Raw genomic sequence first — 72,089 nt, 5'->3', positions numbered from 1 at the left:
GCCAGATCGTAAGTCTAAGGACGAAAAAGATTCTGCTCCCTGTAAGCTCTCTAAAGTGTCCTCAATTCGGGGAAAAGGGTAGGCATTTTCCGGGTGATCACAAGAACGTATAAAATCATCTTTATGCGTATGTGACGAGGACGACGGGAGAGGCCCAGGGGCTACAGGAAGGTCGAATGATGCCCCGACGAAGCATATCGTCGAATTATTCTGTAATTGCCTTGCGTTAAGTGGCGGAAACATGTTCGGTGGCGCAGAGGCGGGTAGGATTCAGTGTCGACACCTTGCTGAATAACTGAAATTCGTCCCAGACAAGATTGTGCGAAGTGAAAGGAAGCGCGAAACTGGTGAAGCAACTGTGAGCGCTGTGCAAGCGTAAGGTCATTGGCAATATAGGCGTCGAAGGCAACCGTGTGGAAGAAGCGTCTTCGGCGATGCTAAGTTCATTGAGAGAACTGAGCTCAGCGAGAGATGCTTCTCCACCCGGTAGGTTGGCAATGAATCTATCTTCAACGGACTGGACACGGAAAAGGAATTCGTCACGAAACCACATGTGAGGAGAGGTCAGCGTCTTCGGGACACGAGAAATGTATTGGAGCCTGCTGTAGCGTCAATGGTGGTGAAGGGCAGCGGGAGACTTCGCGCGTGGTAAGCAGGTCTGACGGCGTAAAAATGACTGTCGCATCTAGTACATTGGCGCAGACTCAAGAGCCTAAGAGAAGCGGGGAACACAAGTACCGCCCTGGACGACCAATTTGGTTGGAGTAGGCGGGATGCCGTCAAAAACTCCGTCATCGAACACGGAGAGAAGAGGGCAACTTCACCACGTACGCGGTCGATAATGGCATCATAGCGCGACAGGAAATCCCAGCCTAGGATGATCTCGAACGAGCAGGCGGATATAATATGACGAAGTCTATCTTATACAGAACATCGTGGATGGTAACGCGAGACGTGTAGGCTACTAGAGGTCGAACGGCACGTGCTGTGTGGAGCGAAGACCCATCGAGTGACGTCGCGACCTTTCTTAATGTGTGGCAAAGTTCCGAATGCATGACGGAAACAGCAGCGCCGGTGTCCACAAGCCCTAACGCACAACCTTCGACAACAACTTCGATAGCGTTTGTAGGCGACAAGCGAGGACTGCGGAATTTCGATGGCGACGCAGCTCTTGCGCCAGGAACTGCGGCCGCACGCTCGGTTTTCCGGTTTGACAGGCGCAGCACGACGACGCATTGGAAACAACAAGCGACGGCGCGGCGAGAAGGAGCGGCGGTTGACGAACCACAGAGAAGCACGGGTCGGCGGTGGGACGGCAAAGGACGACTTGTAGGTGCACCGAGTGTAGCGAGTAATCCACGGCGTGGCGGCAGACGATCGCATGTGACGTTGACAGAAGCGGGCGACCTGTCCAGCGTAGACACTCGGGAAGCATACTGGGCGATTCTCTGGGGTGCGCCAAGGATTAGCGACGACAGGGGCGGCCCAGGAAGATACAAGAGGAGGAACTCCAGCAACTGGTGTCGGCAACGGGCGCTAAATAAAAAAAAAAGAACGCGGTTTCGTCTGAAAGGCGAAGCATCGATTGCGATAGCAAATTAGCAGACAGCCATACAAAGTAACGATAGTACTTTTCTCGGTCGTATCAACTTGTAACCATTCGCTTGCTAAATAAATTAATAAGCATGGTGTCAGTGCGCACCGCAAACATGAACACATCAGACTCGATGACTGCGGACACTCGCTGTCAAAACGCTGGCGTGAGGAAACGCGGCATCAGCAACAGTTAGCGAAGTGATATTCGTGATGTCTGTCGCTTCAAATCAAAGCGAGCGCCGAGGACACACAGCACGCACGAAGCTACGAGCCGTCAACGTACCTAGACTGCCGCCAACGCTGATCGCTCTCAAAATGCGACCGCGCGACCTCGCGCAGCCGCCACATGCGCAGTTACAGCCGGGGAGAACGCCGCCCCCTTCCCACCTCATCACCCCCGGCTTCTCTCGCGCCAGAGGAGTCGGTTCGCTTCCTCTTCGCATTCGTCCGTTTCGCGCGGGCGAGATCTAGCCGCCATCATCGGCTCCCCCATAACGTTTTCAGTCGCACATACAGCGCAAGGCGCGCGGCCACGGTGTTGTCGCCATTGGACTTTATACGGAACCTCACGGCGACCCCAACACCCGTGCCGAAACCGACGGCAGAAATGCGGTTGTTGTGCCCCTATAATTGCTATAGCAATAAACTGACGGGCGCACTTGCTGACGGGGCCACGCGACTGTTATGGCCTAAGTCTGAGGCGCAGCGCCAGGCTGTTATTGGCAGGGGACTAGTAGAGCTTCGGCAACTTGCTGCGTGATCGATTGCTGGCGGTTGCTGATGCGACTGGTGCTCTTCGTGCTGAGAAAACGATAGTAAGGATAGCTGTCGTGCTGCCTCTTTCCCCACAAACGCTTTAATCTCAGCGAACACAAACGACTCATCCGATGCGACAGTATGTCCGAAAAGCGATTCGTTGCGCAAAAAGGTGCGTTGTCAAATAACGTTGCTTCCGGAGACCCTCGCAGCTCTGGCACAGGTGTATTACTTAAGGTACAGTTCCCGGGCTCTTGCAAAGGTCCATGTGCAAAACGTCGTTGTCGACGCCTTTCATGATTTGCTGTCCTTTGTCCGGCTCTCGCATTGACGCGTTGACGCGTTTGCAAATGTCTATAAAGTCCTCTATGTAGCCTGTTAGTGTCTCACCTGGTTGCTGTGCCCGTTCACGCAAACCTTGTTCAGCGCGTAACTGGCGGACAGCTGGACCACCAAAGACATAAAGTGGTTTTGAAGGCTGATCATGTCGGTAAGTCCGCCTCATGATTTTTAAACCACAATTTTACAACGTCCGCGAGGTAGAAAGCCACGTCGATCAACTTCGTCACATCGTCTCATCGGTCGTGCGCACTAACCCTCTCGTACAAAATAAGCGAGTCTTCGAGGTTACTCTCGTCGTCTGTACCGCTGAATTTGAGTGGATGTCTCCGGCAAAGGGAATGAGAGTTGACGGCAATGACGTCTGCTGGACGGCTTCGGGCATGGCAGCTCACAGTGTCCGGGAGCGGCGTTCCAGGATGGTAGTTATGACGGCTACCCAGCGCCTCCACCAATTATAATGAGATTTATTGTAACAGATGGACAGCCGCTGGTAGAAGGTCTAACAACAACACAGACTCCAAGCGCGAGCTCTCCATTTCGACCCACGCATTCACGATGTAGGTGACTGTGCTACTCTTCCTCTCCCTTACAATTCTAATATATATGCGGGACCAATATAGCGATATACCATAATTTTACTCCGGTCATTACCTACACTATTTAAAACGTACAGCCCACACTTTCTGTAAATGGACATTTTTTGCAAGCATTGATCTTATTCCGTGTAAGACTTGTCAAAAACTAGAAAGCGCGGTGCTCCAGAGTTGCTTTGCGTCATCGACACTACGGTCCCTGGTTTCCGCATGTGTTGTCTTGTTGGCGAGGCACTAGTGCTTGCACAAATCGCTGTGCAGTGAATACAGCCACGGATCTGTACTTAAAAACAAGCGCGGTGCTAAGAGAAGCATTATTTTTTTTCGCGACTTGGCGACTCCTGAATCTCCCTTTACGTAGACAGTCGGTCAAGAGAGGGAGTTGCTCAAGGCGCGGCACACGAAAACCCTCGAGTACCAGCCTACCTATATAAGCCCAGTCAAAACATAAAGAAAGAAAAAAGAATACAGAAGAAAACGTTTGGCAGGACGGCTACGAGTGTCTAACGTGAATGTTTAAGCGTTACCTGTGGTCTCGGCTGGGCGTTATTGCCCCCGATATTGAGTCCGGCAAATCGCTCAGGGGTTTGACGTTCCCGCTTCTTCAATGCGTTCCATTCCATGTAAAGGTTGTTTTATAGCATTCTCGTGTAAACTGCTACGCTCCTTCCCGATACACGAGCGTTCACCGGCTTTCTAAGCATGTGCTCGATTCTGAAATGATAAATATTGTATACTGACGAAAGCGTTACGATGACGGCACGAGGGCAATGGGATGACGACGAGTGTATGACAACGCCTTCATGACGACGAGCGCATCACGATGGCGGTAAAGGAGAACCGGATGACGAAGCTCTCAGCTTTGAATACTTACTGCGGTGTGTGGGAGGCAGTATAGCAACGTACCACCATTATCCGGTCACTAACATACCGGTCACTACTACGGTCACTAAAATACCGAGCGGCACGTATCCATGGGAAGTACAGAGAGCACTATCTCCCGGATTGGGCCACCATCGCGAACGGCACCAATGGCGCTAAACTGAGCAACGAGATAAAGAAATTGGAAACTATAACTGTGTTGAACCCGCGGCGTGCTGTATACTGCTTGAATACACTGCTAAACGCATCACTGCTGAACTCTAGCCACGGATAACAGAGACCGTGCGTAACACAATATCATGTACCAATCGTTTAAAGGCTCATCCACACCGGCGGCTGACAGCGGTCGCGCGACCAAGTTGGTCGCAAAGCGACCAGTCGCAAATGATCGCAAATGGTCGCCTTTTTCTAAAAGTGACTATCCTGGGCCAGTCGCTCGCTGCTCGATTTTTCAGTCGCGCGACGGAAATCTGCTAAACCAATCAGTGGCGCACCGGAAGTGATCTTGCCATCTGTTTTTATCCGAGGTCAGCATTGCGCCAAACACAAAGTGCACGCCACGATGCAAGCTGTTGACTATTCGGCGGAGCTCCTCATAGATGTCGTAAAGAAGTACCCCTACCTTAACAACAAGTCGCACCCTATGTTCAAAGACCATAGCAAGAAGGACCTTGCATGGACGGAGATTGGGAACATGTTCGGCTTCTTCCGTAAGTACCTCAAGCGAAAGCACTACACTTTCGTCGTTGTTATTGTATCTGAAAGAAGGAAGAGTCGTTTAGCTGGCGCGTTGTGAATGAAAAAAAAAGAAAGAAAACGACGCTATACCTAGGTGGCGATTCCGTAGCCATGCGTTTTTCCATGCTGTTGTCTTCCCGCTTTCGAAGTGTCCGTGCGTGTTTATATCGACATTGTTCCACAGGCGAAAAGCCACACTACAAGATCGTGGCCGACTGCTTGACTGTATGATCCCTCGCTGTTTCTTTTGGGACTACGCACGCCCTTCCTGCCAGCTTTATGCTTATATCTGTCTGCTAGATCTTAACAAATGTACGCAGTTACGTGCACGACTAATGCGTCATCTGCGATGCACCCTCCCCCCCCCCCCCTGTTTTTTGCCCGTATTAACGGAACTTAGCGGCGCGAAACTTTCGTAGAAAATTTATCAGCGCGCATGAGGCGTCAGGAACTTCGCTTGAACGATGGAGCCTCGCGGATAACGAAAGCAAGATGCGTTCATTAGTGAAGGAAACAGCGTGGCAAAGTATGGTTTGCACTGCAGTTTCGCACGCTGTTATAAAGAAAATTCGCAAGGCTGCACAGCTAGGTATATTGTCTACGTTTTCTGGGATTTACATAACCGTTGTGCAAAATCTAATGAAGTATTACAGCTAGCACACTACAGTAAAAAACAAAACGGAGAGAAGAGGCTTCTTTATTGCATTTTATTTCGTGTGATCTCATGTTGCTTTCCATGTACAATTCCTTATTTATTTTGCAGAAAGTGTTGCAGAGAAAACATTTAAAAACCTAGAAGACATTCTTAAGGGGCAGTTGACGTCCCAACCATCAAATGGCCCCACTTCGAAGCGATCATGGAGTTGACGGAGGTGACCGCGGAACCAGTGGTGTAAGCTTATTTTGCTGTCACAATAAAATACTTTATATTCATGCCTGCAAACACACAGGCACGAGAAAGTTCCACAGGAGACGTGCATGCTCAGCATGTAGTACAGCTGGCAGCTCTCTGTTCAAAAGCTGTTTGTGCCGACAGGCATTAGACAATCCCAAATTTCTGTAGCCTTAAAATCTGATATTTAATTGTCGCAAACATAAAGCATGATTTCCGTACATCGCTAACTATAGGTTGTACCTCTCTATAGTCGGAAGTTCCACGTTTAATGATTTTGAAAGAAAAAAAATTAATCGAGAAGTTGCACCGGTGTAAGACCATTTTAATTGGTGGGCATGATGACACATAATTATGTACGCTTGTTCGCTAATCTCAAAATGTTATACTTAAGTTCACTAAATTTCTCAAACATCTTAGGAGCTGCGAATTCTAACAGAAAAGAAAGTTCAACCAACACTCCCCATAGCACGCAAGACCTACACTTATTGCACTTCTATTGAAGCCATCAAAGATATATTTCTCTGTCCCAGCTATACTAGTCAGAACTACGTACTTCAGCCAGCAGCAATGCTGGGTCACCGTCGTCGACATCTGAATAACATTTCCAAGACATTGTAAGGCGTTTCCCTGGCATTGCTTCTCCGGCATAGAGTGCTCAGGAAACAAAGCGCCTATATTGGTTGCGTTACCGAGCATAGTTTTATGCTACATAAATCACATCGTTGTATAATACGCACAGACGAAAGGTTGAAAAAATACACTACTTATTGCCCGGAAAATACAATAGTCCTTAAACACCTGCATGTTTGGACATTATTAAGCTGTAGCTGTAAACAACCTATACATTTGATAGGATGGATCTTGTCACAATAATCAGTTATGCCACGGCAAACTTCTAACTAGATATACGTCTTTCAGGGTGCTGTGCAACGTGAATGGCACACAATCAAGGTAACGTACAAATTTCAGCGTACATTTAAGATAGGGGTAAAAAATGTGTTTCTACCATACAATGGTTGACTATAATAGAAACCTCTAACTCTCTGTAAGTGGAGTCTTCAGAACTGTACAAAATTCTACTTATGACGGCAAAAAAAGCTAATTCACAACATAGCTTGTATGCTGGTACATGTGATCCTAAGAGGTGAGTGGAAATAGACATGACTTATTTCGTTACAGCATCTGCACCACCATGGATGAGCGTAATGGGAGGTGAGTACGCGACTGGCGGCCAGCTGATCACTGGTAATGACATCTGCATGCAGCAATATCCCTGTCAAATGTCGTGTATGCACAGCTGTTTTTACACTCCCATTTCAGCCCAGCACCAGAAGGGTAGCTGATGGCAAACCAGGGATATCATAAGACGCCATGAAAACCGATGTGGAGACCTGCAGTTATGCGTAAAGAAAATTTGAAATTCAGAAGTGCACTTGGTTTTTAAGAGGTTATCGATGATTTTTTTAGGTTAACGACGCAATGATGTTGCATCAGCTGTGCTATTTTGTGGTTTCTTTTGCAGAGTTGTCAGAGAAGATGCACGAGCAGTAACAGCAGCGGTGCCACCAGCGGACCGTATGTGAGCAAGTATTTAAATTTTCTAGCAATAAGAAAACATTTATAATGCTTGTAATATAGATTTCCTTTTGTACAACGTAATACACTACACTTTACTGCCTGCAGACCGAGGACACCAAGGCAGCGCAAACAAGCTGAAGGTTCGAGGTGAGACATGTGTGATGCATACTGAGCATTAATCAACAAAACTATTAGTTACCATCTAGGAAACTAAGCTACGCATGCCACCAAGTGCAAAGGAATGGGAAGTAGGAGTGTGGCTGAAGCATGGGTTTCAGGCATGGAAGGCGACATACTTCCTCTACAGCCATGCAGGTGAGAACACAAGCCAAGAGGCTGTTGCGGAAGCCTGTATGGAACACCTTGAGCAACTTGGGGAGCAGAAGGCAACAACCAAAAGGGACAGCAATGCATATTTTGCAATACGAAATTATGCTCACCTGAGGGAATTGCCACCTCATGTCGCTCAAGACCTGATACACCTGATGGAGTCGATGCTGTATCAGCAGGGAGTAGAAAACAGGAATACCACCAATTAAAAGGAAGGTTTAACTGGAGTGCTGCTAAATCTTGTAATACTACATGCAAACTCACCATTCATTCTACGGTTGTATTTTTTGCACTTAGAAGAAAGAAAAATTTTAAACAACGAGCTGCTTGTAGCAAAATGTTAATTTATAAGTTAAATATTTTACACGAACAGCTACAAAGAGCAAAAAAAAAGAAAACACGCACAGCATCACGTTTACTGCTTTGTAACTCAGCAATACAATCTCACAATTCTGTAAAGGGCACCTGCTGGGGCATTTAAAGCAGATAAAATAATAGCTTTCACAATTTCGTGTAATAAACCACAAACATACGAGTATAATTTTAGCAAGTTCCCGGGACAATTTCACGTAATCTGTAAATTACTGTGCCGTATTTTGCCACTTAGGGTGCTGTAGCAGATGCACTTTACGTAATTGTGGTACCGTTGCTTTCTTCGTTCTGCTGTGCTACGCTGTTGCGAACTTTGCAATTGTAATTTTATTGTTTTCAAACATATGAAACTAGTACTCATTTGTGATTGTAAATGAAACGTCTGATTGCAAGGGAAGCTAGAAAATGTTTGTGTCTGCATAGTTACGCATTGCAATCAAATCCATTCAACAGCTTTTTAGTAATCGCACTAGGTGTTTACGTCTACATGATTAGGAAAAGTGAAGTTGGTCTCGTGGTAAAGGTTACTTCCTTATATTTTTTGTCACACTTTTCTTCAGCATTACCAAAACTTCATTGTTTAGAACAGAGTCTTAGAGCTGTAGAGGTAAATAAATGTAACGTTTTTTATTCATCTATGGTAAACTTTGTAGTTGCATTATCACCATTCAGCTAGGAAAATTAAGGAATATTTTAAGCTGCTACTTCAACGGTTGGAACTTTTTTTTACTTATTATTCCCTTCTGTACGAGGTGTCACTGCGATATTTTTTGCACATGTGCCTTTAACTATTGCATACATAAAAATTCAATACTTTTATGTGTTCACGTAACATGTGATATTGACACGTGTACTTGTTTGTCTTTATTGGAAGACACGTTTCACCGCCTAAATGTTATCGCAATGCGCAGGACGCGCCTGCATGTATCGGAAGTTTCTGGAATGCTATCGAGGCTTCCATCCGCTGTCTGTGACCGAACTTTGTGTAATCTGATTGCATGTGTGCGAGACGCGAATAATGTAGAACTTTGTGGAAGGCACGAGTATTTGGAAGCGAACCCTGACGTTGTCCCTATAGGGCATTTAAGCGCGGGTTGTCTTCGGTCACGCTACAAAACAACCTGCTCGTGATGAACTTCTCACCAGTCCGCCCCAGCTACCTTCTTGTTGTACCGTCAGCGCTGCGTCCAGAAGTACTGCACGCCCTACACGAAGATCCAACCGCTGGGCACCTCGGATTGTCCCAGAGGCTGTCGAGGATACAGGAAAGGTATTACTGGCCGCGTCTGACCGCCGACGTCGCCCGTTACGTCAAGACATGCCGAGACTGTCAGCGACGCAAGACACTACCGACAAGGCCAGCAGGATTACTACAGCCGATCGAACCTCTTCGCCGGCCATTCCAGCAGAGTGGGATGGATTTGTGGGGGCTGTTTCCGACGTCAACATCCGGGAATAAGTGGATCGTCGTGGTGACGGACTATCTCACCCGCTTCGCTGGAACTAAAGCTCTACCAAAAGGCAACGCAGCGGAAGTGGCGAAATTTTTCGTCGAGAACATCCTGCTGCGACATGGTGCCCCAGAAGTGCTCATCACCGACAGAGGAATGGCTTTTACAACAGAGCTCACCCAAGCCATTCTGCAATACAGCCAGGCAAGCCACAGGAGGACAACTGCCTACCATCCGTTAACGTATGGCCTCACGGAGCGCCTGAACAAGACCCTCGCCGACATGCTAGCAATGTACGTCGACGTCGAGCACAAGACGTGGGATACCGTCCTGCCGTATGTAACCTTCGCTTACGACACGGCGGTGCCAGAAACAACACAGATCACGCCGTTCAATTTTACGGCAGGAACCCGACCGAACCTTGTGTAATCTGTTTGCATGTGTGCGCGACGCGAATAATGTAGAACTTTGTAGAAGGCACGCGGGTCCCAGCGATTACTTCAGGGGGGTGAATCTCCGCATGGCTGCCATCGGCTGTTTTCGAGCAGAGGCTCTGTCGACGCTAGCGCCAAGGTCCCCTTCAGTTACGGCCCTAACCAATGGGCGACGCAGAAGCAAAATGGCGACGCACACGATTGTTCACGCTTTCATGGCAACAGGAATAGCAGCCGCGCGGCGACTCCTCTCCCAAACGTTTTGCTTTTTTTTTTCTTATGCCGACCCACTCCGCTTATTTTAACCCTTTCCCCCATGCCGCGCGCGCCGCTTATTTGTTTTTACCTATACGAGGCGCGTTTTTTTTTTATCGCGCGCGTGCTACGGCGTACCACGCGCCAGCTCGCAAGCAATGCGCGTTCTACGCAGTGCATTGGCATTGCTTGCAAGCTGGCGCGTGGTGCGCCGTGAGCTATGCGTTGGCACGCACGCAGTCTTGCTCATACTTATATTATGCCAGCATGTGCCGGGACATAAAAAAAAATTCCACTTCCATCACAACAGATTTTGGTCTCGCTTACTGACTTCGTTTCCGAAAGGAGGAGGAGGAAACACTTTATTTGCTCTAATTGGTTAGAAATTAGCGGTGGCAGATGTGGTCGGCCGTCTTCACGGTCTTCTTCCCCATCTGCGCAGGGTCGTCGCCCCTATTCCAGGGCACCACTGAGGGTGGCTACTCGGTGAGCGTACCTTTCTAGTCCACGCTGGACAATCGGGTCGCTGCTGGAGAGCACCCTCTCCCACTGCTCCGCACTCGGGTCTTTTATTTGAAGGAATTGTTGATTCTGAACGCATCCCCATGTAATGTGATATAAGGTGGGCTTGGCGCCGCACCAGGGGCAAATGTCTCTATACTGGGTGGGAAACATCTTGCTTAGTGTGTTTAGATTTGGGTACGTTCCTGTTTGCAGCCTCCTCCAATAGGTTGCTTCATGCTGATTTAGGCTGTTGTGTGGTGGAGGGTATTTGATTCGGACCCCCTTATAGTAATTCAGAATGCCGCTCGGTTTGTGTGCTATCGAGCTGCCTTGTCCGCCCTTAGGTTCCCTTCTATTCCAGCGTGTCCCGGTGCCCAGAAAATTGTATGCCCGACTTTGTTGTTAGCCCTGCAGGAGCGGAGGATGTGAAGCGCTCGGCGTCTTATTCTTCCGTTCATGTAATTCCGACATGTAGCTTGCGAGTCGGTGAGTATTGTTAAAGACCTTTTGGATCGGTAGCCCTCCACTGCCGCTAGAGCTACGGCTATTTCCTCAGCTTCCGTTACCGAGCAGTCCTTCATTGACGCGCTGCTGATCTCTTTGTAGTCCGGGCTTATTACTATCGCAGCTGTCTTTACTATGTTTGTGCCTCTTTGCTTGGCGTATACTGCAGCATCTGTGTATACTGTTGTTTTTTGTGGCCAGGTACTTGTCGACTTATTTCGCCCTTGCGTCCCTTCGCGCCATGTAGAGGTTTGGGTCCATGTTTTTGGGTAGGGGGCTAACAGTGTATGTTTTCCGATATTCAACAGGAAACCCCCTCCATTCTTTGGGTTTCTTTGATTCCGAAAACAGATTTTTTTATAACGTGGTGATGATACACGCTCAAAAAATGAGCAAAAGTGAAAGGTGCATGACATATACAAGAGTACTAAACACAAAAGTTCAATGACGGTGAAATAAAAAAAAAAGCGCTGGAAGACGCGAAGGCCGTTTCATGTACACATACATAAAAAAAGAGATATGTATATAACGCTCTCAAGACTGAAATGTAGACGAGCTTCTGATATATGCACTAAGATATTGCACGAAATTGGACATGTATGACATAGTCATGACAACTATAAAAAGGGAAAATTCTCTGGTAATAACAAAAACAATGACACGCAAAATACCTAAAAAATAGAATTAAATGCTAACATTGTTTGATTGAGAGCCATACCAAAAAAAAAGCTTACTTATAAATCTGCACGAAAGTACACAAAATGCGTGACATGTTCATAACTGCTGAACAAATTGAAAAATACATTGCAGAACAAAAATAACATTGTACTAAAAACTGAAATACACATTGTCACATTATTTTGCACTTGACCACAACTTGAGTAACGGTGGCAAGGAGAACAGAAGGTAGTCGGCTTTTGCAGCAGCACACAGAAAACATTCGCAAAAAGGCTTAGGGCCAAACAATAATATCTTCCTTACACCAGCAAGGAAGCCATCATTGCGGTGAGGCCACCTTATGCCACTCTGAAAGCTTCCCTACTGAGGGGCCCTCGGTGAAGGCTTCCTTGGTGCTTCCTCAGCGTAAGGTAGCTCCGAAGCTAACGTCATGCGTCCTTACGCCGCTCCTGGCCCTGAACGAGCGCTTCACCTCAACGCATAGCCACGTGACGTTTCCTTGCGCATGCGCGCTGTCGTCCACCTGCGGAAAAGCGCGAGCATGGTGCGTCTTGCCAGGCATGTTCGTTTCAGTCACGCGTGCGGCATGAAAGCGTTGCTAGGCGTTGCAGGACGCCGGCGTGCCAGCGTTGCTGAAGCACATCAAGTTTTGCACTTTAATATGGTACTTTATTTACGTTCAGTGAACAAAACTAGAAAAAAAAACACCCATGCATCTCTGTATTAGCTCTTCAATTTAAAATTTGTGTGACGATACAAAATTTTTTTGTTGAATAGCGGTGTTCGCGTAAAGCTTTTAAAAGATCATCTCGAACCCAGGCATGCAACAACCGCTCCTTACGTGAGGACGGGCGAAGGGAGCTTTCAGAGTACGCTTGCTTCCTCCATCGGTCCTTCGCTGTAAGGAGGCCTCACGTAAGGTTAGGAAGCGCCCGAAGGAAAGGAACGTTTCATTGTTTGGGCATTATTCCTCAATCAAAACCAGGTAAAATAAGCCAACAACACTACTTTTCTTTTGACCCGAATGCAATGCTTAGCAATAAAATTACGTCACTTAAGGCTTTAAGTCGTACCTTCTGGGCACTCCTTTGTATAGTAAACACGAACTGCAAAAATCTGCATGTAGGACACTTGCAATGCTCATGCTTTCCAGAAGAAAAAAAAAAGCGTATCGTGCCTACACATGAAGGTTGTTCGCGCGGTTTTCCCACCGGCGGTTACTGAGAGGTTACTGAGCTGTTAGTATATTTGTAGAACGTGACACACAGAAAAAGCACTGAGGGCGCTATGGAAAGCTGGACAAGTTACTAAAGTTCCAGAATGAGACTTGGCACAGAAAAACAGAAGTCATAGACCAGGTGACAATGAGGAGTACCATCTATTTGTCAGCTTTCTCTACCGGGAAGAGGCAAGTGTAGCACAATCGAGGCGCAACGACGTCCGGAGCCTCATGGAGCACACACACATGGACAGGGCTGTGTTCGTGTACATGCGCCTGCTGATGTCCTTGGGTCTGAGCGCTCACCTGTTGTCTTTAGGCACCCGGAACAACCTTGCAGGGCTTGTTTTTGAGGTATTCGTGCACCACTGCACGATGCACGAGAGCTGCGAGTCGTGAAACGCGTGAAACATCGCGGAGCACAAGCACACAGCTACCGAGGACCACGAAACTACCCACGCCAGTCAACGCACAGCAGCGCACGCTTCACGATAAGAGCAGATAACGAAACATGAAACGTCATGCAGCGGGCTGAGCTGGCGCCGGGCCGGCGGTGCCGCCCGGCGCGGGCGCGGAGACAGTCGAGGGTGAGGGATTTGCGAGGGAGGGTGATTGGAGAGGATTTGGGGGGAAGGGCTCGGCAACCTAGATCCGCGCGCGTGCGCGCGACGATCTACGAGGCCATGCAAAGCAAACGGATTTTCGGGTTCGCCCAATACAGAGATGGCGCCTATTACCTCTGCCACCGAAACCGGGGAGTTTCCCCCCACTGATTACTCAGGAACATTCGACGACTGATGTATAGAAGCCGACGCGCTCGACCAGCTGATCAGATTTTCGACGATCGCCGACTGTGTTCGCCGCTATCGTTGTGCTATACGTGTAGCCTGTTTTTGTGGGCACAGGTTCACAGGCACAGGCACAGGCACAGACTCCTTCATCAAAAAATTGTGCAGCACTATGCCGTCTCCCACATATCCATATATGTTGTCATGCTTCGCTTTGAATGCTCACCGCAAAATTCTCCATTGTTGTGCCAGGATGCCAGAGGCGTTTTCGATGATTCGCCGGGCCCTGCTCAAACGGCAGTTGAAAACTCGCCGCTTGTATGTACATCTGGCTTGCGTCTTCATGCAATGCAGCAAAAAAAAAGATGTGTTTATCAATGCTATATATAGATCATTAAAAAAGTTCCCAATAAGTCTTTCAAAAAAATGCATCACTGCAATCCAGTACAACTGCCGAAATGCAGTATGGCTTGCCCTATGGCAGAATGGCATGTAGCGCCAAACATTCCAAGTGCATTGCGCAGCACAGTGTTGTTGATTTTCTGAAGTTCAGCCGTCCAATAAAGAGTTTATCTCTCTTTTTCAAAACTTCTTTCTGTGCACAAATGATCATCAGTAACAGTGAAATTAACCTCTGATAATGTTGCTTTGCGTTTCCCGCTTAAACAAGATGTGAAATTGGAAAATGTAAGTGTAGGGGTTTTCACGGCGTTCTTGCACAATTCATTTTCACCTCCTTAGCCTACACAAGGATAAGTTTCCTTGTCTAACAGCATAACTGTTATGTATGCTTAGAGCATGACAGATAGAAACAAATATATTCAGTAATAAGCTGGGCACCTACTCCGTCGTGGGTATGGCCGCATCATGTATTCCCTTGAGCGGGAAAGCCTCATCGTCGACACGGAAATATGGGAGAGGTCCCTCAGTCCCGACACTTCTTGGCGGTGGCAGCCCCAACGTTCCTCCGGAATTCTCTTTCTGCAGAGTGGACCGTGAAAAAATGCCCCTGTCACTCTCACTGCCGCAGTGGTCAATTTCCACGTACAGAAACCTACGCAGAAACCCAAAAAGTTGTTAAGCGTAAGGGTGAAACAGAAAGTGACACCAAATGCAGAAATAATTGTGATAAACAGCCTTTCTGGAATATATCACATAGCCACCAGTAATGTGCAACATGCACAAGATATTCAGTGTGTGCTCCTGCGCATGTATTTCTAGCTGTCACCATCTGTGACGGATATCGTTTACTACTACGTGATACTTTCTGAACATAAAACCTGTAATTATACCTTCAGGAACTAAATGTTTACGATTTTAAAAGGCTATTTCCACTAACGTTGAGTAATCATTGGGATACGAGGACCCAGTCTCACTTGTATTGTGCATTGCAGACAGCAAGGAGCGATTTGCTGAACGAGCCCTTGTAGTTGTAGTAAAGGGTACGTTCCGGACTTTGCAGGGGCACTCGATGTTTACATGCTTCCCATCAATTGCCCTGGCACAGTGTGGCATGTTCCACCACTCCTCAATCTCTTCGGATACCTGCACTATAAGAGCCAGTTCACGGCTGTTTCATATATGGTAAACAATGTTTATTGTGGTTTATTTTCTGAAAAACTCCAAACATGTAGTTCGAACAAGCAATGCGTTACCAGCCATTGTTACAAAACACCTAGTGAAATAAATATAGCGTACCTTGAGCCATTCATCAGCTGCTTGCTGATGCTGAAGAAACAGTTGCTTCAACACGGTCCACAGAGCTTCGGACACTGCTGACACCATGCAGCACGCAGTTGACCTGCACACCAGGAAGTTGAAGGACATGTCCCACTACGTCTCCCCTGTGGCCAGAAACCTGTCAAGGCGATGAAATGCACCTTTTTATTAAGACATAGGAATGAACAGTAGCCTTTTTTCCAGCAATGTTCCAGGAAAGCTTTGGGAACTTGATAACTGCACTGCAAGTGCATTCTGTAGTACTATGTGTTAATACATATATTCAGAGTGATGCAAAACAATGTTTCTTACAAAATAATAGTACATTACTGCCCAAATTCAGCTTTGCATGGGGCAACTTAGAGGTTAGTAATTATATACCTCGCTAATACTCGCAGAACTTCACCATTTCTCGTGAAATGAATGCATGCTCCCTCATGCAAGCAGCAACCTTGAGCGTCATAATAATTAAAGAAATCCAACATATAAATTGCACTTGAATCTGCGTGTGTGTGTGTATAAGGTGAGGGATGGCATGTAAAAAAAGAAAAAAGAAACTGCTAGCTTGCTTTAACCTCACGTCAATATTCACGGCTCGTGTGGCTCTTTTACATTCAAAGCGCACGCACACGTGACTTATGCTGTTCTTGGGATGACATATGCCTTTTACCTGATGGGCATGGCCAGGCGATCATGAGCCGAGACTACAAGGCCTGTAGTTTGTGCCTTGCCTTGTGCTGCTGGGGTGCAGCTGTTCCAGCAGTGTGTTGAATGTACGCGGTAGCATTCGCAGGAATCTAAACAGCAGCAATAGAAAGCACACAACTCGTCATGCGCGCGGAGTTCGGGCAGGAAGCGGCTTGCGTGGCCGGCCACTTCCCTCGAACGGAGGCATGGGCGAACCCACCACCATCGCATTTTTTTTTTCTTCCAAGGCTTCTGCGATGCTAGAACTGACATCCGCCAGAATCAAAATCCATGGCTGTTGCCGGAAGGCGAAATCAGAGCGAAGTGCGCGTGAACTGCGTACATCCCGAGAGTTCTCGCTGAGAACGATAATCTCCGGGATTGCAACTTGCAGGTTGCGCTCGCCCGGGCTTGCCGGTGTGAGCATCGGTCGCGTTCAGTCGCTTTTCAGTCGCCAGTCGCAAATGACCACGCGACCTCCTCAAGTCGCCGGTGTGATTAAGCCTTAAGTGTCCACGCAAAGGATGACAATTACGCGTGAGTCACTTGAGAACAACAAGTCAGGCAGCTCCAGCTGGTAATCAGCGACATTTTGACGTTTGTTTCATTGTTTTATTCCGTACCCATTCTTAGTCTTTTGTGTTTACTGCGATACGTACTTCCACGTGAATAAAATATAATATGCTTTCCATTTTATTGCATAAAAATGCTACCAGCGGGATCAACTTAGTTAATCGGAAATCCAACTCAAAAATCGAGCTTGGCCCTGAAACCGCACCAGTAAGCAAAGCAACGGCAGAGAGGGACAACTGATATGTTAACTAACCAGGAGGCAAGTGGAGGGCAGCAGGGGGCTGAATTGATCGCCAGCTGGAAGCTCCAAGCAACTTATTCAACAAAGCATTGCCTACCTCGCCGGTTCTCGCGGAATTTATTTGCTTAATAAAATGCTTCTAAACTCTGCTAGACAAGAAATAATCGAAATGAAAGAAAAGTCTCTTCTAATAATGACGGCAGAATTTGAACTCGATTATACTCCTAGTCCTGTACCAATTAAACAACCCTGTCGTCCGTTCTAGCATGCATTCTGCAGCTTGCGGAACACGGAGTGTTTTAAACGAACGAACAGTTATTTTGGTGGTTCCTATAAATTGTCACACGACGCACAAACTTAGTAGTACAGTGAAAAATACGGTGCGTGGCGTGGGGCGGAGGGGAGATCATGGACACTAAACGAGAATAGAAGGTTTTAGCCAAACGAGAAGACGGGAGCCAAAACGAGGAGGAAGAGAGCTCTTCACTTTTAACCCAAGCGATCTCCCAAAGCATCCACTCACAGTGCAGCAGGCCTGCGGAGTGAGCTCTTTCAATAAATGTCGCAACACTGCGCCAACACTTTGCTGCACACTTCATGAAGGTAACATGTGGAGTAGCATGGTGTGCCGCCAGCCAGACCACTCCCGGATTCATTGAATATCTTCTCTTTCACTTATATGGAAGAAGCTGGTAAATAAAGCACTCATGTTAATGGTATGACTGTCACCACTTCACGCTTACACCTATGTCCGGTCTTTTGTTGTTGTCTCTTACATCTAGCAGAGAAAACAAAGGGATTCTGTTTCACAACACTCAGCGCATGAATGGCTGCTCTGGAAAGCAGCCGCTGAAGAAAAAGAAAACATCTAGTACTAGCCATAGGTTTAATGGCCTGTTCCTAGAGGTGAACAAGTAAGCGAACCTTCAAATCGTCTTCTCCAAAGTTCCATACGTGCGTTGTAACCGCTTTCTCTTGTGTAAAAGCAACCAGAAGACGAACAGACGCGTTCCAATTGAAGGTAAAATTAGAAACTGGAAAGCTACGTGGGGCGACAAGCAAGAAGCAGCATAAAGTGGAACAAACTCAAAACACACCGAGAGGTTTCCTAAGCCTCACAGCTGTTACTAAGGCTTCGAACTCTTGACGGCATTTGCCGATTCCCGAGAGAAAAGAACTGCTTTCCTGCTTCATTAAAACGGGACAGCCGCTTAGGGAGATGAACAGGGCGCACGAGAAACGATTAAAGAAATTAATTTCTCGCTCCCCCGCCCATAGTGGCAAAACGTAGCGGTAGGTGCGTGGAGGGAATGGAAAGGACGGGGGAGGGGGGTTCTTTTCGGCACTCAGCAGCACCGCGCTAACGAGCTGATTGTGAGATTAAAGAGAAAGCGCAGCCCTGCGCGGAGCCTGCGCGAGTCGTCAAACGCGCTGGGCCCCGCGGACTGGGCCGTTCGTGTAATCGTGCCACTCGGGCCGCGTGCGTTTCCCTCCGCCCACTCACCAGCGCTCAAATGAGTCGCCGAGACGTTCCTTATACGACGGCGGACTCTCGGCCAAGGCGGATCTGCAAGAACGCGGCGGCAATTTATCTGTGCCGTAACGTGCCTTGTGTCCTATCTCTCGTGCTCTTTTATTACACTTAGCTAGGCTTCTCTTCGACCTCTCTCGAATTTTGAGAGGCCGGCATTAGAGGCGACACTTACAGCTATGCGCCAGCCGGAGAAAAAGATGCGAAAGCGGGTAACTAGGTGCTCCATCTTGTATTACCGGAACCTCGCCCTAGAATTCCGTATTTGCTGGGGTGGAATATCTCGGCGTGCTCGAGGTTATCCTTTATAAACATGCGGTCTCTTTGCCAAAGGAGCCGCGACAACGTCAACAATATTATTGTCGAATAAAAATGTTCACTCCGTTATAGGCACACAATATTAAATGGCAAAATTCTAAGTTTATGTTTGCGGCTGACCGTAGCAGTTGACCTTCGAATTCTAGCGCGCCAGTGTAAGCGGCTAACACACCTATGTTTGCATAAATTCTACATAAGCGAAGCAGAAACTGACATGCACGGTTCTCATTTGAATGCGCACTGCGTACTTGCGGAATAGTTCTGCATGTGTACACCCTCAGTAGTTTGAACGGGGGTGAATTGGCTTCTTTATTAGCTGCCACTGTAAACGACAGACTAAGCAACGCTTGTAAAAAAAAAGAAGAAAGATAGAGACCCTCGTAACAAAAGTTACAAGCATCTTGTTAAAAACTTTCAGTCGGAAGCAGTAAAGAAAAGAATACCCCAACCGTTTTAGCACACCTGCATAGGGCTTTGGTGACAATGCGTGTCAGTACAGATAGAGTCAAAGCTGTTGGATGGAGGAGGGGAGTTCAGCGTTTGGACTGACAGCTGACATACACTAAAATATATATATGTCCGTCTTTCTTGTAGGCACTGGCTTAGTGTAATTATGGGACGGGACTTAGAGATTGAGTGTGTTTCACTTATTTATGTGGCTTTAATTTCCGGTTAGGTGTGTTTGACTTACTTAAACGAGTTGGATTTGAGTGCATCTTTATGTGATTTTCTCGTGCCTATGGCCCCTAGTTTTGGCATTTTTATGTGAAGAAGAGTTGCCTTCGCCAAAAGTAGGTGCCCCGATCTCCTAGACGTCATATATTCAATAAAATTAAACTTAAGAACGGAAGCGCGGCTCTATGCGTGGTCTACATCAAATGTAAACCAAATATAAATGTTCCAATGAGTGACTGTTTATATCTGCTGCTTTATATTATTGCGACTAATTCTCTTACTGCGCATTGATCCGACGTTTTTAAGGCTCTTAGTTCCGGCACGTTGTATGTATCGCAATAAATAAGTTGTAATACTAGCACTGAGTAATTATCGTATCAGAAAAGAGTTAATACTTGCTTTCTCATATAAAATCCCTCCATGATATGATCACGCCGCATGCCTATCCCTGTTTATTCTATTCCGTAATGCTAGGCTGTACGAATTTAATTAGCTTTATGCACACAGCTTTTCGAAGCACACTGTGTTCGTCGCCTGTATGGGATGGACGACGTCAAGCATCGTGCCTTGTGCCTCTCTCTTCGGATGTGGTGAGCAAACAACACTGGTACTTCAGATAAACTTTGTAATTACATGTTCCGATTGTTGAATTAAGCACGTAAGCATATTATTGCGCCAGCATTCTTTGAGACGTTAACGGGCTTTTGGGTTATGATGTTCGTGAGCGATTTCCCCGCGAGAGCTGCGATGAGAGGAGGAAGCACGGGAAACACTGGAAGCATACTGGCAACATAGGAGTACCCGGATTGGTTGGTACGAGCACTGACGTCACAGACGGAGCATACCGCGGTCGAATTTAGAAGGTGCGTGTGCCACGGGGAAGCAGGACAGCGCCTCTTGGCGCCGTCGACAGATGATGTGGCACGAGCGATGCCGTCATCTGTCATTGATGAATTTTCACTAAGTGCTACGAAAAGCGGGAAAGATTCCGCGTATAAGGCAGTAAGTATTACCAGTGCTAGCTGACGAGCGCTTGTCTTCGTCTGCCCTTCTAGCGTGTCTGTGTCTTCTGTTGCCCTAATTCCCCTCATCAGCTATGCAGGACCAACTAACCCGACAGCAAGTCCTTTTTGAAGCTGTCGTAAGCAGGAGGAGGACAAAGAAAGGATTATTATAAAATAAACACCTGTTGAAAGTCTACGAGGGTGTGCACTTGTGCCCTTGTGCACTTTAGCGCTGTCCTCACTTCCCAAAGCACGAACGCGTCTAAACTACTCGTTTTAGGGGAATTCGAAGGGCAGTTCGTACACAACAACGCCATCGAGCACCGGCCAATGTTGGTATCGAACAAGCTGATTGCTCTTCATCTTCGGTAACACTTCTTACGGTGATTTTTTTTTTGATGGACATGCTAAAAGCATTTGAACAATGAAAGGCATTCAGAACACTTAGCGGCTCTTAACTCAGGTGTTTGCTTGGCACGAAATCAGAGTCCTGGTGCGAACAAGGTCCCTTCTTGTCCTAATCAAGCCGCGAATTGTATATGTTTTGTATATGCGCTTTGTATATGTTGTGTACTTGTGCCATGAACTGTGCATATAATTTCATTTCCCATCATACCCACCTGGATAGCATGCTAGGCGTGCCGCCGGGCAAACAAGTCTAGGATTTACTAAAGAGCTCTCTCTTTCTCTCTCTCTGTCTCTGCTGCACAGGCTAATCACTCGTTCGCATCGTGGCAGAGCAGTTTCGAAAAACGCAGTTGAAACCGCTGAGGGTGTTCGATTCCGGCTAGTCCCACATTTCTTTTTCGCCATGCCTTTGCTCATGGCTCATATTGGATGGCACGGTGTTCTGCGCCATTACTTTCTTCAACCCGCCGTGGTTACTCAGTGGCTATGGTGTCAGGCTGCTGAGCACAAGGTCGCGGGATCGAATCCCGGCCACGGCGGCCGCATTTCGATGGGGACGAAATGCGAAAACACCCGTGTACTTAGATTTAGGTGCACGGTAAGGAACTCCAGGTGGTCGAAATTTCCGGAGTCCTCCACTACGGCGTGCCTCATTATCAGAAAGTGGTTTTGGCACATAAAAACAAACAATTTAATTTTAATTACTGGCTTCGTGAGGGCGATTTCGAACGTTAAAGGTCGCGATGCGTCAATTGCGGTGGAGCGGATGAACACTAGTCTCACGTCTCTTATTCCTAAGCCTGCTTTCAGGCATTCGACAAACGCTAAGATTTTCCAGAACGTTTGTTATTTAGACCGCGAATAGTACTTGGCCGTTTAATCTGCCACTACGTTTGGCAGAAGTGCGCACGACCGTGCACTTTTTCCCGATGAGCTTTCACAATCGAGCAATCTTGTGGCGCAAAATTCGTTCGGCGCCTCTTCACCCAGAGTGGCTGCTCTGGCTCATTGAGGACCTGCTATTCGCTCGTAGATAGTGCAGCTTCGCAGAAGCAAAGAAAAAAAAGACAGGCAGATAGGCATTTGCGCAAACATATAGAGGCAACCCTCGAAACGCTCACAAGCCACCACTTGTTCAAGCATCCGTTTAATGCAGCTGCGCCCTCCCGTTCGAGCAGCCACGGACTGTCGGGGGGCATCGGCAACAGCGATGATGTAAGCCCTGCGTAGCTTGCGGGATTCATCAAGGACGAGGTGCATGCGTAAGCATACAATTTATATGGACAGGCACGAAGGCACCGGCCTATATATATCCGTACGGGCTGTTTCCCCTACCCAGGCAATCCATTACCTTTTCTTTTTCCTGCGTCCCAGGAGGTGAGCGGATTGTTGCCACGCAATGAAACACTTTCTTGGTTAGCGCCTCTTTATGCAATCTTCATTTTCTCCTGGTCGCTGTCTGTTTTTACCACTAGGAATTGCAATTAGAAAAAAAAAGATATATAGCGATGCTTACGAACAGATGCGTTATTTGTTCCGCTTGTTGCGAAGAACAGAAAAACAACAGCACAAGCAAGACACCGATAAAAGCACCAATTCCTAGATTTGATTTGCATCCCTCGTTTCAGGGGCGTGCAACATGGCCGCATAGAATTGAGTACAGCGTTTATTTGCCATCAGAGTGCGCCCATTCTGAATCTTGACAACGCCTTATATATCGACGCTACAGCCTCGAGAAAGCGAGTTCCGGGAGGCGCGGCGGTGGACGCAGCAGTGGCAGGCTGAATAATTCAACGCCGCTGAGGTTCCGGTGTGTGGGAGTACGCCGAGACGGAACGGGGGTGTAGGTGGCTCTTTTAGGATGGCTTTGTGAGGGGAAAGGGTGAAGTGCCAGAAGGGGGCAAGGGAGAAAGAGAAAAGGCATCGCTGCTCCGACTATCGTGTTTCTGGCGCCCCGGGGATTATTATAGATTGCCCCCTCTAGCGTGGCGTCGGCTATATAGGCCGTTCGCCTGCTGCCGCCGCCGTCGATTAAGGCTGCGATTTGGGTCTGGCTCCGTGCGCACGTGTGTGTGTGTGCGCGCACACAATTGCGCCGTCTCGTTCTTTTGTCCCAATACTATCGACCGGTGCCTCTCTGGAGCCAGGTAGGACAGCGCCTGCCGTCCCGCGTTGGAGCCGCTCTTCGTCATGCGATGACGAGGACGGAAGCGGGCCGACCATCCCTAGTACGCAGGGTGCACTCGCTCTGGCTCGGTGCGTCCCAAACGGTTTGTTTCGCGCCCGCTAAGATGCAATTGTAGCGTTTCCAAAGGGATAAGACCGCGCCAAATGCTGAAGTTAGGCACCTCCCGCTTAAGTTTGTGCCTTGTCCCATGGCCTGCAACGTTAACGCGTTGCGTGACCTGTTGTCTTGTATACATTACGGCTTTTCTAGAGGGCAGCAGACAGGTATAATGTCCGCCCTAAATACGCTGCTCCTCCGTGCCAATTATGCATTCGATAACTTGCAAAAATGCAAGTGCGCAGCGGTGTTTCTGCTTCTACTCGGAAGCAGTTAGATCAAGAAGTGGTCGTATAAATTTTATAAACTTAAGTAACCAAAAGATGGCTTAATCAACAGCTTGTGTTCATACATGCACCAAGTGGTGTTTAACGCACCTGTATTGTACCTATGGTTTATGCCTGCGCACTAAAAGACAGGTTATCTATAAACTGAGCCAGCTGGCAGTGCATCTTTCTTATAACAATTTTGAGTTTTGTAAAGCCCCACTAGAGAAAAAAAACCAGCGCGGCGCGCCGCCGGCGATAAGACAGGGCTGTACAGCGCAGCCCCATGGACCGACTTGCGGTGAGCCGCTGCGGCAGCCACGTGACAGCATGGAAATCTTGCCTCCTCTCGAACGCTGCGTATATACATGCGAGATGTCGCGTGCAGTTTCGTTCGGCTGCTGGTAGATCGGCACTGTGTGAGTAGATGTGTTTACATTATTCGGCCTTCGTTGTTAATGCGAGTCATGTCAGCTGATGAAGACGACGATTTCCCTGTCACTTTGTGCATGATAATGTTGATGTGCTGTCTTCTGCTGCGGTGTCGACGCGGTCAAAATAATTTAAAGAGGTGCTGAATGTCGCCTCCGTGTCCTTGTATTCAGGGTCCGTGTTATACAGAATCGGCTATTGGCGCGCTATCTCCAAAGGCCTTTCTCTCAATCGGGACATCAGGGTTTAGACTCATCATTGTGAAATCAAACGCAAACCATGATAAACAGACGAAGCGCGAACGAGAGCTGACGCGAGCAGACGACAGTGAAACAGGTCGCCCAGCTGACACCAGACGCGAGGGCGGACCGAGTGGTAAGGCGGCTCCGCATGACACCATGCAGTTTCTCGCACGCACGTCACTGAATGCGCAGAGCCATACAGTTTCATACAATTACTAGCGAGAACTGTGGCACTATATAGGGTCTACGGGAGCTGCATGCAGGGCCGTTCAGCCAATATCGGAATGATGGGTAAAAAACGCCGGCCGCGGCAGCTTCCGCGGCTGGGATGGGCACTGAACCAATTTTTTACGACTTGCCGTGCGCCATGGACACAAGAGACCGATGAGAGCGACCCCTTTAGTCTTAGTTTCCTACAGTTAGTACAGGGAACTATGGCGCTGCGATCGTTGAACCACCATGGGAATGGTGCGTTGTACATGAATTTACCTGATATTCGTGCTTGGGATTTGAGACGCTCTTGTCTAGTCGTTTATTGAGCTTTATCTGGGCCTAAATTGACCTACATTTCGAGGAAATTTATACTTTTTTATGCAGAAGGTAATAAGACTGCAAGCACGCATAAGCGCTGCTAATTGCACTGGTTCCGCTTGTGCATGCGTTCGTGACGTAATGGTTTCAATATCTGGCTTCTGTGCTAGAGGGCCTGTGTTAGAGTCCTGCCATCGGAATATTTTACCGATGTTTATTTAATTATTTAAAACGCAATACTTTCTTTAAAATGATCACTTTTCAAGGTCGCGTAGCCATTTACAACCAGAAGGACAAAGTTTAGGCAGGTCCATGTACTATACAGTCATGTAGTTAATGGACAGATTAGCTGTTGTGAATGTTGCCTAGCCTTAGCTATGGTACTATCTTGTTCAGTATGAGCCAGAGTGTGTGAAGCGTCGTCATATTGCGCTTCTGGTCTGTTATGTGGTAGCATATATAACGTGCGACCCTTTCAGGAAAAAAATGTAAGTTTCGCGATCGCAGCAATGCACACACCCTATGCTTTTCGTCATTTTCATCTGCAATGATAGTACACTGCCGGCAGGATGCAGAGCGCAATAACAAAGCGCGCTGCACTAAGAACACAGGATCTCCCGCGCCTTGGTGCACCAGTACTTATCACCCCATGAAATAGCACACAACCGAAAGCATGATGTTACATGCATTTCTGAAATAATTAAAAACCTCCACTTTTCTTGGTCAAACATTTTCTCAGCAAAACCAGCTTCACCAGGAGGGAAAGCCACCACAGCTCGTTGTTATAGCTCACATTGAATACAATAGAGCGCAAGCCATGCATGGATTGGCGTCGGTAACCAGTGCAGTACTACAGAAGCATACGTTCGCCTGTAAAGCAGTTTTTTTGCCGTTTTAAGCACATCTTTTATACCTCTATTCAATAGAGTTGTCATTTGTCTCCACGGGATGCTTCTACTAGTACCTTCACATATACAATGACTTAAAGGTAGCACCGAAAGCCAAAGAACAAAGTGCAACAAAGCGTTTCCACTTAGAATATAGTTTCAGCATTTACAAACAAAACTGCACGTGTAGCTGTGCATGCTGTTTAATATATAAGCATGCACTATTTCCTGAAATTTGTGTATGCTCCATTTACTGCCAGTGACCGGCTTATACCCAATAATTTAGTTTATTTTTCACCCTGTGTTTGCACTTAATATCCCACAGGCATTGTAAGTTAAGCTATCAGAATAACAATCAGCTAGTCTAAGGTTACCTAATTGAACAAAATCATTGTAAAATTTGTGACGAAATGTCAGAAGAAAAGTATTTATTATTTGATTAAAAAGAAATGGTTACATAATAAAGTTTGCACATTTTAAAAGTAAAAACGAAGAGCAAAACCATACCAATACAAAGACATAAGCACTGAATAATGGCACAGGCTTGTTCAATTAAATTTTAAGCAGAAACGTATTTTTTTTTACCCAGTCCCTCCTTGAGCCTACTGCTGCGCCGTCTAGATTTACGTATATGTAAAAATAGGGTCTTTGTATTAGAATAGGTAGCCCAGAGAACTTTCTTCGCTTCGCTAAGGCTAAAAGCCACGTTCACCACTTCGGCTGCGTGTTTGCACTTGTACGGTCACGGAAATTAAAATTCTTGCAAACTCGCATATCCTAACATCAGCGCCAGCCGCTTTAAAGGCGCTTGTGCGTTATTTGAGAGATGCCAGACTGTGTGACAATTTGTGACGATGTAACGCCTTCGCAAACTGTGCGACAGGGGTCACAGAGGCATTCGCGCATTGTTTTTCTTGTCTCCTTTGTCTCTCATCTTTCGCACGCCTTTGGCCCTTCTCCTGCACAGCGTAGCCAACCGGGAATATACCCTAGTTAACCTCCCTGTTATTCCTCTGCCTATATCTCTCTCCCTCTCTCTCTCCCTCTCTCTCCCCCCTCTCTCTCAAACACTCAAATGAACACGAGTTTTTCCCCCGTGGAAAGGTAGCCATTTCGAACTTTAAAAACTTCGTTGGAAGCAAACAATACACGTATATTGGCTTTTTGATTTGGAAACACAAAACAAAGCAGATACTTTTTAATAATTGTGTTTGGTTCAGCTTCTGTCGTTTCCTCTACAATGTAGGCTCAGAGTCTGCTAAACACACAATAACTGATTGCTTTTTCGACTTGCTAGCGGCAGAGCCGAGGCTAGATGTTCACTACGAGCTTAAAATAAAGAGCAGTTTTCCAAGTTTGAGGCGCAACAAAATAAAAAAAGAACGGCGAGGATAATGCTTGATGGAAAGCCTGATTTTTTTTTTCGCTGGTTTTCTTTCCCTTAACCGGGATTTAATTTCCGGCCTCGACTGCTTTATTTCCTGCAAGAGAGCGGATGTCCCTGAGAGGATCGTTCCATGCGCGGCAGGCGCACTACGATAGCGCGTCTCAGGAGTCAAAGCGTCGTTTCAACTCAGGCGAGGTCCGGCGGATTCGAGCGTCGCAAACGGTGAGACCATCTCCGGCGTCAATCAGTTCTGTAAGAGTACGAAGTCACTCTCGCGTTTTTGTCTTCGTACTTCTCTATAAAAAGACAAAGCGACGTTCCAACTATTTCACAAATCGGCAAGGGACCGGCAGCTGCCTCTGCTTCGCGACCGTCTAAGGGTGTGCGAGCCCATTTGGTGCCGACTGTCTTCAGTATCGCGTTCTGCGCTAACACTGGCCGAGCATAGTATAAGCTTGAATGTCGCAGGCATTTGAGCAGTCAAAGTGGGCAGACGGACAGGGTTTTTTCTTCACTGCTAATGGGCTCCGTGTGCGGACACCGACAGTTTTGCATGCGCATGTGTGTAAGTGGCAGGCACGTTTGCCACGCTATATATATATATATATATATATATATATATATATATATATATATATATATATATATATATATATATATATATATATATATATATATATATATATATATATATATATATAACTTATGGACCGCGTGGAGTTATATACTTATCTAACTGCATTCTTTGCCTAGGAACCACTGCATTGCCAGCGAAAAGGGGAACGAAGCTATGTCGATGTTTCCCTGCACTGCTGGCTGTCATGGCGACGGTGGAGCCGACCTTGACCAGGAGGGACCGCAGAGGCGGTTAACCGTCGAGCAAGGGAATTGCGCTGCTGCATCCATCTAAAAATTTTGACCGCGTCAACGATGAAAGCCGTCACCATGGGCCGGTGAACGCATAGCACTACGTTATTCTAATGATAAACCTATCCCTTGTCAGTGTATCTGCGTACATCCACCTCATTGGCAATGCATCTTTGTGTCTCCTTGTATCATATTTAACTGCATTTCACACAAGCGCAAACCCTCTATTTTTCCTGATCTGCTTCCTCTTCTGTTTGCAACGCCCAAGGATCCCACCGGCTTGTCTTTACGAAGGAATTTTATGGTTGTTCTCTCCTGCTATAGTATTGTTCTGATTATAATGGCTGGAGGTGCACGGGGTGAAATATTCATCGGGATATTTAGTCCGAGACATCCAGCAAAGTGGAAGTGTTTTCATTATAAAATGGTGGACAGCCGTTCAGTTTTGTTGTCCATTCGCGCTATTCGTGTTCGCACCGTTATTCCGGCCTTCCGCATCAAAAAAAGCAATCACGGTGTTCGTTGACACAAAGCGAACTAACGCTTGCCACAATCACTTCCTTTATTGTTGCACTTTCGGGAAGCTTCGTTATTACTTTCGGCATTCTACTAGCGCAGGGAATGCGAACTCACGTGCTTTCTAGAACGCGAGACAGTTAATCACACCCTGTAGGTCACGTCGAGAGAGAAATCGAATCGCTTTTTCATCAACCCCTCCTTGTTTGCACTTTTCGAACGGCGAAACTTCGCGAAACGCCTCGGCGTCCGCGAAATTGGCGCGGCTCGGCCTCGTCATCAGCCGAGCAGTCGCAATGCCATCGAGGCAAACCCGAGGTAAATAAGTTATTGCGTAGTTGACTGACCCGCCACCTCCGCACCGAACTTTACCGCTTGTTTGCAAACTGGGTCACATCTCGACCCGACGATAACCGTGTCCGGGTGTGGAACTGTCGCGACACGCGCGTTCTCTTTCCCTTGCGCCGTCTGCTCCGGGAAGCCTCGCCAAGTTTTCAATCAAACCGGCCGCCCATGTGCGGATAGTTGAAAGGGCGAGGAACTCGGAGCAGCCGGCGGATGCGATATTGACTCGGCGGCTTTCGTGACAGCCGCAGGACGACGGCTGCACAGTGTGTGGGACGACAGAGCAAATACTCGGCCTGGCGGACGCAGAACCCGCTTCCCTGTTGACCGATGGCCATTGTGCGATGCCGGGAAAGAGAGAAGGCATGCTTTGACTGTGAAGCGGCTCACCGTGCGCTCTGTGGGCGGTCGTGGGTCGGTTACTCAGGGGTCGCTGACACGGCGCGTTTTCCCGTTCGCCCGTGAGATGCTCGATTCTTTCTTTCTGCGTTGATACCTCCACTGCCAGCTTTGGCTCTGCTACCTCAACAAGCTATAAAGTGCATCATCATCATCATCATCACCACCACCACCACCATCATCATCATCGTTATTATTATTATTATTATTATTATTATTATTATTATTATTATTATTATTATTATTATTATTATTATTATTATTATTATTATTATTATCTAATTTCTGGTTTGCCGTGGTATCTTAGTGGCTACGGCAACTGCGCTGCTGAAAGAGGACGGTCGCAGGTTCGATCCCGGTAAAAGCGGCCACATTTCGATGTAGGCGAAATGCAAGAAAACGCTCGTGTACTTAGATTTATGTACGTACATGCTAAAGAAACCCAGGGGGTAAAAAAATATCAGCAGTTTTCCACTACTGCGTGCCTCAAAATCATATCGTGGTCTTTGCACGTAAAACCCTAAAATTTAGTTTTTAAAGTTTTAATTACTTAATTTTGCTTAATGTATTCTAGCATAAGTATTGAAACCTTTGGGTTATTTCTGGGCACGTGAAATAAACAATTGATTGATTGATTGATTGATTGATTGATTGATTGATTGATTGATTGATTGATTGATTGATAGATTTTTTAGACTGTTTCTTTTATAAATTTCGTTGATCAGCACATTTTCTTACCTTGGGGGACCACTTGGTTTACTGGTGGCTGGTGTAGAAGATGGAGAAAGTAGATACTGAAGAGAGAGAGAGAGATTATGAGGAGGAAGAGACGCTATTTTCTGCAACTCTTTAGGAAGCATGATTCAGCGCCTTGGGGAAGGGGAGGAGCATATAAAGAAGAAATAAGAGAAAGAAGGTCGAGGCAGTACAGAGCCTTTTGCTGTCAGCGATAGCCAGGGGGCGCATTCACAAGTTACATGGCAGCCCCTTGTCCTCCAGGAACGAGAGAAGGTGCCAGAAGGCGGAGCCGTGGTGCCGATCGGAAAACAGGAGCTGCGACGCCGAGACCGCAGGGAGTCCTAGGCGTCGAAATGACGCGTACAGAGAAGCCCTCTCTTTTGAGAAAGCGGGGCAGAAACAAAGGAGATGCTCTATTGTTTCGGCCTCGCTGTACGCTGCACACCCTCCTGAGCGCTGAAGGGCAGGGATCACGCAGGAAGTTGTGGCACATCCGGATTACGAATGGATGGAGCCGTCCGTGTAGATATGAAGATATCCGCCCAGTCAGTCCTTCAGCACGAACGCCGACGCCTGGTACAGGGTTCAGGATGGGGACCGCCTGTTTCGTGAAGCCCTCCAGCACCGTAGAGACCTCCAATGGCTGATGGTGTAGAGGAGGGGTCGGGATGTTATAGCGTCGGAGGACGCCCGACAACCTCCTCGTACAACTGAAACAAGCTGCCCATGCGCCAGCGAGGTCGGCTTCCCAACTTTGCGAGCATATCCGCGCTACCCGGGGCGGGATATAGCCTGTCAACGTGATGGATGCCACGCTGCAGCAGCAGGGAAGGCGGCCAAGTCTTTGCCTTAGCTAGAGTGGAAGGGATGTGCAAGGTCCCTGGCAAGCCAAGAACCATCCGGATGGCCTTCCGGTGCTGTAGCTCCAAACCGTCTATGCGAGCCCGTAGCAGGTCCACGAGGGGGAGCGCATAAAAAAAAAAGCCTCGGCGTAGCCGCGGTGGCGCACAGACGAATTTCAGCCGAGCCCTCCCCCCCTCGCCACACCCCTCTCGCACCCCGTATAACCATGGGATAATACGGCAATCATCCCCTGTAGTGGTGTGGGACAACTACTGAACGTGCGTGCATTGTGGGAGACGGAAAGTGCTACCGGAGTTCCAGGTTCGTTGCAGTGGTCGGCTTAAAGCTCACTCATATAACGTTACGTCCTTGTAATACAGGCCGTCTGCTCTCTCGACTGCTACGTAGGCCCCCTCGCAAAAAGCAAAAGCTAAGTCGTCGAGCTCTTCCGTGTGGCCTGATGTCAGTTGTGCGTGTTCCGAAGACGTCCGGCCTTGCACAATTGTCGTCGAAGATGGGGCAAGCCACAGTCCAGCGACGCTCGTATAGTTGGAGGTGCTCGAGCGCCTGCTTGCCACCCTGCACATGGCGACCACGAAGAGAAGAGCCGTAGCATACGCCCCAGTTTCATTTTCCTAAGAAAAAGGGAGCAGTGCAGACGACGATCGATTTTGTTCTTGCCTGTATTCGTTTGTTTCAGGGGTAGCTGTAGAGAAATTTCCCCGTGCAAGCCATCATCGTTTCCGTAGTCGCTTTCATCTTGATTTAGAACGACCCAGGCTCCCGGGTAATTCCGTCTCGTTGTGCTCTCTTCTTTTTCGTTCGAGGAATGAGGCGAATGAAAGTCACACACGCAAAACGAAAAAAACGGGGCTTCCCATCCGAAGAGAACGCAACGGTGGTGTGTTCTCGAAGGAGCAATGAGGGGCACGGTTCGCTTTTCTTTGCGTTTTCATCGGCGCAATCAAGAAGGCATTTAGTAGAAGCCATATTCCTTCCACAACTTGCGTAAGACGCCATTCGTATTGAAGCTGGAAATGTGCTTGCAGATGATTCTCTCTGTCTAGGCTCTTTTTCACTAAACCATATGGGCATCATTTAAGACTACCCTAACGGCACTTCTGCGTGTTCTCCACCCATGTGTGCAGCAGATGAACGCCTCATTGAAACATTTCATTCGAACTGGGGACTAAAGGTAATGCTATGCGCCGGAGGTGAACGTGAAGGCGCTAACATGCACCACACGTGCTCTAGCAGCGCATTTACGCATGCACCCATGCATGGCCAGTTTTTAAAATATGCTAATACGTGTCAGTTTAAAGCAATATAATTTCTAAAGATACAGAGTAAGCAAAAAACGACCATGTACTTCATCTCTCTTCCAGCCCACAGATCCCGCGTTGTATGAGGCAAGCATACAGAGGGCGCTGGGGAAAACCTGTCGTGTCTACCTCACGCTCGATGCGGTTCCTTCTTTTGTTTGCCTTGATGCAGTGGTGCACTATCTTGGTCCCACCTGTGGCATCTTCGACTGCTCGTATCGGGGTACACTAGGGCGCTCTCGCGATCAGCGTTGTCTTCGACTGGTCGACAGAGAGAGCGCGCGCCTTGCGTTCGGCTCATTCTTCTCGATCGCGCTTCTCCCACGTCGACCCCTCTTAGGCGCTCCGATACCCGTCGTCGGAGCACTGATTAACTTGTGGGGTTTTACGTGCCAAAGCCACTTGATGATTATGAGGCACGCCGTAGTCGAGGGCTCTGAAAATTTCGACCACCTGGGGTTCTTTAACGTGCACCTAAATCTAAGTACGCGGGTGTTTTCGCATTGCGCCCCCATCGAAATGCGGCCGTCGTGGCCGGGATTCGATCCCGCGCCCTCGTGCTCAGCAGCCCAACACCAGAGCCACTGAGCAACCATAGCGGGAGGAGCAGTCATCAAGATGAGCATTTCCCGCCATGCTGGCGCCCATCTCAGCCAGCGCCGTCCCACCGGCGCGTCCGCCGTGTTTTCTCTGCAGTACCGGGACCTTTGACTGCACGAAATGGCCTGACGGTGCTTGTCATTCACGTACGTTGCGTGTGGCCCGTAAGAAGTGAAGTGGCAGCTACGCAAGGGCCGTTGCATGAGGGAACACCTGGCAGAGCACGAACCAGTGTGCTGGCGTAGACCTGGACCTGGAGCACAAGCAAGGCTCAGCCTTGGGATTTGAGGATTTGAGCGCTTCCAGTGGAATGTGGATTCAATTATTTCTCGTACCGGTGGTGGTTTGACGTATATAGCGGCGTAAATTCTCTGCTGTCGTGGGTTTCGGTAACGGAAAAAGATCACGGATAAGCAGGAGTTATGAAACCTGAGACCCTAATTTTTCCCAGAAAACAGGACGTACGAAGAGATGTGGTTTCGAAACTTGAAAAACAAGCAATGAAGAAATAAAAAAAAGTTACTAGAAAATGAGCTGTATGAGTACACATACAATGAGTAAGACGTGCGTCGGTATACTCGTTGCTTTCAAGTCACGTTCGCGCAACTTACTCAATCCGCCCTATTAGCTCAGTGGCTATGATCTTTCGTTGCTGAGCTAGATGACATGGGGTCGATTCCTGAACGCGGCGACCGCATTCTGATGCAGGCGGGGCGCAGGGATTCTCGTGTACTGTGCTACTCGTGCGCAAGAAATAACCCACGGGAACAAAGCTAATCCGCATTCTGCAACTACGGCGACACTCGTAGCTCACTTTGCAGTTGGACGTTAAGGCCCACAACTTAATTTAACCGTACACTTCTCGCATTGCTCTGCACTGGAGCATCAACACAGCTATATGAATGTTTAACACACGCAGATAGAGGACAGCACAGAAAAATTGCGTCAGACCTCTGTTCGTTTCCGGTCGACCTACGTAATATCGTTAAAAAACAAACTTGGTATGCGGAGTGAGAATAATTACATCCCAGCATTCTTACAATGACGCAAATGGGCAAGATCAATAAATACCCAGAATCACGTAGCATACTCCTGATATTGAATGCGTCTCGTGCTGACTCAACGAATTCCATTTCTGAAGAAAAAAATACCCGTTGCTGCTGAGTTCGAGGTCGCGGGTGCAAATCCAGGCTGCAACGGTCGCACTTTGACGAGGGCGAAATACAAGAACGCTCGTGTACTTTGATTTAGCTGCACGTTAAAGAACTCCACGCGGTCAAAATTATTCCGGAGTCTCCGACTATGGCGTGCTTCATAATCACATCGTGGTTTTGGCACGTAAAACACCATAACTTATTTATATTGCTGGCTCAGACTGCCAGTCTAACTCCGCTTGTAGCAAACAACTTAACGGACGGACCGACAAAAACTGGTGCCTGGCTTATCTGACAATTGTGAACATTGACTGGTCCTCTCTGAGCCATGCGGCTTGGAATATCGCATCATTACCAAAAGCGACCGAGAATAAAAATCTAAGCGAAAATTAAATAAGCACAAATATTTATTTCGAGCATGTAACAAAACGACGAAAATGAAGAGAAATGTTCGTGAGTGGTGCTAGCGTAGCGCAGATTAGCGCTGCCATTGGTTTCCACCAACGTTACTACAATCTATTCTGGTAACGTTGGGGTCGCACTGCATAGCGTCAGCACAAATCCCAGGATTTGGGTTAACTATACTTGCGCCTCATTAGGTCTTTCAGATTTTAATAACCTAATCTGTTACCGTTTCGCTTGCTTCGCCTTAAAGAAGAAGAAAAGGAAAAGGAACGCTATGAAAAATTGCCACCCTACGACAGTAAACACCGCAGAAGCTTATTGCAGAACACGCGCACTTTAAAGCTCGCGTGTTTTGTAGAGAGCTTCAGGGACCACTTCCTCACTTCCTTCAGGATAAAAGTGCTTCTTGAATAGTAGTAAATAACTGAGGGGCCGTATTTTATTTCCCAAGCCCGCGCAAACGCTGCCAGACGAGTCCGGTCTGATTGGGCAGAGCACCGGCTGTCTAGCCCATCTCATGTTTGACGAAAAGCGCAAGCGCAGTGACGAAATGATCATTCGCTTTGCTTACCATTGTAATTTGCCTGCCCTATCTTCCTTCGACTGATATTTATGCCAATTAACATCTTCCCTTAGAATGACACAACAATTCATAACGGAGCAAAACAGGCGAAGGAATGAGTTTTTGCAATAGGACGGTTGCTTTTAAGCAAGCTGTGCTTCCAAACGAACAAAACAACTCTAAGTAATTTTTACCGCACTGGCTCCTGCGATAAGCCAGCTTTTCGATGCCGTATTTTATTTTAGAATTTCCTGCAGTAACTACCGAGCGGGCAGTGCTGGTCCAAAGTTCATCTAGTAGGGTTATTTTTCCTTCTTTTTACCCACACCGGCTACACGAGCGTAGCTAGTGTAGGAAGTCGCCATTTCTTTTACTTGGTGTAGAAAAGTGCAGCTCCGCCCACTTACACAAAGTCATTTTTCATAGCTGTAGTGTAGTATGAAAACTACAGGTTCTACACTGCAGTTTCGATGAGTGTAGGACAAACAGGCTGGAGTTGCAAACGCGTGGCGACATTTTCTCTGTGATTGTCGGCGCTGATATAGCGACGATAGTGAATATTCGCTACCCAGACGGTAGCGAAGTACTGGCATGTCCATGTGTCACAGAAGAAATTGAGCTAATATTCCAAGATAAAATGATCTTACTCATGGTTGGTGCGAGCTGCTTCTGACTCTGTGCGCTGCATTATACGCACCGAGAAGTTGTCTTGGTGCACTGCGCATTCGCGATGTATTTCGCTGCAGTTTGTCGAGGTCTTTTGATGAAAGGAAACTCGTGCATTGGCGTTTAGTTTCAGGTGAGGGCATATACGCAGCCAGTATGTGCGGAGTCAGGCGCTTTTCATCTGCTGATGCAGAAGACGACGTGCTGTCTGCTCTGATTGGCTACAGCCCAGCGAGCCAAGTGCAGCACGCAACATCATAGCCTCTGCCCGGCACTGCACTATTCTACACGAGCCTGCACGAAGTGCAGGTAAAAAAAAAAAATTCGGTTCAAACCATTCCTATGGTGGCGGATTAGCCAGCGAAGCTGACCCGAGCAACTATGGCCAAGCTCCTCGAGCAGAAACATCTTTTTGAATTTGGAATTCGCCCCGGCGAAACTCGGAAGAAGGTGTCAACTCACCATTCTGCCACTTGGACGCAGACTCGAACGACCTAGCCTGGCGCTTACAAGAGGCCTCCAGTGCGCGGTTTCCATCGGTAGCTTGCGCTCGACGCCGACGATTAGATTCTCGCATCTGCTCTCGCTGACGTTCTTCCGAGGCAAAGTCACTGGCCGCATTCTCCGCTTTCTCACGGGCACTTTGTTGGGCACTTTGGCCGGTGCTTGTGAAGACAATCAATGACCTCAGAAACTGTGGTGCGTACTATACTAAGCGTGATTGTTGAAGAATCTGATGGCGCATTCATAATGCGTTATACTGGAGTACACCATTCAAAGCGTTGTCTCTACTCGCATTCAAGTGATCTTCGGTGTTCTCGCCGTCAGTGGACAAAGATGGGGTAAAATTACCACTAGGGGTTAAAATAGTCAATATGAGGCCAAAAGCAGATATCTGTTATCCTCACAAGACCCCAGCGTAGCTCAGGGACATTATCACTCTTCAAGTCATGTCTTGTTAGCCATTGATATGTTAGGAACCTGAAAAAAACGCTATATTTTTTGTTTAATTATACCACAGTTGATGAAATTCTGGGACTTTACGTGCCCAAACCACGATCTGATTATCAGGCATGCCGTAGTGGGAGACACCAGATTAATTTTGACCACCTGCGCTTCTTTAACGTGCACTTAATGCACGGTGAATGGGCGTTTTTGCATTTGTGGGAGCGGCCCGCAGCGCGCTGAGTCGCGTACCTCAGGACCTTATTAAAGTTTCGCATCCATCCATCCATCCATCCTATCGAAATGCGGCCGCCGGGGCTGGAAATTAAAAACGCGACCTCGTGCTTAGTAGCGCAATGCCATAACCCCTAAGCCACTGCGGCGGGTGGACACTGAGTACCACGGTTATAGATGCCAACGGCAGCATCGCCATGTACGCGGACAATGTAACCATCTCCTCATGTTTCTTATGTACGGCAAAAACTATTTTTCTTTCCCTAAACACACAGGTGAAGATGCAACGTCGCGTCGTAGGCTACCATGTCGATGCTGCATCCTAGATTTTCGCGATATCTCGTGGTATTCGAAACACACCTACCGTTTGCTTTTCATCGTCCATGACAACTCTATGGTCTAGAAGAAATTAGTGTCAATTTTATCGAAAGCTGACGCTAAGAATGCGAATAAACAACTTCCATACAATTCCGCACACATCTCACCGGGACTTATATTCCTTCCCAGTTAATTTGGAAAGCATTGAAGGTGATGCGCAGTATAATGTACAAGAGGGCGTGGGAAGGAGGAAAGAAATAGAGAAGGTAGGGATGCTAACCTGAAATGCGTTTGGTTGGCTACCTTACCCTGGGCAACGGGAACGGGGTGATAGAAACATGAGAGGTAGGGAGAGGAGGGGAGGAAAGAAAGACTTGGTGAGTTTGCGCACGCGCGCGAAGGCCCCCACCAAATCATAAGGGTTCACACAGGCCAGTCGCGAAAGACAAAAGTGCCTTCACAGCTTTGTGGGCTGACGAGCGATGAGGCAGTCTTCGCGTAGCTCCTGCGCGGACAACGACCGATCGTCCAGTCGTCGCAATGCGAAAGAGGACGTCAGTTAATGAAAGTTGAACCGGCAGCATTTCATTCCAAATTTAAGTTGATACTCCAAACTTAGGCTTCAGTACTAATGAGGTGTTTCCCCTCAATGGACGACCTATACATTATCGCTCTTCCTGAACCGCAGTTTTGCTATCGTGTTAAATCGCTTAGCGGAAGTGTGGATATAAGGCTCTGTCGACGCCAAAAGCCACCGGCACCAGCGGTTTATGAGCGGCTTTCACTACCGCCGATGCAGTTCTGCGATAAGGCGAACTGCCGGGTCGCTTCCGGCACCGGTTTGTTGCTTCGCCGCGGAGCGTACATCATTAATCAGTTTTCGAGGAAAGTTGCCTGTGTAGCAGTGTCGTCGCGGTAACTTCGAATTTAGGAGTGTTGATTGAGATTGCGGTTCACCACGTGGTAACGCAGTGAGCAAACTTAACCAAAGTCCAGAATATCGATGCATGCACCATATGACCGAGTGCTGTAAGCTGACTGTTGGCTGTGCTTGTCTTGTCTATACGCTATAAAAATAAAAGACAGAAAAGCAAATGCCGAAAAACTCTAGGACAGTTACATATGGCCGCTGCATACAGGGTGTCCTAGCTAACTTTATCCAAGCTTTAATAATATGCAAATGCCACGTAGCTGGACAGGACCAAGGTAATGTTGTTTGCCGTCGCTTGTAGATACTCAGAGTATTTTTTTTCATTCCGCGTAATTACACAATTAGTCTTAATTAGTCGACTTCTTAAAGATTATAATTAGATGAAAAGTGTCAATGAGAAAATTGCAAAAACTCCCGATACAGCTTTCTGTTGCGCAATACATGCTACATAAAAGTGTTTTGCCGAGCATGAAAGAAGCCCGCAAATGCTCGCAATATTGTCGCGCGACTGGCCGCTCGAGTCACCTTGCGTGTATTGGCAGGCTTCTTTCACGCTCAAAAAAAAACAAAAAAAACACGTTAATGTAGCACCTATTGAGCAACAGAAGCTGTATCGGAAGTTTTTCATGTCGCTCTGCAATTTTCTTATTGACACTTTGACACGTTTTATGTAATTATGTTTTTTTAAGAAGTTGCTAATTAGGACTAATTGTGTAATTAGGCGGAATTAAAAAAATTAGAGTATCTGCTCAAAACGACGGCAAACAACGTTACCTAGGTTCTGGCCAGCTAAATGGCATTCGCATATTTTTAAACTCTGGCTAAAGTTAGCTGGGACACCCCGTATATGCAGCTGTCATGTGTAACTGTCCGAAAGTGCACTGCTACTCCTGTGTGTGTATACAGATATAAGTAGCAATGCAGCTGTCATTTATTTTATTAGTGTGGCCTGGCTTTTAGGTTTTATCGCATGTGATGACCTTGTAGAGTCCATGGCCGACACGATTTCTTTTTCTACTTTATCACGACAAAAAAAAAAAGATCGTTGTTTCATGTTGTTCACATTTGCAGAAATAACGTGTTGGCATGCGCATTCAGAAACGGAACTTTTGGTCGTCTTTACATCTGCAAGAGAGCTACCAACAGTGCCTGATGGCTCGCTTCCAAAGACTCCCAGTTGTCCGCTCAGGGGCATATAAGCAAGCACAGGCTCATAATGCCGAAAGGCGCGCAAACGACCAATATTACTGCGCGCGCCCGAGTTTATTTCCGGCACCGTTCTGCGGCGATGATTGCCCTCTCAGTGTTATGCCGCGCCCTTTACACGCTCCGCGTACACACGGCCCGTTTCCCAAGAACCGAGTTTGGTTAAGAGAATGGCTAAATGGCTGGAAAGGAGGGCGGCGAGCAAATCACCCCGATCGTCGCCCCGCTCCACGGGCGGCACCGCGAGGCGTCGAGCTGCCATCGCTCGGTGTTGTGCGATGCGTCCGCATCTGTATTCATGCACCGCCAGGTGCGAGCAGCGGGCTCCGTCCGAAACGTGAGCGCCGGAGGAGGGGAGACCATCAATGGGGCTCCGATGGCTGTGCGCTGCGGGCCAAGAAGGGCTACGCGCAAACTTGCTCGGTGCTTGGCGGCCTAGCTGGTGGTCCCGCGGCGGCTGCAGTCTGATCGACTACTTAATGAAGCGCGCCACCGACTAATTGTACGACGCCCTTTCCCGCGCCGTTCATCGCCGCGTTGCCTCTAACGACGACCGAGCAAGCTCCGCGCGGCCCCGACCGCGAGAGCGCACACGCGGTTCGCGCTTCCCGCCTTCCTCCACGTTGCTATCAGCATGCACGGCGCGTCCCGGGCCAACAGCCGTTTCGTGAGCTTATGGCATTACGGTCTCCACTCGACACGACTCCGCGTTTCGCGTATAGGAACGCGGAGGCTGAGCCGGTGTGGGCGTGGACCGACCGTCTGGCGGTGTTTCGCAGGAGCACGCGCTGCGAGCCAGTGTTGGCAGAGACAACAGAACGGAGAGCGCGACGGAAACACATAAGAGAGAACACTGGGGCTTCTTACTTGCGCGACTGTAGTGTACTGAGTCACTATGAGGTAATGTCCAACCATTCCGTTTTGATTTTATTCTAATCTCCTGACGTCAAATTGACACAACCAGCGACGCAAGCATCGGGCGATGAGCCACAGCGTCCTTTGAACAGCGCAATAAAACGCTCTCCTCGCTTATAGGCGGTCGCACTTGTTTGCTTTCAAAGCCAATAACATTGCCTACCTTGACACGCTTTTCTTATCTAATTAGCCGACAAGAGGCGAGGAGGGCGCAGAAGTGGAGCGAGATTTGGTGAGGCCCTGCCAGTACAGTGAATGTATATGTATAGATTACCGGGTGAGGGAGAATGGCGTTGGTGTAGGCGATTGGTCTGATTCCCCTTGCGGTGATTGGTCGCAAATTGCCGCGGCGTGCAACGGGAAGTTCAAAATGCCGCTAAAACGGATTCTCGGCCAGGAAGAGCAGGCAGAACGATGGCGTATATGCGCCGAAAAAGCTCGACAGCGTCATACTGCCACGCAAAAATTTTTATTATAGGCGAAGAGAGAGAGAGAGAGAAGGGAAGAAGGAAAGGCAGGGAGATTAACCAGACTTAGTCCAGTTTGCTACCCTACACGTGGGGAGGGGAATGGGGAGTGAAAGAGAGAGAGAACTTAGGTGTAGGATGTCTATAGTCGGGCACTCAAGTCTGTTGCCTTCAGGTAGTGAAAAAGCGCTCGAACTGCTTTCTGCGCTAATGAATTGTGAGGCCAGGTTCCCAAGATCTTCGCTTCCCTAAATGGCCTGTCATCCAGTCTATTCAAGGCACACTGGAGAGTCTCACATTGATTATCGAAGCGAGAACAGTGGCACAGAAGGTGATTGATGGTCTCTTCACACTTGCACTTAGCGCACATTGGTGAATCCGCCATTCCAATACGATAGCTGTAGGAGTTGGTGAATGCTACTCCTACCCACAGCCGACAAAGCAGTACCTACCATCAGAGCGATCGGTGGGCTGCCATCTTCTATTCCTTTCGGAACTCTCCGGCTATCCCGAAAAAAAAAGAAAAGAAGAAGAAAAAATTGTTTACTTAGACATATGATTGCATCTTAAGAGAAAGCTTTAGCTCGGGTGGTCCTATCTAAACACATATAAAAGGAGAATTCGTTTTTCTCGGCAACGACTGCACCAAACTTAGCGAGGTTTATTGCATTTAGGAGAAACACTTATAATCTAGTGACTGTTGGTGTAGAATTCTTTATTTATGTGGTTCATTTTTTACTAAGAAGTGGCAAAAATAGAAGATTTTCAGAAAACGAAGCTATCAAGTTTACAACTCTGTAACTCGGCAATAAAAAATGTTATCACAATTCTGTGAATTGCATCTAATAGATGATCTAAAGCGTACAAGATTGATACTTTACACATTAATCTCAAAAAAATTTAGTAGCATGTAAATACAGCGTTTGCGAAAGCCTTGTACACAACGCATCAACTTCACTTAATACATAAACTGATAAATCGAATTTGTCAGCTTTGAATGATCTAATGAAGGACGTTTACTGAACCGCGATATCTGGTCTTGACGGAGAGCTATTAGTTTGCAAAATTCGTGCTTCTATTTTTTTCAAACTTTCGAATTTTTTAAAGTGCTTTCAACAAATTCAGGCACTTCCAACAGTCACTAGAATGAAACTTTCTCTGTCAAATGGAACAAATGTCATTAAAATCTGGCCAGGCGTTATGTCAGAAAGGTGTCCTTGCGCTGTACATGTAGTTGAATAGACCGCGTCGGTGTTGGGCCCGAGCTAAAGATTCCTCTTAATGTGTAAACGTTACTTTGAAGGGGTGAGTTTTCGCAGTTTTGTGACGCCGTGTGACGGACAGACGAATTCCCGAAAAAACATTTTGGCCAATAGCGGAGGGCTAATGGCAAAAAAGGCGTAGAATTGTAAATATTTTTCTTTTTCTTTTGTTCGCCCTAATCATGCGTAATCCCTGTGTACACATCAAATCAGATGGGGAGTTCGCGTGGTTTTCATGACATCGCGTGACAGACAGGCAAAGTGGGAGTGGCCCGAAAAGTTTTTGAACAATGCTGGGGGGCTAGGGGTGGAAACGTAACAAAAACACATTGGAATAACTAGCGTTGTAGCATCCCTGTGTTGTTTTCCGGCTTCTCCTCTATTGTAAAAGTGGCAAGCGCGAACCCATGTACTGCTAACATTTATTTATTTATTTATTTATTTATTTATTTACTTATTTATTTATTTATTTATTTATTTATTTATTTATTTATTTATTTATTTATTTATTTATTTATTTATTTATTTATTTATTTATTTATTTATTTATTTATTGACCGACCGACTGACTGACTGACTGACTGACTGACTGACTGACTGACTGACTGACTGACTGACTGACTGACTGACTGACTGACTGACTGACTGACTGACTGACTGGTTGACTGACTGATTGATTGCCCCTGTGATTTTAGAAATCCCGTATTGGAGGTCAATGGATAATTACTACCATCTGATGTGCTCGATCGTGCATCAAAACCTTCGTACAAGCAAATTATACGTTCTCGTGCTTTTAATAAAAGCAAGAACAACAATGAAAGTGAGGAGAAAGTCTGGCTCGACATGTTCTAAGAGGCTATAGGAAATCAAAGAATACTTGAAGAGGAGTTTTAAGGGTGCCCTTAACCAAGTTTACTGGAAAAGCCAGTTGATAAAATAAATATGGTCGCAGCACGCTTGGCAACAAGGCGTTCCTTTAGCGGAAGACGCATGTCATAGCCTATAGCAGTTCCTGAATATATCACATTTATGACAAGAGGGAAGGACGCCGTGCTGATTGTTACAATAGTTGTTTTTTTAGTAAACATAGGAGAGAGTCTGGTAATGACAAAAAAAAAGTAATTTAATAAAACTACCAGTAAAGATGCATTTCGGAAGTTCCCTTCAATAAATGTAATCACCTGAAACGCACAGTTTTACATAAATAAAATAAGTACAACAGAATAGAGTACAATACAAAAGAATGCAACACAATGCAATACAATTTTACTTGCAAAAAGAAAGATGAAGTAAGCTGTGGGTAAAGCTGCCCCGAAGAGCAGCCTGACAGCAGCCCACAGCCCCCGGAGTACATTGCCATCGGAGATAGCAGCAAAAGGCAAACACTTGACTACATGAGGAAACACCTATAAACCAGGTGCCAAAGCAAAAAAAAGAAACCTTCATAAAATGTCTAGATTGACACAAGAACTTACGTGTATCGAAAGTATTAGTTAATAGGTGTGGAAGCACCTATCGCCCAGGCGGCAAGAGAAAAGGAACTTAACAAAATGAGTAGATTGACAGAAAAACTTACGTGCATCGAAAGAAGTAAAAGTAACGTGGTGATTCGTTACTCAAATTAAATTATTTATTTACGTAAAGAAAAATGAATTCTGAGGTTTCGTTGTTAGCTCTCGAAATATAAATTCTAGTTCCGTTGTGTTCATTGAAAAGTGTAGGCAGCGTATTTGACATGCCTTATTTAGTAATTAGTTTTTGTAGTTAACACCTTCCAAATTTCTTTATGTCGAGAGGCACATGACGTCGTGTTGTTGAAGTTGTTGAAGTTGAAGTTTATTCAAAATAGGAAAAGTACACAGGAAATGTTGTACAGGACATCAGAATCCCTAGCCTAAGGCTAGTTGAGATCCATGCTAGTTATAATTAACAATCTTAAGTGCAATACGACCAAGTATAAATAAATCATATATACATAAATATTCATTTATAAACACAAGGCAGGGTACGTGTAATAGCTACGAGAAACCTATACAGAGAGCAATTTGTATGTAGTAAATTATACACTGCAAGTGAAAAAGCAAAACAGATATGTACACCAGCGCGATGAAAACCTTATGCCGATAATATTAGTGAGTGATAATGGGATGTTGAAGTCCGGCAAGATTGCTCAGGAATCAACTATTTTCCCTTAATTCTATTCTGAAAGCCATCGGTAGTTTGCAATGGTATGTGTTTAATAGAAAAAGAGACATCACATAGAGAGAAAAATAGTATGGATTCAATTCAATAATGATATTGTATTTTATATTACGGCAGCTTTATAGAACGGTGCAATGCTCAGTACAAGTAAGCTTGCTTTTGAAGGTAAAAAAAATATGTCCTGAAACTTACTTTTAGCGCCCAAAGAGATGATTGCGTACCTTCTATGCGACTGTCTCCGTTTCAGTACACAATTAAATGTGCTCTGCACCACGCTCGACAAGCTCTACAACTGTCCCCATGCGGAAAACAGAATCTGGCATTCTGGTCCCAGCCAAACACAGCCTTGCTATAAAAGTGCAAGTGCGCTTAATTTTAAGCCTCCAATCTGATTGAAAAGCTGTAGTCGTTGTCATTTGCCTATACATTGTCTTTGTGTGGACACATTTTCTTCGTATATTTTCTCTTCATCTAGTTAGCCCTTGCCACCTCCCTGAGTGCAAAGAAACGAAGCGGACAGTTAATTTGAGTAACTTATTTGCATTTTATTCCTTACCTTCTCTCTGTCTCCCATAATGTATAAGAAGAAACTCAGTATCATTAATACAAATCACGACAACACCACGCAAGCGACAACACAAAGTATGAGTCAACAGGTACCTAAACTTGAGCGCAGCTTACTACTTAGATGTTAATTTTTCTACTTTCCACAATTCGAATAAGACCAGATAGTAAAGGACATACATGCACATATAACCAAAGTTCCTCGCTTATAGACACCCTGTGTCTGGTACTGTGTGCGTCAACTCTCTCTCCTTTACGCTCGCTGACAATTTCCTTTCCCCTTTTCCCAGTGCAGGGTAGCCAACCGGACGTTCGTTTAGTTAATGTGGTTGAGCTGTCCTCTGCTGAGAGACGTGTACTACTCTGCACTTTACCCAACCTTTCCACATCCTTTAAACCAAGAATCTCTCTCTCGTCTGGTTAACCTGCCTTTCAGTGTTTTCTCTCCATCTCTTTTCGCTTCATTGTGAAGGTTCAGCGGCGCCACTGGAATCAGACTGCACCCGCCGTAGCGGCGTACTGGTTTTGGTGTTGCGCTCCTAAGCCCGAGGACACACAATCAAATCCTGGCCGCGGTGGCCGCATTTTGACTGGGGGCGAAATCCGAAAACGCCTGCGTATTTGGCGTTGGATGTATACATTAAGGAACTTGAGGTGGTCAAAATTAATCCGGAGTCCTCCAATACGGCGTGCCTCATAATTATATCATGGTTTTGTCACTTATAGCCTGATAATTAGATTAACTAAGTGGGCTGCGTGCATACAATACCACACTGGCATTACGTTCAACGTCCCTACACAATTGTTCTGGTGATCTGTGAGTGTCGAACTTGATAACGAGTACCATCATTTTATACGTTTACCCCGACTGACGTCGAGCAATGCGGCATTGAATATGAGCGCGCAAGAGAGAGCGAGAGCGATAGTAAAATTCATTAACGAAGTAAAATAGGATTGTTGGACAGGAGTCCTCAGTCCAGGGCCCCTATACGACCGCGGCGTCGACGTCCATTGCACGGAGGACCAGCTTGCGCTGGGCCTCGGGGGAGCACCACCGCCCGTTTCTGCAGGGTGCTCAATCGGAGAACTCGTGCCCATTAAACAATTCGAATAGAGAAGTCGCACCGTCGATAATCTTATCAGAGCGGCGCTATAGGTGTAGATGTAGATCCTTGTGATCTACTGGCACGTAATAGGTGTGCGGCTCATACACATATCTTATCCTTCTTCGATAAAGTAAGGATACCTTGCCTTTCTTTCTTGTTCTCGGCATGCTGCAGGAAGCTTTCATTTTGTAACGAAGGCTTGAGTTCATGTCATCCACATTTCCTTCACGAAATGGTGCGCAATGTGAACATGGTCTAGAGAGCCGTGGGAAATGCGCAAGAAAATGCCAGTTTTTCATATTTTATTTTTTTTGAAAGGCGGATTCGTATAGCTCCATAACTAATACGAATGTGGCCAGCCCTTCCTGATGCGTGCAAGTACATAGTCGGTGACATCGACGCTCAGTTTTCAGACACTGAGTGCATTAGGAAAGAAAAGCCTCGAATATAGTAATTTTTTATGTAGTTCACATTTAGGTAACTGTTCATTGATCCCCTTAGCCAATTAAACTCGAAATATACGGCCATTGTGTGCAGGAGAAGCGTAACTAAAGTTTTAATGCTATCGTAGCTTGAATTCCTGTGTTGCAGGCATGAAAGGAACTTCGTTTTCGCACTCACGCGAGAAAAAAAAACAGAAATAATAAAAAAATTACCTTAAGAAGTACCACTTCAAGCATGAGACCAAAGTCTTCGTTTACGTAACTCTGCGCTCTTCGGCGATTCGAAATGCATGTGGCCCACACACGCAGTGCTTTGTAAGAACACTTTTACTTAAAACCGGTGCGCGCACCTTGGGCGCTTTTCAAGCTTTGTCCGGCCATGCTGACGCAAAAAGAGACGGTGAATGGTGAACACAGATTTTCACTGCAAACGGCTTTCTTTTTATTATTTTTCGTTCTCTCTTTCCCGATTTTTTTCCCCCTTTCGAATGAGCGCCGCGGGGAAGTTGGGCGGAGGGGGAAGACGAGGAGACCGTGTTCCTTTCTCTAGGAGCGCGCTTACACGGCGTTTCGCATGGGCTTCCCTTTTGTCTTTGGACGGCTGCCGACGAGGCTCGTCGCCGCCGTTCCTTTGAGTCGAGGGAGGCGATCGCTGTCGCTACCATTGTTGCGAGCAGAGACCCTTACAAGCGGCCCATCGATCACGAGTAGCTCCTCCGCACATGTCCGCACCCGGCCTCACACACCTTCTGTGTTAATCTCGCCTTCCTTTAAGAAACGTACGCACAGCCGCGGCGCGTGCGAGGCCAAAGCCGTCGCGGTTCGCTCGCCATTGAACACCGTGGCTTTGCTTCAACAAGGAACATCGCAGGTGCGGCACTAGAACTGGCCGCTGTGGTGCAGTGGTCGTGGTGTTCTTAGGGTGTCTCGGTGCGCGCTCTCTCCGCTTACGGTGATGCCACTCCCTGAAGGGATCGGTGCCGCCAAAACCGGTTCTCAGGTGGCGCCGTCGCTATTCCCTGATAACTCCTCGCGTCGACCCTGCCGCCAGACACGGATCGCGGCATTCCTCACGCGGTCTTTCTACAGAATCTCTGGATTTTGCGTTCCCTAGTGCACTATATAGCAACGCTAAAAATGGCTGAATAGTAAGTTCGTGTTCTAGAGACCCGAAAAGAGGGCTCCCGTGGACTGCGAAAACCAAGCGGGACAAGTGGCAGCTGACGAAGTTCTCGTGGATATGTAGTGTGAGCGCCCGACTTCGTAGTAGTGCCTAATCCATTTGTGGGCATATATGTAAGCTCTTCCTTCGTGCTGTTTCCGCGACAGCTAGTGCTTCTTCGCCTGTAAAAAATTCTCCTGGACAACGAACAATACCAGTTTTTTCTTGCGAGGAGGCTTCTCCAAGGCTGCCTCGAGAACCTCTTCTCTTTAGTGCGCCTCGTAAAGCCAGCGCCAACTGCATGTGATCGGAAGCGCGCTCTGAGGCTTGTGAGCATGAGCCACTTTATCTACACCACGCGGATGACAGGCTATCAGCTTAATGATCGAGAATACCTTGTTAACCTCCTTTCTTAAGCGAAGACGCCCTGTTCAGAAAATTTGTGCCAGGAAAGTGACATATCATTGACAAATTTAAATTGACATATCGTTCACTGTGGCGCAAACACCAACGGAACACTCTTTTTAAAAAAGAAAGGACGTCATACTCACTAAGTAAATGCTAACACGTTACTTGTCCCAAGAAGGACCACCTTCTTAGTAAGTGCAGGCAGTAGAATGATGGTTGGTGCTTTTCATTACATGCCGTAGCTAGAAGAAAGCACTAACTTAGTCTTAAATAATGCTACCTCGCAAGTGCAGTTACTAACACAACTGAAATATTAGAGCGATAGTTCTACTACTCCAGGTACAATCCCAGAAAACGTCTGGTTCCGTAAATGTGACCTTCAAGCTCAGCCAAGGTCAAACTGGGACTTAGCCTGCCACTATCGGCGGCTGCTGCGTACGCTGCATGGGCCCCGATATCTTGAAAGCGACGTGAGATGTGGACAAAGTGCGCGGAGTGCTGGTAGCTTCGTATACGCTGTGCTTTCGACGCTTAGTTCGCGTCGAAGCGAGACGCAGTATGAAGGCACATTCGCTCGCTGTTGCTGCCGCGCCGAGCAGCGCCTGTATCCGTTCCCAAAGCAAGAAAAGCAGTGCTATTGCTCGACCAACTTGGTGAAAGAGCTTTCAACCACGACAGTTTTTAATTGCCAACAATACAATGAGGCGCATTCGATTTATAAATGCCGCTAACATTGGTGGTGGTGGTGGTGGTGGTGGTGATGTTGAAGCAGGCGGGGTTAGCCTGGCATACATAGCTGGCAATTGTTCCGCCTGATCCTCCTTCGAGTTTAGATCAGTGGTGTGTCACCAGGTGTCGATGAGCCCCGTGTCTCGCAGGAAGGCTATCAGAAGTCGTTGCGCTCTCTTCCTCAATGCCGCGGGCCCTCCGGGGAAAACAACATCTTCAAAGGTCCTGTGCGTGAGACCGCTTTTTTGTAGGTTGTCGACCATTACTTTTCGTTCCGTGTCAAACTGAGGGCACAGCCAAATGAAATGTTCGATGTCGCCAATGTCACCACAGAAAACACAGAGTGGGGAAGCGCGAAGCCCAGTCTTGAATAACCAAGCTGGGGTGTACGCGGAGTCGGTCCTGATGCGGTATAAAAGCGTCGCTTGTTCACGTGTAAATCCATGAGTCACGCAGGATTCGTGTGGATTCTTGAACATCTCTCTAAAGTGAAGGCGGATTGCACCCTTAGGGTTTCGAAAAGCTTTTGGAGCTTTCACTTTTGGGACAGATGTCAGCGCTAGGCGTGCCAGAGCGTCAGCTTCCTCGTTCCCATCAATTCCTACGTGTGATGGAATCCACTGAAACCTTATGTTAAATCCTTTGCTCGTTAGGTCGTCGATCAGTGCCAGAGACTGCCTTGTAAATTTCTCTAGAGGTAGGCCCCGATGTAATCTCTGCAATGCTGACTTGGAATCCGTCAGCACCACGACATCTCGTGCAGAAAAGGCCCGTAGTTTCCGCAAAGCCGCGGTGATTGCGGCACTTTCGACTGTTGTAGAGGAAACTACGCGATCCAGTCGGCCAGACCATGACACATCAAGGGATGGTATGCAGAATGCCGCTGCACAGCTATCTGTTTGTGCGCACACCGAACCGTCTGTGTACACTTGTAGATGGCTTTGAAACACAGTGCTCAAGTGGTCCAGCACAATGAACTTGGCTTCGGCAGTTGAAATGGTGCGTTTCGTCGGTAGGTGGGGTACATTGAGGCTGCAGGTAACGTCCGGAAAAGACCATGGCGGGTCAAGGCGACTTCGTTTAGGCGGCTTCAAACAAGAAAGTCACTAATGAGGCAGAGTCTCTTCCACTCCGCCTCTTGGCATCTCAGGCCTTGCTGACGCAGCTATTAAGGCTGGGCGAGTCACGGGCAGGCACGGCGCTTCTCCGGCGGCTAAGAGCAAGAACTCGCTCACATTTCCATGCGGCGCTGAACACCTTCCGATTTTTAGGATTGGAATGCCGCTAACATTGTCATATGAAATCAATGGTACTGCAATAGCATAGGAAAGTACAACAATAAGTATATATGAAAAAAAAACGAGAACCGCGTCCTTTCGCTAAATATTAAGGCTATATATACGTAATATTTACCAGGGTTATTAAGGCGCCCTGACTCCGGGTAAGAATGTCCAACACATCTGCAACAAGCTACGATAAGCAAGAACACATATGCAGAATGGCAAAGTTGCTGCGAGACACTTATTTAAAGAACAACTTCAAGAGTATTTATAGGTCTAGTTCGAGGGAGCACATGTTGCACCGGTGAGCACTTATGTTTAGGTTAAATAATCAAAGTTTTGTGCATAAATTTCTAAAGCCTGCTTTCTGCACATATGTGTGCTACGACGTCGCATATAACTGTTAGTTCAACATAATCAACAACACTACAGTTTACCTCAATTTTGCGGCCAGACGAGGTAGTAGTGGCTTATAGTTACTTAGTAAAAAATACTAAGAAGCCTCTCTGGCTAGTAAAAGCAGTACTACTAGCTTTACAAGCCGCTGGCTAGGACAGAGCTAGTAAGAAGGTAGTAAAATACATCGTTATCTAATAAACACGTCCATTTACTAGCCATTTACTAATTTATTTTTAAGATCTGAAGTGAAGGCGCTAAAATGACGGAGGACACAGAGGAAACACACACACACACACACACACACAGGGCGCCACTTCCAACAATGTTTAATCAGGAAAAAACGCCACTGATTTATACTAGGAGCGCAATCACACTTTCTCAGGGCGCATTCGCGTTCAGGTAAAGCAGTTCTTTGCGGGACAGTGATATGGATGCAACACTTACGCAGTTATCAGCTGCTTCAATGATTCTTTTGGCCTCAATTATTAATCTAACCCATTTGTCATGGCTTCTGGCAACCACAGCGCAGGCGTGGAAGTCTGGTTTACATTTTCAATTTCTACAATGAATTGCCAGGTGGCCCTCCCTCCCATTGTTCACTTTGTTATTGTGTTGCCTCAGCCTGTCATTCAGGCGCTGCTCTGTTTGGCCCACGTACTTTTTACCACAGTCTAAAGGAATCTCATCACAACTCCTGCCTGGCAATCTACGTATTTGTTATCGTGTTTAGTAGCATAGGCCGGTGCCTTGCGGGAATAAGGGTTGGTCATTCTACAGAGCTTAGAGAGCTTGCACGGGGCAGAAAACACGACATTTACGTTAGCTCGCTTTGCAATCTTTTTCAAATTATGCGACTTGCGGTGTATGTAGGGTATGACAGCTACTTTTTCTTTTTCGCGGTGTGACTCCTGGTCCGGTTGGTGGATTCGCGACTTCTTCAGGATTGTTTCCGCTACGGACACTAAAACAGGTTGCGGGTAGCCTGCCTCTTCCAGGCGGTCAATCTGCTTAAGAAAACTCGCCGCAGCTCGATGTGGACAGGACTTCTTAAAAACATTCAGTAGGCACATGTTATCAATGCTGCGTTTAACTAGCTTAGAGTGAGAGGAACTAAAAGGTAGCGGAGGTTTAGTAGCCCGAGGTTCATACTGCCAACAGACGTGGTTACTTGCTACAAACAATCTAAGATCTAAAAACCTGATGGAGGAATCTACCGAAAGTTCGTGAGTCACTTCAATGGGGGATAAAGTCTGCCTGAAGGTTGTCAATGTTTGACTAACGACCAAGTCGGCGTCACTGCAATTTTTATCTACCAAAATTTGGAATTCGTCAACAAATCCAGAAACTTTGACTACGCTACTACCCTCGAGACTGCTAGAAATGGTTCTGCCAGCACGAGCTAAAAATAAGTCGCTCAGGATCGGAGGTAAACACGACCCTATGCAGACGCCGCTCTTTTGCAGGTACAAACGACTGTCCCATTCAATACAGGTGGAAGCCAGGTAATGTTCTAGCATAGCCAAGAATTTGTCTTCCGGAATACCAGCTTCGTTCTGGAAAGCCAGGGAGCCGAAACTATCAATGCCTTCCTGGACACACTGAAGCAATTCTGCTTTTGGCATGCTATAGTATAGATCTTTCAGATCTACAGAAAAGGCCTCTAATTATCTTTTTGTCTGTTTTGACAAGTACTCGACTAATTGTGCGGAGTCCTTTACTAGGTAAGGGTCGTCTACTGTTAGAAGCTTCAGCCTTTCTAACAGAAACACAGCTAAACATTTCTGCCACGTATTGCGCTCCGACACAATTACCCTTAGAGGGCAGTTAACTTTATGGGTCTTGGCGCTGAAGAAGACCTCAAGAGTGCTCATTTTGCTGTTTCTAATGTCCCTAGCTAATTTTGACAGGTTCATTTTTTCGCACGGCTTCTTCGCTTCACATTTCAACTTATTGAGCGATACGTTGTGGTGACAATGAAAAACAGAATCATTACACAAGTAGTCGCTGCGAGCCAAGGCATCACCCCTGGCCACCAGCCGTTCTCTTCCTGCCCAGCGGTTGCCAGCGCTAGACAGTCGAGATTTTCCGGGCCATGGAGGCGCTGTTAATAACGGCCTGCTGAGGTGCAAGTTTTGCCAGCCAGGTGCGAGAGTGGCGTCGACTTTTCCTGGAAAGCCACCGCCACCCTCTAGCCACATGGCGTCACTAAGTCTACTGTGTGCGGAGAACAATACGCCGCGTCCTGGACCCTTCATCGCGGTATTGCCGAGATGAGTTCGACGAACCAGGCTTTGTGATTGAACACGTCACCGCCAATCCGGTCTGCCGTGCGCAAGGGAGTTCCCGAGGGAACGTCCTTGGAGGCCCCCTTCCGACGCACCGTTCCTGACGTAAGCCCCGAGTTCTACAAAGTCCGTCTGCCCTCGGGGGAATCCGAGAAACCGGTGCGGAAGCGTGTTCCGGACCGTGAAACCGGTGCGGAAGCCCTCCCGCTCAAAGGTGGCTCGTCTACTGATCGAACGTTTCCCTCACCTAGGGATCGAGGGAGGGCCGAGTGTTTATAAACCGTTGTTGCGCGGCTGCTCAGTGTACTTTCTCTCGCAGTCATGCTAGACTGATGAACTGCAACGTCCTTATGTAGATACTGTAAATAAACTCATATTCCTCGTTCTCGATGAGAAGCAGGTCTTCCCTTCAACAACATCCTCAGCGTGGATAAGTTGGATGACGGCATGGGCCAGATACCATCTAATTCATTCCCGACTCCTATCTTGTCAACTGGTTATGAATGGTGGGATCGACCTCCAATCCTTACACCCTAGAAATGCAATTACACCATTCATCGGTGACATCCTACATAACATAAGAGCCACAAGAAAAGGACACAACATAAAATTTTGCTGGGTGCCCAGTGACGTCGGAATCGGTGGCAACGAAAAAGTAGATGAATTTGCAGTGAAAGCTCGACATAAAAAAATCACCAAAACAATAATTACTTACAAAGACTGTATGAAATTAGTGCACCATAGACTGAGAAATAAATGGCAGACTACATGGAATAATGAAGTAAGAAATAAACTACACCTAGCAAAAGCTGTCATAAAAGAATGGACGTGATGCTCACACAGAGAACGCTTCAGCGAAGTAATTTTATGTCGCCTTCGCATCGGACACACGTACCTTACACACAACTTCCTCCTGACAAAACAAGACAAGCCTGGCTGTGAAAAATTCGGAAATGAACTTACTGTAAACCACATCTTATCAACATGCGTGCAACTCGAAACACTAAGGAAAAAATTCTTTACTTTGTTTTATAATCAACATATTCTTTTTCACCCAGCATTGATTTTAGATGAAGATGCCCTTGTCGATACCACACGTTATTAGCTTCTTACGAGAAGGAGGTATCATTAAAAAACTATAAATGAGCCTACCCACAGCTTCATATTGGGATACACCTCACCCACGTTCTCATACTTGAGAAGAAGACTGAGGTCTTTAGTTTGTTGGGATCCTCGGAGTCCTTGCCCAGACAAGGATCATCTCTGAGGTGACCCAACTTTTTAAAGAAATTTGACCTTCTGTTTGGCGCATGAAAGCCTGAGTTGCTTATGCGCCATTAAACCCAACCCAACACAACACATAAGTGTTCTACTACGCACCACGAAGTCGTGGGTTCGTTGGCTCCGTGGCTACGGCATTCATCTGCTGAGTACGCAGTAGCGTGTTTAATAATTTCCGGCAGCTGCGGTTGCACTTGGACGGTGATGTAATGGAAAAAGGCTAGTGCACCAGGCTTTGGGTGTAGGCTTCATTTCATTTCATCCGGACAGCACTTACGCAGGGCATTGAAAAGGAGGTTTATGTCGAATCGCACAAGACGTGGGAACAATAAATAGGGAATAAAAAATAAATACCACACTAACTAGGGGGTGAAACGAGCTATAGTTAAAAAACTCCCAATGGTGAAAATAAACATGCAGACATCCACTATAGTATATCTCATAGCCGCAGGGGACATCGGAATCAATCAATCAATCAATCAATCAATCAATCAATCAATCAATCAATCAATCAATCAATCAATCAATCAATCGAGAAATCCTCCTCTTGACAGACAGAAATAAAACAGGCAGATTAATTATCAGCTTTTTTTGTCATTCCTCAACATTAACATCATAAACACTACTTATACACTCTCCAAATACGAGATAAGCGCATGGCCTCACAAGACTCAGCCGTCGCTCGTGTGGGCAGGACAGCTCGAGACTGTCTTTATGAAAACATGCCTTGTCACTGGTCTCGTCACAGAAGACCGCCGTCCGGTCACTAATGCAAATCCTCTCGTCTGCGACGTCTGGGTCGAAAGTGAGGGAAAGGCCAACAAAAAATATTGCATCCTCAATAACACTTTCGAAACATCCGCAATGGTGGGACGATGACTCGCATTGAGAACAGCAGTGCAGGCACGCCTGCACGAGTGTCGAAAAAAGCTTCTGTTGTTAGCCACAGCTGGAAGCTGTTCCAAATAGTTTGCATATTTGTTATCTTACAGTTCTCTACCAAGTTCCATGAAAACACACAGATTATTTACTAAATGTCTGTGCCCTTCTGTATATCGCAGTTATTCCGGATTCATATCAACGATGCTGCATACTAGGTGAATCGATTGGAATATTTTTGAAGTCAATTACTCTTATAGATACACATTATTCATACCTTTGCAGCGTTCCGCGTTTACTGCAATAGCGGCCAAAAAGAGCAATCCCGTTTTTTGCCGGCACTGTTTAGCTTAAAAAAACAGAGCTTATATCGAGAGTGCAGCGGGGAACACTGGAGGAGCGACATTTGGCATGAGCACAGTCGATACTGCAACGTCAGGCTCACATGGCGTTAGCTTCCGGAAGTTCTGTCTGTCCCTTAACATCTAAGCTGCACTACGCCAGCTCGTCCACGGTGCTGCAAATTCACAAAAGCAGCAAAGGAAGAAATCCGAACCGTACATACAGACAGCACCGGCTATCAGCCGTTTAACGGCGTGGTTCTCTTTGACACGATAAGCAGGCTGTCCAGCGTTTGGCTTCTTCCGGATTCCAGGACCGGGCCAGGCCATTATAGCACCGAGGCCCGCCGTTGACGCGGCACGATTGCGCTAGCATGGCACGCGCCAGCTTTGGCCGTCGCAAGCTTATTGTTGCCGCATTGGCCCGCTTAACACTGGGCGGGGAAGAATGGCGGGAGATCCTCGGCTCCGGCTGTAATCCCACCTTGCAAGGATGGGATTCGGGAATGTTTTGCTTGTTGGTGCAACTTGGGCTCAAGGCGTTTGTTTTCGTGGCGTTTTCTTCTATGACGGCGTACTGCTTCCCTTACCAGGTTTCTCTCTGCTCCGGTGTTGTTAGTTTTGTTGTGCTGTCCAAGAAATCAGGACAGGACAAATGCACGCGTCTTTTTTTTTTTTCTTTGGATTGCGAGTGCAGTATATATTGCACACACTTTGTGAGCGACGACGCGTTCTCGGCGCTGTAACGGTAACGCACCATCTGAAAACTCTGATGAATATTGCTTTCTGGAGGACAGACTCCCGCAGAGCGCAGTCCCGGAGGAGGAGAATATTGAGCTTCTGCTCTGCGTTGTATCTGGTCTCACTTTTAGAACCTTTTACCACAGTGCGGGCGCATTTCTGTGTACGCCTGGACCTCTGCAATAGCTCGTCTGGAATGCATGCGCGCCGTCAGCTGGCGGTGGCAGCGACATGATTTTACCTCCTGGCACGTGGTTTCAGCTTTTCCACTGCAAAGCAACGTTGGTCGATTTTGCCCTGAAGTCCATGACGCCGCACACTTGTCTTCATTAAGGCTATTATTCCCTGTAGAAATACTGATCACTTTTCTTAGTAGCGTCATCAACAAAATCTCTCCTGAAGAACTATTGCGCATGGTTCTAGATGGGGTTTTTGGCTGCGTTACACCTGTTCAACTGTAGGGCTCATCCTAAATCGGCGATATTGGCAGAACCTTTTCTTACATTTCTTGCGAAGCCAGTCTTGTCCTGGATTCTTGCGACGCGAGCATTTGTAATACATTGGCAGCTGCAACTATTGCCATTTCCACAGACAATTTTATCAGTGCATATTCTGCCGTGTGTTTTTTTCAGAGGGTACATTCGTCATCTTCCCTGCGTGCCACGCCTCACCTATTCGCCACTCTAGCATTTCATGCTTCACCTAACGGCGAGCGCAGGAAACCTCACACAAAGGTCGGAATAAACGCTCCGTCCGTAGTCGTAGTACAGGTAGTAACACGATTGGGTCTGCTTGTAGAATGATGGAGCCGGCGCCACTTTAGAAACTCCGCATGGTCAAGCAATTTTGCTGCCTTTCACAAGTTTCCCCCTGCACCAAAAGATCGCCGCCGAAGAACCACATGGATTGCGAATCTCTGCGTCGCAAAGCTGTTACGACGGCAATGGTTGTGTTCACAGCATTTTGCTCAATCAGTTTTTTTTTTATTACAGGCGAGGATCGGTTTGTTCTTGTATGAAGAGAACATGAACCTGTTGCTTTTCGACATGACATATTGCAGTAAAGCACTGCGACAAATTTTAGGGAGTTTGCGTTGAGGTTCCTAGCGCCATCGTAATAACGTTCAGTCCATGCATGTTGTAACATGTATAGTTGCATGTGATAGGCGACGTCGTATGGCAGTTAGTGATGCAAATGTCTCAACGGGACTCAATGTTTCTTTGAACGAGGCTGAAACCCGCCGTAGTGGCGTAGTGGCTTTAGTGTTGCGCTGCTAAGCCCGAGGTGACGGGATGAAATCCCGGCAGTGGCGGCTGCATTTTGATGGGGACAGAATACAAAAAACGCCCGTGTATCGCGCATTGGGTGCACGGTAAAGAATCCTACGTGGTCTAAATAAATCCTGAGTCCCCCACTACGGCGCGCCTCGTAATCATATCGTGGTTTCGGCACTTAAAACCCCATGATTTTCTAACGAGGCTGTTATATCGGCTACCTGCGGCGCACAACGTGGCGCCCCCCGTTTGGTACATCGGCGAAAATCGGAACATGCGAGTTTCAGGTGCTCTTGACCTAACGTCGATAAATAGTTCTGCTTAAGCACAACACGTACGCACCTGCATGAAAAATAACTATTGGCTGGCGTAGCAGTACGGCTTCCTTGTGGCCAGCACATGCTGCCCGATTAATCGGTGCAAATTAGTAGGCGCTCATTGTAAAGTATAATTATCGAAACAATCGTATCTCATATTAGCGTCCGAAGGAAATGGGCAATTGAGGGGCGAACACTGTTTTGGCCAGTTCAAATTCAGGATAATTCAATATAGAGGAACATGCAAAATTCTAGTTAAGATTAACGCAAGAGGTGAGTTAACATTAGTTTACGCAGAAAGATATTTTTCTCTTTGATTAGTTTACGCAGGAGCCATAGGCAGTGATACGAAGAGAGCGAGGAATAATCAGTTGCGACCAGGCGATGCACTGCGGGTCAAAGCTGCACGTGGGGTGAAAATGTGCCTTTTCTTTATTCTAAGCAGGTCCTTTGGTTTCTTTCTTTTTTATATCTCGCTTCTGCTCTCTACCAGACAAACAATCTGCAGCCTACTGCCATATCACTGCGCGCTGACGTGCGTCCTGCAGGACCTTTAAAAAAGTTTATCCAATCCAATGCTACTACCATAACCACGGCCAAGCGAAGCCTCAGTCACCTCGCGCATATCCTGAATGTAAAATATAACAAAACTTTCGGTAGGTGGACGTAGCGGTAAAGCTTCGCCGCAGGCTCGTCGCGCATGCCGATCAAGCTCGCTTTCAAATTCGCTCGCGCTTTAGGCTGACGAGAAAGCGAAGGGATTGCGCCTTCGCCAGATGTGAAAGCGCTCGCTCGCCGCACACTTAACCGGATGTACAGCGGAAACACCTGATCGTCGCGCTGCTGCGGGCCACGTTGGACGTGCCGAACTACAGGTAGCATATTTTCGGCACTCTTGGCGTCGCCGGTGTGACGCATCCGGCTTCGCCGGTCGCTGCATCGCACGCTCGCTCCAAACGCCGGACTGGGTCCGCGCCTTCATAGGGAATCAAAGCAGCAGAAACGTGCTTGCATTTTGACCGGCTATTCGGCAGTGCACGAGTAGTTCGCCTCCGCGGTCCGGGAATACATCGGTGATTTTTCATCAGATTCGCGCCGGAGGTTTGCACGCCCAGTGCGACCACTTCAGCCTCATTACCCCCTGTACCTCCGGCTAACCGGCGACGCCGCCAAGACTCGAGGTCTGACCGCCGTCTGAGGAAGGAAGGCTGCGGTAGGGCTAGTCTCCTGGCCCCCAGCCTCCCTTGACCCCAGCAAGGACTCGAAATATTTCAAGTTTTTTTTCCTCTGTCTATCTCTCTCCCTCTCGTATGCCGTGTAAAACGATGTGCTTGGTTTCAACTACTCCCTTTCCTGCCACAAAACAGCGCATACCGACGTCACATCGCAAGAAAATCATCAAAGGCAGCGGTAACGGGCTTATCACGACACATTTTCTGTGCTTATTACGACACTGTGCGCCTATTCTTTATCGAAATGCGCACTTCGCAAATACTTTTTTCTGTCTGTTGCCTTATGTCGCCTGCGGCTGAAAATTGCGTTACGAATGTAAGCATTCCATCAAGAAAGTCCTCTTCGAATCCTGGCTTTTAATGGAAGCCACCTGGGGCCAAATTAAAGAGGCTTTACTTTAGAATGCATTGGGAAGCTAAAATGATCGGTGGGTGGGTGGGGCCGGGGGAAAGCTTTCTATGGGCCTATGTATGTGCCTGTGTACCTCGGCGTTTACATGGCCCAAAAAACGACTCGAGCATTCTTGCAATACCTGAAATCAAGAGATTCTGGTAGGCGACTTTATTCTCTCTGCGGAGCCCCATGTCCGCACTGTGCTTCTTGTTTACCTTGTCCCTATGACCCTGTCTCCTCCATGAAGTAGCAAACTGCGTGCGTATATATGACTGACTTCTAAGCCTTTCCTTGTTTCGCTCCTCACTTCTTCCAGAACGATGAATTTACAAACTCAGTGCTACACGATGTCCAGTTATGTTACGCGTTTGTTCGAGGAACATTGTGATGTGAATGAATCTACACCGACGACGACAAAACAAGACAAATTTTTCGAGCGTTCTCAAACTAAAATCGGTGTGCGCGTGTTGTGTTTCGTGCATCCAATTACAGCGTGCAGTTTTCTTGCCTGGAAGAAAGAAAAAGTGATTAAATGGAAGATGGTGAGGTTTCATTGCCTACCCCGTAAAAATAAAAGTAAAATCAACGAGACAAACCAGTCCCTTTTTCGTTTGCAGAAATATCATCCTGAAGTTTTAAGTATTCCGTGAAAAAGATTGTCTGGGACCAAACTTGTCAGGGTCCAAAAAATAAGGTTCAGACTGCACGCGCTGGAAGTGAAAGGGGGTTAGGCTGCCCTGTAGCAAAGAGCAAGGGACGAAGACAAGCGCGGTTTTTGTCCGTTCGATGCGCTGATTCACTATAAAAACTAGGTTCCAATGCGCCCAATTCGCTGCCGTCTTGTCCCGTAGTATTAGACGTACAACGTAGGCTTAAGAACAGCTTGTATCCAGCGTAATGTTCAAGCGTAATGTACTAGCGAGCGCGGACAAGCTACACTCGTCATAAACGGCTAACGGACGGTTTGGCGCAGGCGAGCAATGTAGGCTTATCCGAAGCGGCTTTCAAGGAGACTGAATGTGTTGAAGTTGGCCTTTTTTTTATCCGTATCCTATATAATGTATATGATGGTCTATATTTGGCCCAAAGCGAAATAGAAATTGAACAGGCCGGTTAAATGCGGACCGCTGCGTGCGTACAATGTTCTTTGCTTCAGCCACACAAGTGGCAACAGCGAGCATAAAAGGCTGCTGGCTTAAACAAACGCACTTGCCGTATTTGTCGCGTCTTTGTACATGCGCACTTCAAGCTTTGATCTATACTGTAAGCAACTGTAACAGTATCTAGACAGTTTTATGGGATCGCATCTAATTACAGTCGAGTAGCATTTGAACTTCTAAGATTATATATATATATATATATATATATATATATATATATATATATATATATATATATATATATATATATATATATATATAAACGAGAACCACTGGCGCGACGGAAGAACTCTGATGTGGGGATATAAATTGGACTTCCTTGAACATGCATGGTTCTTTGTCACTTCAAACTGAACGCTGAGCGGTATTTATTACCACTACAACATTTAGCCTTAGTCCTCCTTTCCTTGCAGCTAATTTATTCGTTCACCCGGATAAATGTAGCCACAGGTGTGTTCTCAAACAGCGCCGCACAAACACATAGATCGGAGCTTCGATACAGCTCGTCGCTGTTTTTCAGCCATCCCCTCACCGGCACAGAGAAGGTAGCAGGGTCGGAATCACGCATCAGGAAACGATCATCTTAGAGACAGTTCGTTTTCGCCGCGCAAGATGAACATCGCTCTTTTCGTTCGTGTTTGGGTAGCAATTGCAACGTTTACTTTTTTGCTTTCTTATGCGCCTCTTTCCTGTTTTCCTTTCTTTTTTGTTTTCTTCTTTCTTCTTTTCTTTTTCTTTTTTGCCAAAGGGATGGCACTAGTTCGTTTGCTTACAGGAGAGGCGATGTGTGAAACGAGCTCCGTGTGGATATGCGCAGGCTGGCTCTTTGTTTATTTATATACTCCAGCCGCCTCTTGTGAGACGAAATGGGCGTGCATCGTATCACTGGGTCACCCCCTCAGCCAAAAGTCAGATCATCCGCCTTTTCGTCCCGCGTGGTGCACTCGAGCCATCCGGGCCACGAGGCTTCGGCAAACGCGACGATGGCAAAAGGCGAACTCGGAACACAAACTGTAGGGGAAAAAAAGAAAACCACCAACGAAGGAGAAAGAAGTGCGGCCCATTTCTCCCGGTGGGAGCTCCCTCACACAGTTCGAGTTGTGGCGCTAAGCAAGACGAATGCGGAGAGGCGCTTGATTTACGGGCGCCCCGCCACTGTTGCGAGCGGCTGCGGGCTGGCACGGCTGCTCGGGCCCAGCAGCAGGCGCCGGCGGCGAGAGCTCCACTGCCCCGCGGTGCCGGAGCGCTGTTGCCGCTCGCAGCCGCAACCGAGGGCGTCGCAGACGGCCGTTCGACAGATACCACTCGCCCCCTCAATCTTGCCCGCCATCCCTTCACTCCCAACTACGCACGTCTCCCGTTGCTCCCTGCCCCACTTTTCCTCACCCACCACGCTGGCACAACGGGACCGATTGTCGCCCTTTAATACGAATCGATTCGACACCTGAGGCCACCTCGCGCAGACGCGCTAAAGTGAGGGGAGCCCCTTGCTTCGCTTTCTTTTTTGGTTGTTTATTTGGGTTTGAACTTGTTGACCACGCGTAAGACCCGAGTGACAATCGATGGCTGAATTTTCGTGAAAATAGTGTCGAACGGAAGGGCGAACGTACGCGCTATTTCTTGTTTTCCGTTTTTTGTCTGCTTACTTCCTTAAATCAGAAGCTTTCCCTCCGTCGTATTTTTCTGTTTACCATATTATTTCCTATTTGCTTTCAACAGAACACTCGAGGACGGTGTTCGGCGTCGATCTCTCGTCAGAGATGTGGCTCGTCGATCGTTCGATACCTTGCTTCGCGAAACACCCACATTCACCTGGAATCGTCGTCAGCGAGCGCCGTGCATACGTTTCGCGACGATTTAGGATCAGCTTAGCAACGGTGGGTACCACTCGTATGTTTGAATTCTTCGATATGACTTCTTTGATCGTTATGCTGCTGCAATGACGAGCGCATCACGTCGGGTCACAAGGGCAAATTAATATGGCTTGTCTTATCTGGCAGAAAATTCTTCTCTCAAAGAACTTGCGTTCGGCAATAACATTACACAATTAATCGGCAATCTGCTTACCAGGCAAATATGCGTAAGTTATTTCCTATCCTGACCAGGCATTTCAAAAACAACAGTAACTTTCGATTTTTTTTTTCTGGAAGAGTCTCAGTAAGTAAAAATAGGTGAAACGGAATTGCCGCTCAAACGGGATGAGAACCTCTAAATTGGTTGATTTGGTATTTGGGTCATTCAAAAAGAAAAAAAACACATCTCGTTATTAATAACCAAATATTTCGCAACTCTCTGTAAACAGAACGACAGAAGAGAGTTTTAAAGCTTTACTTTTTCAGAAAGAGGCAGGCTTTGATATATATCTTTCGCGACGCCTGCATTCTATATTCACAAAGACCGACTAAAAAGTGCATTAGCGCAAGCTCTTGGGCCAGTTGTGGATGATGAACTTGAAAAAAGGGGGCACCAGCTAAACACAAAAGAGGTGCACACAAGGAAAAGGCGTTAGACACGGACGGACGCTGGAAGTCGTGGCAAAGAGTCAATCATGATGCAGGTAAGAATTTGATAGACTTTGAATGCATAAAATATACAGACCTTGGCAGTTTCGCGGCACCGCCACTCACCCAACAGACGATCACAATTAGGACAACATCAATTTCGGGCGCCTTACGGGCCACCGTTCGATAATTTGCACTCAGACAGCGTGCTATTCTGCCACCGACTGGAGCAGTAAGAGCTGTGATTTTGTTGGGATACGTCGCCGGCAACTTCTCTAAATCGAAACTATCGAAGCCTGGCGAATCAGGTAGCCCTTTACCGCGCATTAACCGCAGGATCAGCTAGCTGCTACGTTCAGTACTTTGTGCTTAGCATATTTAACAGTGATAACAGGGCGTGTGAGATCGCGTTGTTTACTGCTTCTCAGTAAACATAACTCCTGTTAACTGGAACATATTCATGTGGCTCCCCTTCAAGTAAACAATTTGGTCATCTCAAATAATTTTATTACCGCGCAGTGCTCCTTGAAGGCTACTTTTTAACTATACCGCTGTAGTTTTCCCACAATGTTATCGCTCCGACACTCTATAACAGTTCACGTGTCGTTCGAGTCACTTTGACGGCTCGTTCGTATCACGAACGTTAAAGGAACGGTGTCGGTGTTGCATATACGTACTTTACTTTTCGCGGAAACGCTCTTGGTACTCTGCAAGCGAAGTTCGCATTTTCTAGAACTTATCTTTGCGGCATGCCTCTGATGATATTGTGTTGCTTCAGTTGGGTTTCGTTCGTACTTGTAAAAGCTCTCTGATTTCTATTTCATATGTTTTCCTTATTTTCTTGCTGACCCTGGATTGCCTGGTTTCTGATCTGAAAGGAAAGAAATGTTTTTGCTTCGCAATACTTGCCATAGAAAGGAATTTCAGGCATACGTTAAATAAAATTCATGCCCCATGTAATCGCTGTATCGGTCGTGGTCACTCAACATGAGGACCCGCCGCGGTGGCTTAGTGGCTGTGGTGTCGCGCTGCTAAGCCCGAGGGCACGGCATCAAATCGCGGCCGCGGCGGCCGCGCTTAGATGTGGGCGAAATGCAAGAAACGCCCGTGTACCCGTTTATTGGGGGATCCCCTGGTGGTCAAACTTAATCCCGAGTCCCCCACTACGGCGTTCCTCACAATCAAATCGTGGTATTTGCACGGAACACCCCAGAATTCAATTCAAGTTCATTCAACATTATGGCCTCTTTAATGGTTCCATGCAACATTAAACCCAATGAAACCACGAGATTAGCATATATTTGGAAAGCAGGAACGGAAGGCGACAATTCGGTGACACCTGCGTAAGTATTTAGCGTTCTTCTTTGACCCTTATGGAGTCTGCTCGTTCAATGGAAAAGACAGTAATTATATCAAGCACATGACAGTCTCGCCTGTCTGGCGTATATCATATATGGAGACTATAACCGACGGCACTCGCAGGAAAAACTGAGTTAGGGTTTTTATATGCCTCATTTTATTACGCTAGCCGGTTTTTACACTAGGAATAGGTTTAGCACAGGTCTGATAAAGATAACGAATATAACAACAACGGAACAGTTCCCGACTGTCTACACCACGGGAACCAGTTTAAGGTGCCTAGTTAGTAATGCACGAAAAGCCTGTGAGCACAGGCAGAGGAACGTTTGCGTTCCCTATTATTTTCGTCGCACTGTAGCCAGGGTAACATTTCTAAAATCTCTTCGCACTGAAGAGTAAACTCACACCCGGGTCTTCTGAAACATTTCTGAGTTGCTATGCTTTGGCATTTTCCAGCGCAGAGAGCGCGTTCTTAAAGTTTGAATTGCGCGTCTAGCGGTACCGTTGTCCTTTCACGAACAGCCTGCGAGCTAGGGAATTCTTTCAACGGATTATGGAATGGTGAAGCCGGAGCCAGAGCTCCCGCGCGGATACAGCCGGCAGCAGTGTCACTTCACAACTGTCTCAGAGAAGGTCGGAATATGGTCCACTTCGCTAGTCATCTCGTTTGTGATGGCAAGACTTGAGGGGGGCAGGGGAGGATGGTGTGTGTGCTGTTCTACGAGCGTCAGCCTCTTCCTGGAGCTTTTCGTCTTCGCCTGGGCGGATAACGTCGGATTCGCGACTCGCTTCCGCGGTGGGTAGTGAATCCTCACGGGCGGGAAACAGCAAAGAGCTCAGGTTTCTCAACAGTCGGCCGCGCCGAGTGACTGCGCCGTCTTGGAAGAAACGCCGAGATTTAAGGGGCGCGCTCGCGTGCGTTTGGAATTAGAGAGGAACGCATAAGGAGGAGAACGCGTCGAGGGAGGAGCGAACGCGAGTGCGCTAAGCGTCAGGGCTCGCGAGGAGCGACAAATTGGCTGCCGCAGCGCGCGACTCGGCCCCCTGGTACAGCCGCTGTACTATTGACTGGAAATAAGGCGGTCTGCCGGATTGTTCATCTGCTTGGCCGTACACGCCGGGCTGGGCTTTTCGGGGCGCCGCTCGTTAACGGCTCGAGACAGTGCGCGCTGTCACCGGGTCGAATCTGCAGAGCCACACTGGCTCGTTGTGCTCGGGGGATAGCGAAGCGTAATTGGTTCCAACTCTCTTCCGGCCGTGTGTGCGGCCGCTTCCTCGGATCGTCGTCGCACCAGCGCGCACGCAAGGGCGACGCTTTTAATCCGAGCCGCGCGTTGCGAGCGGGTAGCGAGTGCGCCGTGCCGAATCGCACTTCCATTTCCGCCTTTCTGTACTGCCGCGGTATTTTCTTCGACTTCAGTGTTTTCTGCACCTTGTCACAGATTAAGAAAGGAACGAGACCTCGCTCGCTTCTTGGCGTTACTACCTGCCATGGTCTACGGTACTTCTGCGGTGATAATTGCGAAAAGGTGCAGGCAGCGTGACGGTTGAGCTTCTCTGACTGTTCGCGCCAGTGAAGTGACTCCTTTTCTGTCAGAGATACGTGCGTGGTTCAAGGATCGAGGCCAAAGATGTAGATGCCTGACGGAGGCCGGAGAATGCGTGACAAGAACAGAGCCATTCATTAATTTAATCCCAATCCTATTGCCGTGTTGCTTCTCAGGCTGCAATGACGTTGTACGAACTTTATTTGTATAAAATGCACAGTTACAAAAAGAGGTTTCATTATGAGCGGACGTTCTGGATGGCGCCGATGCATGCAAAGAAATCGCTGCAGTAATGTTAAAACTTTCAGTGAATGCCTGGAAAAAGAAATTGAAGCAAGACAATTGGGAAATATATTGGAGAAAATATTCTGGACGGCAATATCGCCCACTTGCTCGTTACAGTGTATCAGAACTTTGTAATTCAGTAAAATATGCAAACTGGTGATTGCACTCCCCTGACCCGCAATGGCACCTTCGACTACCTCGTCGTCTATGTCGCTGCGATGCAGCTTTACTCTGTCGCTTGTGGCTGGACGTCGTTTTCACAAATGAGCTTTGTTGTTGTATCAGCATGATGGACAGTGCCTTGTGCGATTTCATTCGACCATTCAACACATTTTCTGTTCCAATTCCTGTTTTTTTATGAACAAAGATGGTCTCTGCGTACTAATATAAGCTGAGCAGACGACAATCCGGCTACAGAAGAAAATATATTGAGGCCTTAGACGGTAGAGTCATCCGTAAAGAAAGGCATCAAAGCCCTGCTGCACTTTTTAATGGCAGAAGTGCTGTTCGACAGCCTTTGAACGGCGCAGTGAATGTTATTGCTTGTGCGAGCGCTTCACTTTTATCACGTTCCTTTTTTTTTTTGAGCGTCCATTCTCGTCCGCCGCTCCACTCAATGAAGTTCAGTGATATTCGCGCTCACTCAAGAGAATAGAGTATAATTATTAGAGAGTATGCCGACCAATTGGTTGTTTACACCAGGTAAATATGAATGTTTGAAGCTGACCATTTCGTCACAAGCCACATTGCAAACCAGGAACAAGGGGTATCACGTCTGTTTCACAAGCTACTATCAAACTTGAATATATGTATGTATTTACTACGCCCAGAGCGCACCAAAAACAAATCTACTTTAACTAGGGTGACTCTCGAGCGATGAAATACTAGAAATTAAAGTCAGGTTACATCTCACCCAAAAGCGTTACATATACAGAAACATGACGAACTGTGCCTTGAAAGGGATCGGCAAATAAAGAAAAAACAAAGAATTTAAAACAGTATTCTATATTTCTTTCAGAGGCGGAAAGTATGCATTGACTGCGTCTTGGAATAGTTTCTAGCCCTGCTTTTTAGTGCGCGCATCGTATAGTCAACTATAGTCAACCTTGTCAACTGTTCTGTGCTTGCTGAAAGCGCGGTAAGCTAGTTGATAATATCTCGCTTAGCTTGTGTGAAAGCTTTTGTCCACGGTGTTGACGTAAACATGATCCTTGCAGAGATATTGAATATGATATTTCATTGGCAGGGGCAGTTTCATTCTTTCAGTGTGTATTCATTGCAAATAAGAATAAAATTGCCTGTCAACTCAATTGCCATTTCTCAGCCAGCCCGTCCTGCTGAATTCAAAGCACGGCCCAAGACGAAAAATGAGCGTCTATATACGAGTTTTCTTGAGCACTTTCATGTGACAGCATTAAATTAGCTGGACGTAAGACCGTTTTTAGAAGGCGAGGTCCTTGGACCACGGTCGTGCGCATCGCTGACGCAGAAAGTGACCAGGGCGTTGCTGCATTGCTTCAAGTCGGCAGGTCTCTGAGACGGCTTATAGATTTGGTGAGTACCATCAAGCGTGCGCCACCGATGCTTGCTCTATTCCCTTATTTCTCTTCTTTTTTTGTCCCTATATATCTGTTTCCCCCATGTCCAGGGCAGCAAATGGGACGCGCGTATTGTTAACCTCCCTTCATTTCCTTGCCTCTCTCTCTCTCTCTGTCTATCATGGGTTCAGGTGTTCGGCCTACGGACGTATAAAATGGTGTAGATCTGCTTTCCGGTGCCTCACATGTGGTGGGGACCACAACTTAAGTGAATGTAAATCTCCAGGAAGAAAGATGCTGTCCTTGTATTGGAGCTCACCTTGCAGTTTACTCCAACTTCTCTGCAATGACACAGAAAATTCAAAATCTGCAGGATCGTCCAAAGAAGGTGTTGTTACCGTCAGGAAGAGATTGTTTGCTGATGTTCGGACAAGAACTCATCGCTGCGCCGGTGTCACAGCCTATCAGCGAATAGCATTATATGTGCCCCTTCGTCAGTGCCTATCTCTAAGAGAGAAACAGCCTTTAATGAACATAATGCAGAGGTTAAAATTGCCAATAGTCCGAAGTGCTGTTCCGGACACTTATGATTAAGAATGGACCAATGAAAAACAGACCTACCCAGACAGAGCTCTCAGCATAATGATTATGCACGCCCATCCTGTCCTGAAATATGAGCTGCGCACCAGTGGCGCTTCAAACAAGCGCTAGCTTTATATGTAGAAGCGGTATTCTCGCACAAAAATAAAAAAAAGTAAAGACAGAGAAAAAAAAACGTCTCCGTATTCTCCTAGTGCAACTGACGCTAGGAAATACGATGCTTGGTGTATTCACGCACAACCACGCCTCGCACACGAGCGCAAAAGATATCTCGAGTTCCACAAGAACCCACGATAAAGCCTATTATTCTTGGAAGCGCAATGAGCTTTCTTATGCTCGGCGCAGTAGATTACACCAATACTACCGCATTTTGAGAATTCAGCCTCTTTTCATGAGTAGGTAAGAAAAATTACCCGTGCACGAAAGTACGGTTCTTTTTCTTCCCCGTATGCTTAAATTATGCCCATAATTGACAGATAATGTCGACAGCTCCGGCCACTTCGGATAACTTGAAGCAATTATCGACACCGTCTGTCACTAAGGCCACGCGAGAGCACGCACGCTCTGTTGCGCTCAGCAGCAGAGAGATGGGGTATCAATGCTCTTGCCGATATCGACGTTATCGATCCTTTTAAATTCTAATATTTCCGTGTGAGCCTGACCGTTCTTCGTCGCATTGATCGCTTCCTCTATGCTTTCTTTTATTTCATGTTACCACCTTTTTCCTTTTCTGCCGTCTTTATTTCAGTACCTCCGATAGCTTTCGTGAAATTTGCTGCTAAAAGTTTCAATCTGGGGGCCTTCCTGTCAGCCGTGATTAAAATGCAACGTGGAGCTATGGTATGGACGCCCTCGTTAATCTAAGTTGCATGCGCACCGGATAGAACAGTCAAGATATTTTTGTTAATTTTTTACTACATGTATTTTTTTTCACTTTCGCAAACAGACCCCGCAAAGCTTTAGGTAACCCGCATAAAGCATGCTCAGAGAGAGAGAGAGAGAGATAGCTGATAAGGCAATAGCAGGGAGGTTAACCATACAGGCTGATCCCGGTACGTTACACTGCACTGGGGAAGCGAAAGGGGATTGAAAGAGGAGAAGGAATAATTTCACAGTTGGCGCTGTTAGGCACACAAGCGGTCATCACTGAGTCAGTCACAGGTGGTCATACAGGCTGATGCATTTCATGAAACGCACAGACGCCTTTGTGGCCTTGCACAGAGCAGACGCACGAGGCCACGGGCTCAAGATCTACTCTGTGAAAGGACGGTCGTCTAAGTGCTCCAAAGCCGCACGAAGGACACTTCTCTCGCCTTCGTATGTAGGACAGTCACACAGGAGATATTTGGTCGTTTCTTCGACACCACATCTCCTGCAATTGGAACTGTCCACCATTCCCATTAGGAATGAGTAGACGCTTGTGAAAGCAACTCCTACTCGCAAGCGGTACAGTAGCGTTTCTTCCCGTCGGTTATAACCAGGTAAAAGTAGCGATGTCATATATGGGTCCATGGCAAGCGCCGGTTGGTGAACTCCAGTGGGTTTCATTGCCTTACAGTAATAATACGAGCACGACCGCTGAGGTGTAGCGCTGCCTCCGTTCTCGACAATGCTATCGAGATGCTTTTATATAAATCATGTGCCTCAAGTGCAGCTTTGTGGTCACTTTCATTGCCAGTAATGTTGGAGTGCCCAGGTAGCCACTGAAATACAATGTCGGGGCCTCCGTCCGCCGCCTGATGGTAGCGTAATTGTATCTCTGCTACCAATTTTTCATGTGGGCTTCGGCACAGAGCTGATAAAGAGTGATTGCAGGGCTGCCTTGGGATCACAGAATATAACCCAGTGATTTGGTGATTGTTGCTGCACATATAGCACTGCGCTACAGAGGGCCGAAAGTTCGAATTCGGTTGATGTTGTCACGTAGCTGATCTTGAACTTCTTGCAGATTGACATCGACGGAATGACTACCGCACCAGTAGAGGTGGTCAGAGCTGAAGAGCCATGTGTATAAATGGGAACTCAATTGGAGCACGAACCATGCAGTAGATGTAGAGCGGCTTGATAGAGGGCGCAAGTTGGCAGGTCGAACTTTTTTCCAACTTCTGGAATGGACAGCCGCACTTGTGGCATATGCTCAGAGAAGTGCCATTCAAGTATAATTTTTGAGGGTTTCTTTCTTACCGGGAATTATATGCCTAGACAGAAGAACAAACACCGAACTGCCGCTAAATCTTTATTGTTTTATTTCGGTAGCAATTATATGAACATCCCAGGTGAATTTCCGTCCTCGTCGTCGGCGTCGCCGTGAAGTTCCTTATAAAGTCCAAGTGCGTAAGATCGCGGATGTTCGCCGTACGCTGTAGGTGCAGGTGAAGCATGCGAGAGTGAGCCGAGAAGGATGGTTGCCTGGTGCGGCGACGCCTTCTCGCGCGCGCAAGGGAGGAAGGCGGAGAGGGTGCGAGCCGACGTTTAGCGCGCGCAACAGGGGAGCGGGGAGATGTGTGAGTGCTAGGAGTGGGAGGGGTGACGTAAAGCCCCTTGAACTTCGTGAAGAAGCGACACTCTCCACCACAAGGGCGGAGGCTCACGGGCTTCCCGTCCCAACGTGGGCGCGGCCCGCGACCCCTGCCGACCACTACCAAGAATGGGTGGGGAGGGGTTCCTCAGGACCCAATAAAGTTATTTCCTCCTCCTCCCCCGCCTTCACTCCTCCTCATTTCTCCTCTCTTTCACGCTCCCTCCCTCGACCGTGCACGCCGCGTACACCGCTAGACCGTAGCAGACGACCTTTCACAGAGTGAATGCACGCATAGAAAGGCGGCGCGCTTTAGGCGCTGCCGTTGGCTTTCTAGCTCCGAGTAACTTCGTGTACAGCATAGAATTTCTATTCGGACGGCTATACAAATTCAGTGATGGCAGGTTTTTTTTTCCTGTTTTGATAATTATTTGTTGAAAAAGTATCTGAACAAGCGCTAACGTTGTGCCATGACGACTACAAATGTATCGCGTGCGCTACTGTAAGGTACGCAACATTTGTCAGGTGAGTTTCCCAAGATGCTGTTGCGAATACTTGTAAATTCCACATTTACGATTGAATTCCAACATCCTGACCTCAAGCAAGGCCTCAGTAGCGTAAATAATCCGTGCCGTCCTTCCCATGTGAATTCGCGGCGCGTATCAGCTATGACGTACGAAGGCCGACAAAGGGCACGGACGATCGCCGCTCTGTAAGGCTCCTTAAACTTCGTAAAGTACCGCCCCGCTTTGAAGAATGTCGCCCCCTCCTCGCGTGCTCTGGTCGACGCCGCGTCGCCATTGGCCTAATGGCATCACGTGGGCCCTCGCGCCGGCTTCGTTTGTTTACAGTAGCGCTTCAGCGCCATTTTCGCTTGAGAAGCGTCTACGGAGTAGCGAGGAGCCCATGTTGGCTCCATTGCTCTTCTGTGTTGTTTTAGTTTGCGAACGCCTTGAACTTTTGTGGCAAGTGCGTCATCGCTTCACGGAATTTTCAGTCACCACAACCTGCGGCGCCTTCGTATGCCAAAATAGTTTCAGCAAAAATAAGAAGCTCTTCTCGATACCGTCCGGTAAGCGCTACGGGTTAGGAAGAAAAACATGAATTCATAGAATTGGGAGCGAGAACTTCAGACCAACATTCTCCACACGACCATACGAGGTAGTTGCGAGTCCCTCATAGTATAGTCCTACGCGACGTGTACTTTGTTTATATAAGAAGTACGGTCATATTTGGTGCTCGTAACCACATTGTACGAAAACAGGCTTGAATTCGCGGAGCGAGGGTGCGTGCGAAAACGTGATTACGAAACCCTTAGGATTCAGCGCATTCCTTTTGAAATTTGAGGCTCGAGCGTGAAAACTCGTCTTAGGAAAGCAACTCTCTACATTTTGTGGTTACTAACCAGCCTTCTTTAGAGCGAATACCTTTGTTTGCCTCTTTTGTTCTTGTTCGTCATTGGCGGTCGCCCGGTGGAATTGCGACACAAAGGAAAAGTGAGCATGCCCTCCCGAAACCCCGTTCATCGCAGAACGACAGCCTCATAAGTCTTTGAGACGTAGTTGTTAATTCTTGTCAGTTTTAAAGTGTGTGTAGGTTAAGATGCGATGGTGGAGCACTCGCAAGGAAAACGTGCGGTCGCCCGCTCGTTCACTGGCTTATTTAGTCGTCGTTCGCTCGTTCGTTTAGCCGTTCGCTTACTCGTTCGTTCAACTATTAGCTCGTATGACCACTAGGTCGTTGAGACAC

General features: G+C 47.2%; 2 long non-coding RNA genes across 3 annotated transcripts in view; one reads left to right on the top strand and one right to left on the bottom strand.

The window, feature by feature from the left end:
- LOC139056886 (uncharacterized) overlaps positions 1-5,142 on the bottom strand; it is a 59,733-nt gene extending 54,591 nt beyond the window's left edge. For both annotated transcript variants that reach the window (XR_011512464.1, XR_011512465.1), the window contains exons 1-2: positions 4,998-5,142; positions 4,792-4,927 (exon numbers count right to left, since the gene is read on the bottom strand). This is a non-coding gene — a long non-coding RNA (uncharacterized lncRNA). The remainder of the gene's footprint in view (positions 1-4,791; positions 4,928-4,997) is intronic.
- A 52,736-nt stretch (positions 5,143-57,878) lies between these two features.
- Positions 57,879-70,003, top strand: LOC135902917 (uncharacterized). Its single transcript, XR_010564644.1, has 3 exons — positions 57,879-58,081; positions 61,712-61,869; positions 69,771-70,003. It is a non-coding gene; the product is annotated as an uncharacterized lncRNA (long non-coding RNA).
- The last annotated feature ends 2,086 nt before the right edge of the window (positions 70,004-72,089 follow it).

This window comes from Dermacentor albipictus, chromosome 1, assembly GCF_038994185.2.
Source record: "Dermacentor albipictus isolate Rhodes 1998 colony chromosome 1, USDA_Dalb.pri_finalv2, whole genome shotgun sequence".
Classification (NCBI taxonomy): domain Eukaryota; kingdom Metazoa; phylum Arthropoda; class Arachnida; order Ixodida; family Ixodidae; genus Dermacentor; species Dermacentor albipictus.
Note: the sequence above shows the minus strand (reverse complement) of the source record. Positions and strands in the feature narration are given on the sequence as shown.